Raw genomic sequence first — 72,089 nt, forward strand, 5'->3', positions numbered from 1 at the left:
GGAAGGAGGAGCAGCAGCCAGAGGATTCAGAGTTGCAGCAGTGGACGGCGTAGAAGTCTGGGTGGTCAATAGATTTCTGGATGCACTTTCTGCCATCCACGACAGGACCTGCTCACACTGCTCATTTTCTAATAAAGGTCTACCGCGTGGACTCATTAATTGTGAGATGAATCTGGGGACCCCTGAAATTTGCCTCTCTCCTAATCCCGCAGCAGTCGGCTCCGATACACCTGGATCAGGAGCTCGGCCTGTGCCCACACCCTGACTTGGGCCTCCGCGTCCTCGCCCGCGTCCACGTCCTCTAGGCCTACCCCTACCCCTCAGCATGGTGTATTACGAGTAGAGCAGAAACAGAACGCTGTAATTAAATGTGCCGCTTATTGGCCTGTGGTTGGAGGCTGACTTCGCTTACGGAACGCACAGCAGAACCAGGAAACAATTTTGCACATGCCTGTAGTGAGACGTAGGTGTGTATTACTCAGCTAGTGGAATTCACAGCGCAGAAGCAGTCAAGTCGCCAAAGGGCAGTGGTACGCCTTAAGTATTTGGCTTCACTTTTTTTAAATGGTGAGCTGAAACAGCAGACAGATACTGTAGGCAGTGTATAATATTATGTATACTGTTTCCCTCTGGCGCTATCACGGCGGTGATGTAACGGAGACAGCAGAGCCAGGAAACAATTTTGCGCACGCCTGTAGTGAGACGTAGGTGCGTAGGACTGAGCTAGTGGAATTCACAGCGCAGAAGCAGTCAAGTCGCCAAAGGGCAGTGGTACGCCTTAAAGGGGTTGTCTCGCGGCAGCAAGTAGGGTTATACACTTCTGTATGGCCATATTAATGCACTTTGTAATGTACATCGTGCATTAAATATGAGCCATACAGAAGTTATTCACTTACCTGCTCCGTTGCTGGCGTCCCCTCTCCATGGCTCCGTCTAATTCCGATGTCTTCTGGCATTTTTAGACGCGCTTGCGCAGTCCGTGTTTCTGCCTGGTGAATGCGGCCGCTCGTGCCGGAGAGCTGGTCACCGCGTCGTCATCGTAGCTCCGTCCCGTCACATGTGCTGATTCCAGTCAATCAGGAGGCTGGAATCGGCAATGGAACGCAAGGAAGCAGAAGAAAATCCACGGTGCACCATGGGAGAAGACCCGCGGTGCACAGTGGGAGAAGACCAGCGGCGCCATCTTTAAAAGAAGAAAAGAAGAAGCTGCAGACGCTGATGCAGGTAAGCGCAATACTATTTTTAAAAACTAACCTATGCTTTCTTTTTAACAGGGCAGAATGCGGGGGTAAGTAAAAAAAAATGTTTTTCGATTTCGCCGCGGGACAACCCCTTTAAGTATTTGGCTTCCCTTTTTTAAAATGGTGAGCTGAAACAGCAGACAGATACTGTATGCAGCGTATATTATGTTTACTGTTTCCCTCTGGCGCTCCTTGATGTAACGGAGACAGCAGAGCCAGGAAACAATTTTGCGCACACCTGTAGTGAGACGTAGCTGCGTAGGACTGAGCTAGTGGAATTCACAGCGCAGAAGCAGTCAAGTCGCCAAAGGGTAGTGGTATGCCTTAAGTATTTGGCTTCCCTTTTTTTAAATGGTGAGCTGATACAGCAGACAGATACTGTATGCAGCGTATATTATGTTTACTGTTTCCCTCTGGCGCTATCACGGCGGTGATGTAATGGGCACAGCAGAGCCAGGAAACAATTTTGCGCAAGCCTGCTGTAACATTAGCTGCGTATTAATTAGGACTACAATCCCCAGCAGACACGCAGTACACTGAAGACGGTCACAGGCAGCCCAAATATAGTATTTTTCCCCAATTTTTTTGAAAAAGCCCACTGCCTATATAGACAGTATATCTCTTTCACCTTTTCCACTGTCCCTGCCTCACCAGTACTGTCCCTATACTCTGTACAATGACTGCAGACTGAGGACGCAATGGTCTGCACGCCCGATATACAAAAAAAAAGAAAATGTGCAACACTGCTAAAAGCAGCCTCAACAGTACTGCACACGGTCAGATGTGGCCCTAAGATGGACCGTTGGGGTTCTTGAAGCCTAATATAACTCCTAACACTCTCCCTATAGCAGCTACAGCAAGACGGCACTGTCCCTGATCTCTGTCAGAACGCATCTGAGGCGAGCTGCGGGAGGGGCCGATTTATATACTCGGGTGACACCTGATCTCCCCAGCCACTCACTGCAGGGGGGTGGTATAGGGCTTGAACGTCGCAGGGGGAAGTTGTAATGCCTTCCCTGTCTTTCTATTGGCCAGAAAAGCGCGCTAACGTCTCAGAGATGAAAGTGAAAGTAACTCGAACATCGCGTGGTGCTCGCCTCAAGTAACGAGCATCTCGAACACGCTAATACTCGAACGAGTATCAAGCTCATCTCTATTCATGAGGTCTCAGAAACTGAATGGAAATGACTAACTTTCACGGCTGAATAAAGTACAATATTATTATTGATGCCCATTGAAATGCTTCACCGATGACTGAGACTGGAGACCTTTCTCCTTGAGTTTACATAAGGAGACTTCTTGGGCATCCAGGTGTTCAGAACTACAGCCTAAAGCCCTGGTTTTGTGAACAATACAGAGAACCTGAGTGCTTGCCAGCTCCCACAGAACAGGAGAAGTATTGTGCGTTCCTTTGTGCCCGTGTCCAACTGGGTCATGCAGGGCAAACCAGAAAATCCTGTTACAAGGGAATGCCAGAGGTAGGAAAAATGCTGTAAATATGTTGTAGTGCACACATTAAGGGGGTTCTCCTACAACTACCTGTTCTTAATAAGAGTGCTCTATAACAGATATCAGTAGACAGGTAGATGTGTGTGTCCATATCAATTAATATATGTAGGGATTGACGTAGTTGGCTACCATTTGTATAATTTTTTTTTTAAAGAAGCAGTGCTATGAAATGTTTGTAGACATGCAGGCATTTTCCCCCATGGGAATAGAAGTGTCACACATAGGAGCCACATTAATAGACCAGAAGAATATAATTACTTAAAGGCGCAGCCATTTATTAATGGTTGTATAAAGCCCAGCAGCTAGGGCTGGTGTGAACAGGTTCAGGATCGGTGGGTGGTTAAGTCTAATGGGACTGCTGGCGGCTCGAGGACAGGGTCCTACTTTGTACGTCCATCTTGTCCTTTGATTGCCAATCGGAAAGTGACCAGGACAGTCCCACTGGCAGCACTGGTGTGATGTGAAGGGACCGGTGAGCAAGTCCTCAGTGTGACACTTCAAACAAATTCCAGCTCTCTAGAAGTCATGCAACACGTGGAACATTGTTGAACAAATGCACAGTTTCTGGTTCTCCCAATGTTTTCGGCATAGAGGCTCTAGTACCCTGTTGTACCGCCTCTAGCTTGGATACAAGATGAGATACGGACAGGCATGGAGGCTCTAGTGCCCTGATGGGCTGCCTCTAGCTTGGATACAAGATGTGATACGGGCAGCCATGGAGGCTCTAGTACCCTGTTGTACCGCCTCTAGCTTGGATACAAGATGAGATACGGACAGGCATGGAGGCTCTAGTGCCCTGATGGGCTGCCTCTAGCTTGGATACAAGATGTGATACAGGTGGGCATGGTGGTTCTAGTACCCTGTTGGGCTGTCACTAGTTTGCATACAAGATGAGATACAGCAGTGCATGGAGGTTCTAATACCCTGTTGTACCACCACTAGCTTGGATACAAGATGTGATACGGGTGGCCATGGAAGTTCTAGTACCCTGTTGGGCTGCCTCTAGCTTGGATACAAGATGTGATATGGGCGGGCATGAAGGCTCTAGTACCCTGTTGTACCGCCTCTAGCTTAGATATAAGATGTGTTATGGGCAGGCATGGAGGCACTAGTACCCTGTTGTACCGCATCTAGCTTGTATACAAGATGTGATATGGGCGGGCATGGAGGCTCTAGTACCCTGTTGTAATACCTCTAGCTTGGATACAAGATGAGATACAGCCAGGCATGGAGGCTCTAGTACCCTGTTGTACCGCCGATAGCTTGGATACAAGATGGGATGCAGACTGGCATGGAGGCTCTAGTACCCTGATGGGCTGCCTCTAGCTTGAATACAAGATGTGATATGGGCAGGCATGGAGGCTCAACTACTTTGTTGTACCGCCTCTAGCTTGTATGCAAGATATGATAAGGACAGGCATGAAGGGTCTATTACCCCGTTGTACCACCTCTAGCTTGGATACAAGATGTGATACGGGCAGGCATGGAGGGTCTAGTACCCTGTTGTACCACCTCTAGCTTGGATACAAGATGTGATACGGGCAGGCATGGAGGGTCTAGTACCCTGTTGTACCACCTCTAGCTTGGATACAAGATGTGATACGGGCAGGCATGGAGGGTCTAGTAGTGAGAGCGGTTTTTAATGCAACAGAGCAGATGGCGCTCAAAATTCACGACGTCAGAAAGCACCGCGTACAAGCGCAGGTCTGCGAGGGCCCATTGAATTCAATGGTAGCATTCTACCACGATTAATGCAGCATTCAAAACACTGTAGTAATCGCAGTAAAAAGTGTATGTGTTAGGCCTCCTTCACATGATCATGTAGGTTTTTACATTTGCCTGTACGCAGCGTAAATACGCATGAATGACTTTTTGGCGTATTTAAAGCCGTTCACACGGGGCGCAGTTGCGTGAATGTTAAAAAATATGCAGAAGCAATGGCAAGCAACGATCGACAGAAATCCTCGGAATGGCATTGCAATGCCTAATTAGGGTGAGCAGTCTGCTTTTTGCAACATTGGACGCAGCGTAACTTCCTTCCCCTCCCTTCTTTCCAGCTGTCATAGAAGTCATAGTAACATAGTATGTTAGGCTGAATGAAGACAATGTCCATCTAGTTCAGCCTGTTTCTGCCCACCCCCCTTGTTGATCCAGAGGAAGGCAAAAAAATTCCCCGGTCAGGCTAATGCCAATTTTGCTCACTTCGAGGAAAAAACTCCTCCCTGACTCCATAATGGCAGTCAAAATAATCCCAGGAACAACGTTTGAGTTCTACCAACTCCAAGACCCGGATCAACAACCCCGCTGGTCACCTAATGTCCACATCCTGTCATATCATAATGCTCTAGAAAGCATAAGTCCTTTTAAACTCCTTTACCATCTTTTGAGCGATCATCTTTGCAGTGTAAATGAACCCTAATTCTGAGCTGATCAAATTTTGTTTTACTGAAGTTTCGTTTTTTTTTTTATTGCTCCCTGATAGGGCTTCCTATTGAATGACAGCTGGAATTTAAATATATTGTGGCCACTATTTCCAAAGTGTCCCTCTACCTGCACCCACATTATTCTGTCCGGTTTGTTAGTTAATACCAAGTCCAGAGTGGCCCTCCTTCTAGTTGGCTCCTGCACCAGTTGGGAAAGGTAGACAGTGGCCAAATACGCTCAAGCTGGAAAGTCCAGAGAAGAAAAGAAGGTACTCGGGAGGGGAGAGAACACCTGGCTGGTGGATGGCTAGGTGAAACTCCACCCTAGACAATCCCAGATCTTCATATATAATCAAATTTCAACGTCCGCTGGAGTGCAATAGTCCAGTTTATTAGGACACAGTCAGTAAAAGCACAGTATGCACAGTGTGTGTGGTGCCCACGGGGGGCTCCGGTAGCGGGTCCATTGGGTAACAAGCTGCGGTCTAGAGCAAGGTTCCGGTTCGCGGCTTACTCTGACTCCTATCGGGCTATGTTACTAATAAAGTAAGATGTTGGCTCGTGACGCTGGTCTGCAGCAGGTCAGAGTGAGGGGCAGCTTTGTGGTTGTACTCCCACCCAGTCTCGCCACTGACAAAGATGATGGTGGTAGTAGTCCCTGCAGGACGGTGTAGTGTAGCTAGTGGTGAGGAGACGAGGGGAACAGGAAAACTCATGAAATATAGAGTTTCTTCGGTGAATGACCCCTCTCCGTCTCCGCCGCACGACTATTTGGTCACCTGCTAACTGTCTCCTCACTCAACAGCCAGCGACCATCACTTGCACTCTCAGAGCTGGCTGGAGGACTCGGTCCTTACATGAGCGTAGAGCTCAGGCTAGAATGGAACCCCGTTTGGTTTTGGCGGTTGGGACTTGTTGCTCCTCCTTGTACCAACTACATTCTAAGGATTATCTTAAAGGGACATCACTATATAAGAGACCATACAGACACTTGTGTAGGGACTAGAGATGAGCGAGCGTACTCACTAAGGGCAAATACTCGAGCGAGTAGTGCCTTTTGCGAGTACCTGCCCGCTCGTCTCTAAAGGTCTGGGTGCCGTCGAGGGGCGGGGAGCGGTGGGGGAGAGCGGGGAGGAACGGGGAGGAGATCTCTCGCTGCCCCCCCTCTCATTCCCGCAACTCACTGCTCATTCCCGCCGGCACCCGAATATTTTGAGACGAGCGGGCAGGTACTCGCAAAAGGCACTACTCGCTCGAGTATTTGCCCTTAGCGAGTACGCTCGCTCATCTCTAGTAGGGACAACACCGAGGACCGTCTAACAAGCAGGAACTCTCAAAAGAGGAAAATTTCGTTAAGGTCCGTTTCAGACGAGCGGACGCGTTACAGATGATATTACAACTGTATATGCTCAGTATTTGCCTCCATATTTGTTGGCATTGTTTATATTTTCTGCTGTGTAAATAGGGATCCGTATTCGCCCAATAGAAATTAACAGCAACTCGGAGGCAAAAACAGGAAAAACGTAGTTCACACTGCGATTTAACAACATGGCCATGTGAATAGATACATAGATTTACTTTAGCCGTGTATAAGGCTACCTGCGAGCGGCTGAGCGCGATATCTGGAAGCGAAACTCGGTCCGAGATCACGCTCGTAAATGCCTCCCATCACTTCGGTGAGGTTGCGGCGCGTTTTCCTGTTCCATTGAAAACACGAGGAATGCGCTAAGATGGAGCATGGCGCTCGTGTATACGACTCCATCCACAAGAACGGGGTTTATATTCGTGCGTCTCACAACGCACAAATCTCGCACAATTTTTTTCCAGCCATGTGAAAGCGGCTTCACACAAGTGTAAGTGTATTTGGGTTCGCCTGCAATTGACGATAATTGTTCTTGTCTAAAGGGCCTTCAGATGGGCCAGATCTGGGAAAGTGGGTGGTGCTTGTCAGGAAGGGGAGTGGCAACCTTGGACCTAGCGATTTATGTATAATAAATTATGCCAGAAATATGCGCCATGTCAGACCCGGCTTACATTTCTGTGTAGACTCACAAGGTCCTGAGATGTGCCTAATACAAGAGACGTGCGCCTCCTCATGTTCCGGGTGCGCAGGGAAAATTATACTAAGACCAGCTTTGGGGTCGGGGACTGTACAGCGCTGCAGAGTATGTTGGAGACACCGGCCCTTTCATGATTGGAGTTCCTCATATAGAACTGATCCCTGTGACCCTGGAGTGCAGCATAAAATCATGTGACAAGTTTTCTGTGGATCAGTTTCATGTGAATCCACATTAAATGGGAAAATCTAGTGATCTGAGCGACTTCCAACGAGGCCGGGTCATCGGTGCTAGACTATCCGGGGCCAGGATGTCATACACTGCTGATCTTGTAGGGTTTTTTTCTATAAGGGCATGGACAGTCTACAAAGAATAGTGTGGTTAAGAAAAAACGCCAAGCAAAAAGGGACCCTGTAGACATAAACAATTCATCAATAGAAGGGGTCAGAGGAGGATGTCAAGAATCATTCTGATGAATAGGTGCTACACAGTCAAGGAAATTGCAGCCGATTACAATGCTGATGTCCAACTAATTTGTCTGAATGCACAAGTCGCTGTTCCTTAGCACGGATGAGCTATATCAGCAGATGACCACTTCCAGCGCCATTGTGTCTAAGAGAAACAAAAAGACGAGACTCCAGTGTGCAAAAGAGCACAAAAATTGCATCAATGAGCAGTGGAAAAACGTCTCCTGGTCTTATGAATCCAGATTTCTGTTGGTCAGAATATTGGCACAAGCAGCCTGACTCGATGAACCCTTCCTGCCAGCTGGTCAGAACCTGTCATTTCCACCATCTAATTTGCAGCAACTACAAGAAGCTTCCTGTCCGCAGGGGCCGATATTCCTGCAGAACGGTTTCATCACCTAGTAGAATGTATACCATGATGAAATGCTGCGGGTCTGAAGGGCAGAGAAGGTCCAACGCTCTTCTAGATGGCCATGTAGTGTACATACTGTCTCTATGACAGACGTAGGAGCCCGGTCACAGCTGGCAGAGCAGTAACACAAGACCCATATAGTACATGAGCCGTCCTGCCTCTTGCTCTGGCTTCTCTCCACCTCTTCAGTTACAATCCTCTGATCCTCCTCACCTCCGGCGGCGAGGCGGAGCAGAGACTCCTACCTTACTGCAAGCATGCTGGGGCCTGGCACAGCTAGGTGAAGGCTCAACATGGAGAAATGTGCGATTGTTTCCATGTGTCCCACTAATTCTACCCCCAAACTTTTTTTATTGAGTGCGGCTCGAAGCATCACATCGGAAAAGGTATTGTTCCATCTTCCTTATTAGCATATATTTCCCAGAGGAGCGTGCATGGCCTTATAAGTCTCCTCACTCACCTCCTAGGTGTCTCCACACACCTTCTCATTGCTCTCCTTTGGGAAGAGATGATACTCCTCCCGGTCGGGAAAGGCCAGCATCTGGGATTCCGCTTTCCTCTCTAGGTAGTTGATGATTGCAGCACAATTATGAAATGATGACTGTAAAGGATATTTTGTTGCATGTTGACTCTTTCGTCCCTCAATCGGTTGGCTCTATTAATCACACGGTGACTTTCCTAGGACAGATCTGTAGCCGCAGGAGGCGCTTGCTGCTTCCATACAGTCCGGCATGTACAGCAACTCTGCCTTCAGGGTCAGTGTTCGCCCTCGGTCTGCAGTGACAGCCATAGTGACATGTGGAAATGGGATGTAGCAGAGTTGAGTGTCTCCAGTACAGCAGGATTGAGTTTAGCTCTGGTTTACTCTACTTTTAGTTTATATCATTATTAACCCTTTAAGGACACACATGATTTCGGTCCTGAGAATGCGACACTTTTGAGGGGGATTTTCATCTCCACTTTTCAAAAGCCATAACTTTTTTATTTTCCTGCCGAGGGTTTTGTGCTGAGCTGTAGTTGTTATCGGGGCCATTTTTGGGTACATATCATGTATTGCATTTTTAAAATTTATTTAGTGTTAATCATGCAACATAAATTACATTTTTTTCCCTGCAGGTTGCTACAATTACGATGATACCAAAATACTTTTTTTTTAGGTTTTTCCACTTTTGCACAATAAAAACCTTTTTTTTTTCTTTTTGCAAAGAATTTCTTGCATCGCTGCATTCAAATTCCCATAACCCTTTGTAGCTCTGTGAGGGCTTGTTTTTGTGCGCTGAGCTGTAGTTTTTATTGGTACTATTTTGAGGTGCGTACGGCTTTTTTTTAATCACTTTTATTGTATTTTTGGGGGGAGGCAAATGAACAAAATATGATTTGGGTTCCATTTTTTTAATCTACATTTTTTTTTTACCGTGTGGGATAAATAGCACGTTCAATTTACTGTACAGGTCTTTACAGATATGGTGATACCAAATATGTGCGATTTACTATTAGAACAACATTGGAACAAAACGCTTTGCAAGTGCAGAAAAAAAGTGCAGGTTTACGAGCACAATAGCTTTTAGTTTTTCTCTGACCAATATTCCACTTGAACGTATACAGTCTCTGTAAGCAGATCCAATGTAAGGTGCGGCAGAGGTGAGTTTGTCACTTGGTACAGCTTCTGTTAATACCATTGCAAGTAAACCAACTCAAAGTTACTACACTCTGTCAATGCCGCATTTCAAAAGGCTTAAGCAACTATTCTGCCTCTGCTACATCTGCATTTTGTGGCATTGTATGTAATAGCTTCACGGCAGCAAAGAAACGCGGTGATCAGCTACCACTTCATATATGTGACTTGTGGTTGTGCTGCTGCGGATCAGCTATGCTGCAGGAGGTTCTTCTATGCCATGGGGCAGGGGTAAGGATACACATGTAGTGGTTAAGTTGCCCATTAACTTCTCTAATCTAGTTTCAGACATGTGCGGTATTGGAATAGCTCGCCGTTTGCCATTGGATGTACTTGACAAAGTTTCATTTCCTCTTCATCCGTAGTATGTGCCGTCCACAGTGTGAGCATTGAAGAACTTATGCTGTCCTCCGTACGGTGCCCCCCAACCTGCCTGTGATGCCCATCAGAGGGGCGGAAGATGAAAAGGCTGAACTATACATGCTGCTGCAAGTACTTTCTGAGGTCAGTTCTTTACCGTTTATCTTGAGCATGAATTATATCCGTGTGGAAGATCTTGCCCCTCGGGGATGGACAATGCGGGGTTAATGTAATATCTGTAGCGCTGATTATTATAACTGTAATTGATCATCTTATGTTACCCACATTCCATAACCCAAGAATATACGGGGTGAGGCAAAAGTATGGACACATCCGTTTAACTGCTAAAATAATGAGAAAATTGACTCCCAATGTGCGAAAGTATTAACCCCTTGAGTAACGGGTTTCTTACCACCCTGTCAGACCCACCAGGGCAAGTTTTTTAAATGGGCCAATCATTTAATTTTAACTAATTTTGCAGTCTCGTTCTAAGAGCCATAACTTTTTCATTTTCCCACTGACACGGCCATATGAGGGCTTGTTTTTTGCGGGACAAGTTGTACTTTTTGATGGCATCATTTTTGGGTATATATAATGTATTGTATAACTTTTGTGAAAACATTTGTAGGGAGATTAGGGGAAAAAAAAGAAATCCTGCCATTTGTTTTTTCGATTTCATTTTTACGGCGTGCAGAATAAATAATGTGATAACATTATTCTCTTAGTCAGCATGATTCCGGTGATACTAAGTTTATACAGGTTTTTATGTTTTGCTATTTGTGTACATTTAAGGCTGCATTCCCACGAACGTATATCGGCTCGGTTTTCACGCCGAGCCGATATACGTCGTCCTCATCTGCAGGGGGGGGGGGAGGATGGAAGAGCCAGGAGCAGGAACTGAGCTCCCGCCCCCTCTCTGTCTCCTCTCCGCCCCTCTGCACTATTTGCAATGAAAGGAGGCGGGATGGGGACAGGGCTAAATTCTGAGAATTAGCCCTGCCCTGTTCCGCCTCTCCCCATTGCAAATAGTGCAGAGGGGCGGAGAGGAGGCAGAGAGGGGGTGGGAGCTCAGTTCCTGCTCCTGGCTCTTCCATCCCCCCCCCCCTGCAGATGAGGATATACGTTCATGTGAATCCAGCCTAAAACATTTTTTTTTCTTAAAGGTCTGCTTTTGTGTCGCCACATTCCAAGAGCCGTAATAATGTTATTTCTCATTGCCAGAGCCCCGGAAGGCCTTGTTTTTTGCGGGATGAACTCTAGTCTTCATTTATCTAATTTTTTTGAACATGTAAAATTTTGATCACTTTTTATTCCATTTTTTCTAGTGGTAAGATTAACAAAATTTGTAATTCTGGCATGTTTTTTATTTTTATTTTTCACTGCATTCTCTGAGCAGTATAAATAATATATTAAAGTAATTCTAGAGGCCAGTATGATTATGCCAATACCAAATTGTAATAGTTTTTTGCTTTTTCATGACTTTCACACTTAAAGAAAAAAAAGAAATACAAGTTTAAATCACCCTCCTTTTGCCATATCTATAATGAAAAAAAATTCAAATCATAAAACAAAAATACATATTTGGTATCACCGCATCCGTAAATGTCCGATCTATCAAAGTAGTGCATTATTTACCCCATACAGTGAATGTAGTCCGAAAAAAAATAAAGAGCGCCAGAAATGCACTTTTTCAGTCACCCTGTCTCCCAGAAAAAATGCAATAAAAAGCGATCAAAAAGTCATATGTATTCCAAAATGGTACCAACGTTAACTACAGGGCATCCTGCAAAAAATGAGCCCTTGCTCAAGTACGTTGATGAAAAAATAAAAAAGTTATTGCGCGCAGAAGATGCAGCAGAAAATAATTTTTAAAAATTTAATGTCTGAAAAAAAATACAAGTACTACAGCAAAAAAAGTATACACATTTGGTATCGTAGTAATCGCACTGACCCATAGAATAAAGTTATCAGGTCATTTTTGTTGCAGTTTGTGTGCCGTAGAAACAAAACGCACTGAAGGATGGTGGAATGTCATTTTTCTTTCATTTTACTCTACTTAGGTTTTTGTAAAACTTTTTCAGTACATTATATGGTACTTTAAATAGCACCACTGAAAAATACAACTCATTCCGCAAAAAACAAGCCCTCATACAGCGACGTCGATGGAAAAATAAAGGCGTTATGATTTTTTAAACGGGGGGAGGAAAAAAAGAAATGGGGAAAGAAGAAAAAAAGGGACCGTGTCATTAAGGGGTTAAATAATGTACTAACTTCCTTCTCTGGGTCATTATGACACAGGTATACCACATGTGTAATTTTATTTTTAATTTTTCACAAAGTAAAGGGAGACAAGTGTTTTCTAATTTTATTTATTTTATTTTTTAAAATAATTTTTTACTTTTTCTCTTTTTGTCCCTTTAGGGGACTTCCACAGAGACCCATCAGGACTCCCTGATCACATTCTGGGGGGGGGGGGGGGGGGTCCCATGGTGACAGACCTTTACATGCTGCAGTCACATAGACTGCAGCATGTAAAGGGTTAACACAGCAGCGATCAGAAGTTTTCTCTGATCTCTGCTGTAAGAGCTGGTGTCTAGCTGTCCTCTGACAGCCAAGCACCAGCTTTCCCTGCAACAGAGACCATCTGCTTGCTTCTGACAAGCCTATGGTCTCTATAGCAACCAGTATACAAAGCAGGACATTAGAAGCAGGAGATTGCCGGCAGATCGGCAATATCTTCTGCTTCTCAATGTCCTGCTTTGTGCTCTGTGGGTCTGTGCAGGCAGAGTACACTACCACAGCTTGTGGCATTGTGCTCTGCAGCTCCCATAGTGATACATAGCCCGAAAATCTTCCGGGCTATATCGCCATGAGCAGTGGATCTCGTCCCGGAAAATTTCCGGGCGTGCCACTCAAGCGGTTAATAGGGAGGGAGGCTACTTTTTTTTGGTGGAGAAGACGTTTTTGGTGACCATTTTGGCCATGCTGAATTCAGCTCCGGTTTTTCAGATGGGAAGGGGGTCATGTGATATATCAATCTTGGCTAGAAATGACTCAGAAACACTCTGCAAGAGTCAGTTGTGTCCTATCTTTACTTGGTTAGGAGTTGAGTGAAGGCAATGTTTCACAAAGCGCTTTATGTGATGTGTTCAATGTCCCCACCATTCTGCCGCATGCACATAGTTGAACATTTAATCCCGTCTTCATGAACACGCTGCAGGTGATAGGTCTTCTTAGCACTGTAGGTGAACCATATTGCGTATTTTTTCAACATACACAAGGCACTTTAAGGCTGGATTCACACAAGGCGGATTTGCCGCGGAAATTCCATGCAGAATTTTGCTGCGGCAAACTGCCTGCGGCTGCTAATCCCCATGTTAGCAAGCCATGTGGATGAGATTTGTCAAAAATCTCGTCCACATGGGACAGCCAATCCATCACGGCAAAGCCGCCAGAAGATGGTGCTGCGACGCAGATTCCCCAGCCACAGCATGTCTATTTTTGGGGGGTTTTCTTCTATTGCAGTCACCCTGCTCTGCATGGGAGTGCCGGCTGCAATGGAAAAGCATGCGGCCAATGGCTGAGTGTGAGAGTTTTGAAGCAGTGCTTTACCGGCGGAAATCTTGCAGTTCTTCGCTGCGGCAAAACTGCACGATTCCGCCCTCTGAGAACCCAGCCTAAATGGCCTCAGAGATAAAAGTCCAAAGGTGTTAGGTCCAGCGAACTTGGCGGCCATTCTGCCAGACCTCTATGCCCAATCCTGTGCCCAGGAAAATGTACATCTAGCCATATGTGTACTGCCACAGCAAAGTGGCACCATCTTGTTGAAAATTAATGTGGGAACCCGCTGCTCCCATTGAGCACAGATGGGAATAAGGCATCATGTAACATCTTGGAGGTAGTTCTCACCGTTAAGTGATCTATCAATGAAAAAGGCCCTAGATGTCTGACACCAACTTGCCTAGCTCCTAAAGAAGTAAACATAGCGCAGAACTGACAGTCCTGTGTGTTTCTGAGTAAAGTCTAGCCAAGATTGATATGTCACATGACCCTCTTCACATTTGAATTACCTGAGCTGAATTCAATATGGCAGATTAGAAAATAGCTGCTGAGAACATCTCCTCCACTAAAAAATGCCGCTCCCTCCCAATTAGTTACTTTTACACATTGAAAGTCAATTTTCTCATTATTACACCACTTAAACAGGCGTGTCCAGACTTTTGCCCCACCCTGTACTAGTGCTTTTATATGCTAAAAGGGGCATTAAACCTCAAAACCAGTGAGATAGAAAAAAACAGTTGTGCAAGTTCTTCTTGCTTTTCACCCATTTTGCATCCGATTTTTACGTGCATGAAAAAGAAGCATGATGGGTTCTGCACACTTCTACTTTTTTAATTCTTTATTTCAAGTTGCCCCGCGTATCCGCACTATCTATTGTGCCTTGTTACCTGATCACCCTGAAGGTCCTAAGGCCTCCCTATTTTAGGTCTTCTTGGCAGGCAATCACAGTGAGAGATCTCTTCCCTCCTCCATCATTGTCCAGAGCCACGCCTTACCACCTGCACCCCGACACGTGTTTCGCCCCAAGCGACAGGCTGCTATTTTTCTTGCTTTATTTCTATTTGATTTTAGGTTCAAAAAATTTTTATTCAAACACTTTTCACACAATAAAGCATGTATACTTTTAGGCTCTTTTCGGTTACAAATCAGCTGTTCTTGTAGAGACATAACGAGGACACAAGACAAAATCACAAAATGGGTTAAACGCAATTGACAACCAGCATTGGGGAATGTGGGGGGAGGGAAGGGTTGGGACAACAGAATGGGCCCCTCAGGAGGATAGAGCCCAAGCCTCACGGAGTCCTCGTGTACCCCTCTCAGAGTTGTCTGGTATCCACCCAGTTCCTAAATCTCTCTGAGGATCGGAAAGAGACTTAGGCCTGCCACGTTCTGTAGAACTCCGCTTGGGCACCATTCTCCCCGGCTCTCAGCTCATCAAAGCGCATGAGCTCATTCATCTCCTCCGCCCACATTACTCTCGATGGAGGTATTGGGGACTTCCAGAGTCTGGGAATAATTCTTCTAGTATCAGAATGAAGAATCCTTTTGATAGGACCTGGAAGGATTGAGAGGAGAGCCATTTCCATAGTTAAATGCAGCCGAGTCACACAGATAGGGTTATAAGTCTCCATCACTACCTTCTAGAGGGAGGCCACGCCAGCACAGCTCCACCAGATGTGGCCTATTGTCCCACTGTCACTGTTACATCTCCAGCAAGTGGGGGAAATCTGTGGGAAAATCCTATGCAGCTGGTCTGGAGTCCTATACCATCGCGACATAACTTTAAAATTTAAAGGGGTTGTCCCGCGCCGAAACGGTTTTGTTTTTTTTTCAATAGCCCCCCCGTTCGGCCCGAGACAAACCCGATGCATGTGTTGAAAAAAAAAAACGGATAGTGCTTACCCGAATCCCCGCGCCCCGGTGACTTCTTACTTACCTTGCGAAGATGGCCGCCGGGATCTTCACCCATGGTGGACCGCAGGTCTTCTGTGCGTTCCATTGCCGATTCCAGCCTCCTGATTGGCTGGAATCGGCACACGTGACGGGGCGGAGCTACGAGGAGCAGCTCTCCAGCACGAGCGGCCCCATTCACCAGGGAAAAGACCGGATTGCGCAAGCGCGTCTAATCGGGAGATTAGACGCTGAAATTAGACGGCACCATGGAGACGGGGACGCTAGCAACGGAGCAGGTAAGTGAATAACTTCTGTTTGGCTCATATTTAATGCACGATGTATATTACAAAGTGCATTAATATGGCCATACAGAAGTGCTGAACCCCACTTGCTTTCGCGGGACAACCCCTTTAAGTTCTGAAGTTTGCAGGCAGGAGAAATTTTGTGACACAGAATCTAGGCTCTCTCCCAATCCTCCTGCGGAAGGCTACGGCCTAGCGCTCTCTCCCAGGCCTCCACGTATGGGGGTCTTTGGGCCTCCACCTCCCGATTCAGCAATAACTTGTAGAGATGGGATATCATGTGCCTCTGAGAGGACGTGGACATAAAAATTTGCTTGAATGGTGTAAGGACCAGTTAGATTCACACGAGGGTCCAGGGACCCCACGAAACCCCTTAATTGAAAGTGTTGCAGCCACGACCCAGGGCAGGACCCCCTCTCCCCTTGATCTCCGCCAGGGGCTTCAGTCTGGAGACAGTCATCACACATTGTATCTGCGGTAGCCTCAATTTGTGAGTTGGAGACCAGCGGAGTAAGGGAACCAGGCACTGAAACTAAGCCACCGGCCGCAGCGAACTCTAGCTAGGCTCGAAGGAGCTGGCGCATAAAAGGCGAGATGTTGGGTATTAGGCTTATGAGCTTAAAAGGGATCCAAGCTGTACCTAGCAGTGACCCTGGGACCAAGGTGTATTTGGCCTCCACCCACAATTTAGCGCCCTCCCTTTTAAGTAGATCCAAAATGCAGTTGACCAGGCTTGCTTTGTAGTATAGGGTAAAGTCGGGTAGACTTAGGCCTCCCCCCTTTCTACTCCTCATGAGCAGGGAGAAGTGCATTCATGGTTTCCTCCCTCTCCACACGAACGCTATGATCAAGTCCCGCAAACGTTTTAAGTATGAGCTAGGAAGTTTCAGAGGGACCGTTTGACATAAGTAGAGGAACTTGGGTAAGAGTCCATTTTAATTACGTTAGCCCTCCCGCTCCAAGAAAGCAACAGCGTTTCCCATTTGCTGAGGTCTTTTTCTAGATCCGCGGCAAATGGTACGAAATTAAGTTTGAACGCTTGCGAGACATCCGCTGGTTGGTTGTATTCCTAGGTATTTTATTGCTGAGTGCCTCCATCGAAACGGAAACTGGCTCTCCGCTTGTGACACCTCGGTCTGCGGCAACGAAGCACTTTTTGAGTGTTAACTTTGTAGTTACTGATACTGCCGAAACGTTGGAATTCCTGTAAAATCACTGGAAGTCCAATACGTGGGATGGATAGATAAAGTAATGCCATCTGCAAACAACGCCATTTTATGCTCCGTCCCCCTTATATAAAAATCCCACTATTGACCCATTCTGACACATTTGCCAGAGCCTCCATAGTCAGGATATATAGGAACGGGGAGAGAGGGCATCCCTGCCTGGTCCCTTTCCATACTGGCAAGGTGTCTTAGAGGGCCCCATTGACCCTGATTCTGGCCGAGGGATTAGGATATAGGGCTAGGATGCGCTCATCCTTCATCCTCTGACCTACACCTATTTTGTCCAGGGTGGCTGCGGGGAAGTTCCGACTGACCCTGTCGAACGCTTTTTCTGCATCTACCACAAGGAGACACAGGGGGCTATTCGAGAGTTTGGCTCTAGCGATCAACGACAGGGATTTGATGGTATTATCCCTTGCCTCTCTACCCAGGACAAAGCCCACCTGTCACTTGTGAATCAGATGTGGGATTGCACTTTGCAGCCATGAGGCTATCAATTTTGCAAACAGTTTGACATCTATATTACGCAAAGAAATTGTGCAACAGGTGCCACAAACCGAGGCGTCCTTACCAGGTTTGGGGATGACCGTGATGTGCGCTGTCAGGGTCTGAGCCGGGAAGGGCCCCCCAGGATCTACTGCGTTAAAGGACCTAAGCACTAAGGGCGAAATCCTATAGAACCTTGCTGTGAAACCACCTGATCCCGTTTCCATTTGATTTTAGTCTGATTTTTTTACAGACAGAAAATCGGATGGAAAAATTGATTGTGTGAATGTGCCCTTAGTTTGTAAACGGCAATAGATCATTCACTGACAGCAAGCATAGAGCTGGAAATAGCGAGGAATTAAAGAACAAAGTATATTAGAAAGTTGCAGACCTTTTCATTCCACTATGCTTATTGATAGAGTATATTAGTGCAGGTCAGGAAATATTTGTTTCCGCTCTCCGGTACAAGATACGGGGGGAAGGGATATATTACTGCTTCCATGCCAGAATTCTGGTGTTTAAAAAGTCACAAATTTTGTCACTAAGCCCATTTCTGACAAAATTTGAGACTTCTCTTAATTTTGTGCTGCTTTTCCTGCCACTTTCTTGAAAGGGGGTGTGGCCTGTTAGAAGGGGGCGTGGCTTACCAGAACAACACCTTTATGTATAATTGATGCCAGAAACTGGTGTAAATTATGCCAGGTTGGCCCTTGTTTACACTTCTGCATAGGCGCACACAGCTGCTGGAATGGACCTAATAGATGAAGAGGCATGCGTCTCCTCATGCACTAGGTGCATTGTGTAAAATTTATACTTAGACCGGTGTTGGAAATGCGGGGCTTCGTATATTTGCCACAAAGTTCTAGTAAATGGCATAGGTTACTGTAATTACTTGCAAACTGAGATCATTTGATAAAGGGAAATATGTGAGGATTGTGGTTGCAGCGGGCACAGGGCGGATGAAACACACTTCACCTTCAGGACTAAAATCTTGCATTCCTCACATCGATACCCTGAATGCAGTGAAACGGAAAAAAGATTTTCTGTATGTAATCTGTGACAAACCGGTTTAACTCCTATGAAGAGAATACAGTCAAGGGAGGAGTCACGTAAAGAAATGTGAGCGGCCCCTTTAAATTCTTATTTCCAATTGAAATACTGCAAGGCATAAACATAGACTATTGCTTCACATGGTAAATCCAACCTCTCGTCTCCAGACGGCTGCTTAAGAAAACAGGGAAAATTGTAATGGGGATCTATACAGCGCAGGGGTATATGTTGGCGCTATGTAAGTAACTGCAAGCACAATAAGCATATAAATAATAATAATAATAATAATAAACTTTATTTGTATAGCGCCAACATATTCCTCAGCGCTTACATAGACAGGGGATACAGAAAGACAAAATACAAACATTACAGAACCACGGTTACCTAGTAATCAATTGATGGAAACAATAGGGGTGAGGGTCCTGCTCCAACGAGCTTACATACTACGAATAGTGGGGTGATACAAAAGGTAAAGGGGCTGGAGATGTGCACAGTATGGCGAGGTGGAGAGTGAGCGATGTTATACACATAGACACTGGTCAGACATTTGGCCGTGTGACGGCAGAATCGGTATGACTTCAGCAGCGGTTTATGATGGCTAGCAGGGATTGCAGTCAGTAGGTCAGGGAGCATGTTATCAGGTGGAGTAAAGAGAGGTTTGTTTAGGGAATGCTGTATGCCACCCTGAAGAGGTGCGTTTTTAGAGCACGCCTGAAGTTCTGTGAGTCCTGGATTGCTCGGGTAGCCTTTGGTAGTGCGATATACTCTTTCCATATCTCGGCTGAATCTATCTCCGGTTTCTTTTTTTACATGCTGAGTCATTATGACAGTGACCTTAATCAGAGCAGCCTGGCAGCCGATTTCAAATGAAATGTGTAATACTTCATATCGCCTGTGGGGGAGCTGTAGGGGAATTGAACATTTGTAGCAAAAAAAGCTAATTAGTGAAATGTCCAGCAGTTAAAAAAATTGAATATTCACTGTGTGCAACTTAGTGGAAGATGATCTGCCTAATAAAAAGGTATCCTCCAAAATGGTTGATTCCTTTAAGGGACCGTTCACATCTCGTTTTTGATTACGTTTAGGGTTTATGTCTGAATCATTTAATAAATACTTCGGGGTAAACCGTTTTTGAGGGATGCCTCTGTATTGAAAACTCTTCCCAGCACTGTTAAGAAAAAAAAAAGGTACACCAACCTATACTGCCTATACCGATGCCATAAGGATGTCAGCATTAGTTGTGTCCACTGAAGTCTATGGATGCGGTTGGCTGTATTTAATTTAGAGTCCATTCAGAAATGTAATTTTCCCATCCTAGTTCAGTTTGTGTATTTCACAGATAACACTTCAACCTATTATAGCCAATAAGGCTATACATACGATCTATGGTCTATGTGAAAAGAATCGCAGCATGCCCTTTTTTGGTTTTGTCCAATTTACAGACCAGAATTGGACATGCAATGTGGGTATCGAATAGCGTACAGCAGTTTTACCTCAAACCAGGGAGTATCCCCTGTTCCTCACTCCACAGCATGGCTGCACAGACTCAGGGAGTATCCCCTGCTCCTCACTCCACAGCATGGCTGCGCAGACTCAGGGAGTATCTGTTACCATGCAGGGCAGCGCAGGGTCCCGTGGTCAGCGCGCGCCACCCCGGCGTTGGCTCCGGTGTCCTGGAGCCCTGACGTTGGGGCTCTACCGGCGCCGTGGAACGGCTGGTGTGCGGCGGCGTGGGCGTGTCCGCCCGTACTCCTCCACCTCTCTTGTGCAGTAGTGGGGGAGCTGGCTCCTCCCACTCTCCACCCCGGGGCGGAGTCTCTCGTTTATAAGGCTGGCAGTGACCTGAGATCACTGCCAGTTATTGGTTCTGTTAGCCACTAGTCAGTTCTGCCTCTGTCAGTCAGTACTAGTTGCTAGTCAGTCTCTTTCTAGTGCGCCTTTTACTCAGTCTGTTCTGGTTCTGTCTGCTACTAGCTAGTCTGTCTGCAGCTACTCTCAGCTAGCCCTAGTTTGCAGTCAGTTTCCTTCAGCCTGCCTGTAGCTTTGTTTGTTCTGTTGGCCTTTTCCATCTGCCTCTCTGTCGGCACTCTGTCCCCCCATCAGTTAGTTTCTCTTGTCAGTCACCAGGTCCCTAGCCAGCGCAGGGACCGCCATCCAGTTGTCCGCCTGGGGTTAGCCAGGGCCGCGGCAAGTAGGCAGGGACAGTGGGGTGCGGGAAGATCAGGGCACCCCATCTGGCGCTCGGGGGTCAGAGTGCCGTAACAGTATCCCTAATTCTCACTTCCCAGCATGGCTGCTCAGAATCAGGGAGTATCCCCTGCTCCTCACTCCACAGAATGGCGCACAAACTCAAGGGGGAATCCCCAGCTCCCCACACTGCAGCATAGCAGCACAGACTACCTACTACCTGTCTGTTGCTGCTCTGAGGCTGCACCTCATTCCCTCATCTCTTTAAAATCACAGTAGCTTACAAATCACTAACACAGCAGAACATTAAATGAGCAATAAAACAGTCAGCAACAACCATACCCCCATTACATCTGTGCCAAGGAGGAGGTCATTGATTTTAGAAACTTCTTAGTGAAAATGAAACCTGCATTTAAAGATGTCTGGAGCAATATCTGCCCTGTACTTATTGATCGCTCTCTTCTTCTTTAGCAAGGCCCAGCAACTCTTCATGGCAACACTTGGAGGACCTCTCCTGTCCCACATTACAAAGACATCCCAGTTGATATTAATGGGCACTGTGTAATGCTTTATTTCCCCCTGTGGTGGCACTGCAGGGAAATTGAACTCTTGCTACCAAGTTTACCCACCGATCACAGCTGATTGCTGGGTCCTAGCACTTTACAATGAGTTTACTATCAAACAACAAGTAGAGATTGTCCTAAGCTGATAACCCTGTTTATGGCTTGTTCCAAGTATTGCCAGGAAGGTGCCCAATTGAGCATCACAAACTGGCCACAACATCATGCACCTATCAGACCATTGCACGTTTGGAAGAAACCGTTTCTATTGGCTTTATGGTGCCTTATTTGCAGAGAGGCATCTCCACATCTTTGTAGAGTGGGTGCGCAGCCATAGAGCACTATATTTTGCATAGAGAATGCATCCAGAGCCATTTCCTATAGAACATCTAGCCTGGGAGTTTCCCTTTAACCCCTTAATGACCTGAGTGTTTCGATTTTTAAAAGATTTTATGTACATGGTGGTTTCCCCCGTTTTTTTTTTTGTTTGTTTGTTTTTGTAACCGGTAAATCCGCCAGCTGACCGAGACTCGCTGATTTTCTTCCACTGAGTGCGCAAACACAAAAAGCTGCTGTTTGAACACCAAACAAGGATTAAGTTCCAGCACCTCAGGAATGCATAAATAACTTTATTCCATATGCATAATTTAAGCATTATTTAAAGAGAACCTGTGGTCTGTTCAGCTATAATACAATGAAGTACACTTTTTTAGTTATTTTGTTAAAATCCTTAGCAAATCATACCTGTGAAAATGAGGTTTATTTGCTACATGTTAAATACTGGGGAGCAGTCCCGTAGGTGGCCTGGACCATCTCTGCCGGCCAAAGTGTGTTCCCTAATGCCTCCCCTCTCTGCCAGAGTGCTGTGGATAATGTAAGAAATCTCTTGCATGCATCAGGAGATCCCAAACTGGTGCATGCGCAGTTCATCCAGCCCTTTTGTGCGCAGGTACAGTACACTTAACTGCGCATGCCCCGGCGGTGTCATATGACGCAGTGGGCGGGGTGCGTATTCACGCTATACTCCCGTGTGCTACAGCAGAAGTATAGCGGGACAGGCAGCTTCCATTGACTACAATGAAAGCCGTCCGCAGGTAATTTCACGCTGCAGAATTCCGCAGCATGTACATTGAGCTATTAGGTTCAATAGAACCTAGTAGCTGTGGTGAAACACCGCGGATTGCCTTAGGATGTTGGGCCTTAACGAGCCTGGAGCCCGCTACTTGCCCTCACTTCATCTGTATAAATACATTCTATCTACAATAACATTTGATTAGCTACTTGGGGTTAACCTTTCACATCACCCTGACATTTGTCTGTGTGCCGAGATCCACCATCACCTTACCAAGAGGAGGATCGGTGTAGTGTTGCAGAGTCGCCGGTGGCATGTATGTGTTGTTTCTCCCTGGTCACTTCTCCCCGATTCAGCAGTACGAAGGTGGTGGGCAGATATAATGCATTCTCCAACTCCTCCCTCATCTGTTCGCCCATTCTTTATACTCTATCATGCAAAAGCAACGCACCCGCATCATGTGTCATTCTCTTTAATTTACCCAAAATGGGGCTTATGACCAATGAAGGATCCCCAAATATTTTGTAGTGTGGCAGCATTAATTGTCGTATTACCTGTCCTAATGAGAGTATTTTTATATGTATGGTTCCAGTTTTATGTAATGTACTATATTTTATGTTTGTCTTTAGGATTCTGTTTGTCATCATCTTCCTGATAACCTCTCTGTACATCTGCAAAGTGGGACTGGACGCCAAGCCGTGTGACCGCCGAGCCGTGGACCCCAACCACATAAAGGTTGGACATTGCTTTTATCAAGTTAGTGATCATTGTGGGAAAGGGGAATGTGTGCAAATTCATACAAGTAAGGCCAGGGCTACATGGCAACTTTGAAGCGTGATGGTGCAAGACCAGAAAAGTTGTGCGATCAAGACTTGTGTAGCTTCCTGTCCTGCATCTCTTTTAGGTATGGGATTTGGCTGTGGCGGGGGAGATGCAGTTGCACATGTTTTGCATTGCAGTCTATAATGGCACATTCTTGTGCAACTTGTGAAATGAGACCAAAAAGCAAAGAGTTTGGGATTTTTTGCAAATTTCGTAGTCCTGTTAGGTCGCAACACGACCCCTCGGACAATTCCTAATCTAGTTGCCATGGGATATGATGTTGTTTTCATTGCTTTTCTGCTTACTACTATTGTTTTATCTATATACTAGTATACCCGTCGCACGTTGCTGTGATATCTGAAGAAAGGAAATTCAAGGAAACTCGTTCTGATAACGATGAATTTACATTGTGTCATTTTTATTGAAACTTATTCATTTACATCTGGAAAACATTTCAAAGTGTCGTTTTAATTCTATTTATTTATTTGGGTGCTTTTGGATACACGCACTTGAAGTAGCAACCAATCACAGCGCAGTTTTCATGTTACCCCAGGAGTATAATATATAACAACCAATCACAGCACAGCTTTCATGTTACCTCAGCAGTATAAGAAATAGCAACCAATCACAGCACAGGTTTCATCATACCTCAGCAGTATAATATATAACAACCAATCACAGCACAGCTTTCATGTAACCTTAGTTGTATAGTATATAACAACCAATCACAGCGCACCTTTGAAGCTACCTCAGCAGTTTAGAAAGTAAGAACCAATCACAGTGCAGCTTTCATGTTACCTCAGCAGTATAAGAAATAGCAACCAATCAAAGCACAGCTTTCATGTAACCTTATTAGTATAAGAATTAGCAACCAATCACAGCACAGCTTTCATGTTACCTCAGCAGTATAATATATAACAACCAATCACAGCGCAGCTTTCATGTTACCTCAGCAGTATAATATATAACAAACAATCAGAACGAGTTTGCTTGAATTTCCTTTCTTCAGATATCACAGCAACGTCTGACGGGTATGCTATATATTATAAAGCTGAGGCAACATGAAAGCTGCGCTGCGATTGGTTGTTATATATTATACCACTGAGGTAACATGAAAGCTGCGCTACGATTGGTTGTTATATATTATACTGCTGAGGTAACATGAAAGCTGCGCTGTGATTGGTTGTTATATATTATACTGCTGAGGTAACATGTAAGCTGCGCTGTGATTGGTTGTTATATATTATACTGCTGAGGTAACATGAAAGCTGTGCTACGATTGGTTGTTATATATTATACCACTGAGGTAACATGAAAGCTGCGCTGTGATTGGTCGTTATATATTATACCGCTGAGGTAACATGAAAGCTGTGATGTGATCGGTAGTTATATATTATACCGCTGAGCTAACATGTAAGCTGGTCTGCAATTGGTAGGTATATATTATACTGCTGAGGTAACATGAAAGCTGTGCTGTGATTGGTTGTTATATATTATACTGCTGAGGTAAAATGAAAGCTGCGCTGTGATTGGTTGTTATATATTATACTGCTGAGGTAACATGAAAGCTGTGATGTGATTGGTGGTTATATATTATACTGCTGGGATAACATGAAAACTGTGCTGTGATTGGCTGCTACTTATACTGCTGTGGTAACATGAAAACTGTGCTGTGATTGGTTGCTATATATTATACTGCCGAGGCAAAATGAATGCTGCGCTGTGATTGGTTGCTATTTCTTATATTGCTGAGGCAGAATAAAAGCTGCGCTGAAATGGGTTGTTATTAGAGATGACCGAGCATACTCGGTAAGGACAGATACTCGAGCGAGTATCGTCGTTACCGAGTACTTGCCTACGGGAGAGAGCAAGACATTCAGTTTTAATTGCCCATTTCATTGGGTGTGCTAGCATTCGGTATAGCCTCTGGCAGCTGTGATAACAAGGTACAATGCTGTCTTCGGCCATCTTTGCCTTTGCTATATTTGGCATGGGCTGTATAATCAGTCAACACCCCTTTTTTCCAGCTTATATACCTATAAGGCCGGTCTCACGCGGTCGAGATTCTCACGCACGTTTTGTGCGTTACGAGACTCGCAAAACCCACATCAATATGAACTCCGTTCTTTTGAATGGAGTCCTACACCTGGGCAGTGTTTTCCATCACTGCGATATGGTGAGGGGAAAAAATGCTGCATGTTCTATATTTTTGCGTTCCTCGTGACTCTTATGGGACTTAAATACATTGTGCGATGCAAGGTCTCCCATTGAATTTAATGGGAAGCAGTTCTGATCAGTTATCACACGTGAAACTTGTATCAGAGGATCAGAATTTCGCAGAAGGGTGCGAGGCGATTTTTGTCTGAAAATCGCTGCGCATCCGTGGGTAAACGCAGGTTGACGAACTCGATACTCGGCCCGATATCGCGCTCGCCCGTGTGCAGGTAGCCCAAGAATGGTTACTGGGTTCACTTGCATGTTATAGGGGGCTGTATGCCCAATATCATAAAGAATCTATACATTAAATCTCACCAGTGTCACGGGAGGCGGTACGCGGCACAGGTTTCAGGATGCGATAGCGCTAACAGAGTTACCAAAAATATACAAAGTTTACTTAAGATTACAAAAATGTCCGGTTAGGTACTGGTATCTGCCCTGACTCTGTTCTACGAATATTACTCTCTACAGGTAACGAGATAACAATGATACTTAGAAACAGTATTAATGATATTTGAAGGAGTTAGTCCTATCACAATAGAATACAGTTCACATGGTTCAATACACAGTCCTGAGCAAGGCTATAACCTCACTGATATCAATAAAATATAACTCGCGGTGGTCTATGGTGTTGAGTCTCTGTCTGTAACTTTCCGTTGCTGCAGAGTTCCCTATACAACAGGCCTGTGTGCACACTTATCACTTGTATTGGAGTCGACCTCACTTACAGTTTGGCGCTTGCGATGGAAAGAATTGCTGTCCAGATGCTCCCTTAGCCAGTCTCCAACAGTTCAATCCAGTGACACGGGGGCTTTTTGGATCTGCACTTGCAACTACTGTCCTTCCTGTACATCGTTGCTCTGTCACTTACAGTGTTTCACTAGATTCAAGGCGATCCTGTTGCCTCACTTCTCAGAAGTTGAGCTCTTCTCACACTCAGAGATGTGTTCCACAATGTCCTTCAATACTAGCAACTGCTACTCTGCAGCGGCCTGCGCTCCCAGTCTGTCCGACCAGCAGCACTTCTGACAACTGCAGTCTCTGCTCTGCTGCTGTGTCGCAGCAAACAACTTTCATAGTCTAATCTGTCCATGCTTCCTAGTGAAATCAAGTGGGGGTATACACTTCTGTATGGCCATATTAATGCACTTTGTAATATACATCGTGCATTAAATATGAGCCATACAGAAGTTATACACTTACCCCCTCCGGTGCTGGCGTCCCCGTCTCCATGGCTACGACTAATTTCTGCATCTTCTGGCTTCTTTAGACGCGCTTGCGCTGTCCGGTCTTCTGCTCTGTTGAATGGGGCCGCTCCGGCGTGCTCGCGCCGGAGAGCTGGTCTGCGCATCGTCATCGTAGCTCCGCCTCCGTCACGTGGTGCCGATCAGCCAATTAGGTGGCTGTAATCGGCAGTGGAACGCAACACAGGAGTAGATAATCCATGGTGCACCATGGGAGAAGACCCGCGGTGCACCATGGGAGAAGACCGCGGTGCATCCTTGGGAAAGGACTGGCGGCCATCTTTAAAAGAAGAAAAGAAGAAACTGCCCGAACGGGGATGCAGGTAAGCAATTTTTTTTTTTTTAAATAACAAAGGGATTGTTTTTAACAGGGCACAATGTGGGGGTATGTAGAAAAAAAAAATTTTGATTTCGCCGCGGGACAACCCCTTTAATTCAAATTATCGCAAAAATTCTTGTACGAGACAATTGTCACACATCTCACAGATCATTGCAGTGGCAAACAGTTAACCCTTTTTGGGCAGCCGATTACACCAGCTTAAAGGGGTTGTCCCGCGGCAGCAAGTGGGTCTATACACTTCTGTATGGCCATATTAATGCACTTTGTAATGTACATTGTGCATTAATTGTGAGCCATACAGAAGTTATAAAAAGTTTTATACTTACCTGCTCCGTTGCTAGCGTCCTCGTTCCCATGGAGCCGACTAATTTTCGCCCTCCGATGGCCAAATTAGCCGCGCTTGCGCAGTCCGGGTCTTCTGCTCTCTTCAATGGAGCCGCTCGTGCAGAATGCCAGCTCCGTGTAGCTCCGCCCCGTCACGTGCCGATTCCAGACAATCAGTAGGCTGGAATCGGCAATGGACCGCACAGAAGAGCTGCGGTCCACGGAGGAAGAGGATCCCGGCGGCCATCTTCACCGGTAAGTATAGAAGTCACCGGAGCGCGGGGATTCAGGTAAGCGCTCTGGTAAGCTTTCTTTAGGTCCCTGCATCGGGGTTGTCTCGCGCCGACCGGGGGGGGGGTTGAAAAAAAAAAAAACACGTTTCGGCGCGGGACAACCCCTTTAACTAGGCAGCTGAGGAGTCCTTGCCAGCAGCTCTCAGCCAGTTGGAGTAGAGTGGCCGAGAGCCGCTGATTGATACGGGTCTCTGACATTGAGCCAGTGATGCTGATTGGATTTAGACATTGCACTGGTAGTGGAGGTTGACTTGGAGCCAGCAATATCACAGCTTTTTACATTGGAACACTCTGCTATCTAATGTAGCTGCTAAGCTAACCTAATGTGCTGTCCAGACCTGTCATATTGCCCAATATATGGGCTTCTTCCAGGTGTTTCTATTTCAAGCTGGTAACTAGACTAACATAAACTATAAATATTCAAGTAAAGGTAATGATCTCACCTATGTAGCAGGTTATGTCAGCTCCCGTCTTATATTTCTTGCTGTGTCCTCTTTTCAGCATGAAGAAAGCAGTCTCTCATCCATACCGCTCGATCCTGGGAGGTTTCTTGACACATGGCATTTAAATGATAGGAGCTTGTATGCATAGAGATAAAAGCTTTCTTCTATTTATTCAGTACTAGCTTACCCGTCGCGCATTGCTGCGAAGACAGACATACATACATACATTCGTTTTTATATATCTAGATAACAACCAATCACAGCGCAACATTAATTTTATCTCAGCGGTATAATATATAGCAACCAATCACAGCGCAGCTTTCATGTTGCCTCAGCAGTATAATATATAGCAACCAATCACAGCACAGCGTTCATGTTACCTCAGTGGTATAATATATAGCAACCAATCACAGCACAGCGTTCATGTTACCTCAGTGGTATAATATATAGCAACCAATCACAGCACAGCTTTCATTTTACCTCAGCAGTATAAGAAATAGCAACCAATCACAGCGCAGCTTTCATGTTACCTCAGCATTCTCAATATCCAGCAATTGTCTTGCGAAACGTTCGGCGGATGCATCATTTTGTAGTTGAACACTCATCCCGTTACTCGTAATGCCTTTTGCTTTCGTGCTTGAGATGGAAATCAAACGATCTTTGTCTGGGGGGCATAACTGTCGGCGATGCTCGCACGCGCGCCACCTATCGTAGGATAGTTGTACTATGCCAGTAATCTTCCCAGGAGTGTACTCAACAACTTCCCAAAGTTTCATGGTGATTGGATGAATGGTGTAGTCAAAATTTTACGTGCGGAATCTAATTCTCTCACTTCCTGATATATATAAATGAATGTATGTATGTCAGTCTGTCTGTCTGTCCTTTATGCATTACTACACCAATCATCCAATTGCCATGAGACTTTGGGAAGTTGCTGAGTACACTCCTGGGAAGATTACTCGCATAGTACATCTATCCCACGATAGGTGGCGCGCGTGCAAGCATCGCCGACAGTTATGCCCCCCAGACAAAGATCATTTGATTTCCATCTCAAGCACGAAAGCAAAAGGCATTACGAGCAACGGGATGAGTGTTCAACTACAAAATGATGCATCCGCCGAACGTTTCGCAAGACAATTGCTGGATATTGAGAATGCTAAAGTAAAATGAAAGCTGTGCTGTGATTGGTTGTTATGTATTATACCGATGAGGTAAAATGAAAGCTGAGCTGTGATTGGTTGTTATATATTATACTGCTGAGGTAAAATGAAAGCTGTGCTGTGATTGGTTGTTATGTATTATACCGATGAGGTAAAATGAAAGCTGAGCTGTGATTGGTTGTTATATATTATACTGCTGAGGTAAAATGAAAGCTGAGCTGTGATTGGTTGTTATGTATTATACCGATGAGGTAAAATGAAAGCTGAGCTGTGATTGGTTGTTATATATTATACTGCTGAGGTAAAATGAAAGCTGTGCTGTGATTGGTTGTTATGTATTATACCGATGAGGTAAAATGAAAGCTGAGCTGTGATTGGTTGTTATATATTATACTGCTGAGGTAAAATGAAAGCTGTGCTGTGATTGGTTGTTATGTATTATACCGATGAGGTAAAATGAAAGCTGAGCTGTGATTGGTTGTTATATATTATACTGCTGAGGTAAAATGAAAGCTGAGCTGTGATTGGTTGTTATGTATTATACCGATGAGGTAAAATGAAAGCTGAGCTGTGATTGGTTGTTATATATTATACTGCTGAGGTAAAATGAAAGCTGTGCTGTGATTGGTTGTTATGTATTATACCGATGAGGTAAAATGAAAGCTGAGCTGTGATTGGTTGTTATATATTATACTGCTGAGGTAAAATGAAAGCTGTGCTGTGATTGGTTGTTATGTATTATACCGATGAGGTAAAATGAAAGCTGAGCTGTGATTGGTTGTTATATATTATACTGCTGAGGTAAAATGAAAGCTGTGCTGTGATTGGTTGTTATGTATTATACCGATGAGGTAAAATGAAAGCTGAGCTGTGATTGGTTGTTATATATTATACTGCTGAGGTAAAATGAAAGCTGAGCTGTGATTGGTTGTTATATATTATACCGATGAGGTAAAATGAAAGCTGAGCTGTGATTGGTTGTTATATATTATACCGATGAGGTAAAATGAAAGCTGAGCTGTGATTGGTTGCTATTTCTTATACTGCTGAGGTAACATGAAAGCTGTGCTGTGATTGGTTGCTATATATTATACTGCTGAGGCAACATGAAAGCTGTGCTATGATTGGTTGCTACTTATACTGCTGAGGTTACATGAAAGCTGTGCTGTGATTGGTTGCTATTTCTTACACTGCTGAGGTAAAATGAAAGCTGTGCTGTGATTGGTTGCTGTATATTATACCGCTGAGGTAAAATGAATGCTGCGCTGTGATTGGTTGCTATTTTTTGTATTGCTGAGGCAAAATAAAAGTTGCGCTGTGATTGGCTGTTATTTCTCTTACTGCTGAGGTAACATGAAAGCTGCGCTGTGATTGGTTGTTATATTTTATACTGCTAAGGTAACATGAAAGCTGCGCTGTGATTGGTTGTTATATATTATACCACTGAGGTAACATGAAAGCTGCGCTGTGATTGGTTGTTATCTAGATATATAAAAACGAATGTATGTATGTCTGTCTGTCTTCGCAGCAACGCGCGACGGGTAAGCTAGTACTGAATAAATAGAAGAAAGCTTTTATCTCTATGCATCCAAGCTCCTATCATTTAAATGCCATGTAACATAAACTATCCTGTATTACAGCCGATAGACTAATTGTCAAATATAGAAATTATTATATTTAGAGATGAGCGAACGTACTCGGTAAGGCCGATTTCGCAATCGAGCACCGCGATTTTCGAGTACTTCACTACTCAGGTGAAAAGATTCGGGGTGCGCCGTGGGTGAGCGGAGGGTTGCAGAGGGGAGTGGGGGGGAGAGGGAGAGAGAGAGCTCCCCCTGTTCCACGCTGCTACCCCCCGCTCCACCATGCCACGCCCCGCCCCGCTCCCCGGCGCCCCCCCGAATCTTTTCACCCGAGTAGTGAAGTACTCGAAAATCGCGGTGCTTGATCGAGTAATTTCTCGAAACGAGTACGTTCGCTCATCTCTAATTATATTTCATCGGGCCATTTGACCCATTAAGCAGGCAATAGGGTCACCTATGACCCCTCTTACCAATTTCATAGTGCTTAGCTACTATGGTTGAATAGTTTCCAATACTAGGGCGAGTTATTTTCCAGGTTTCCTAAGATCCAGAGTAGATCCCTTTCTGGCTTATTTGCTTACATCCTCATTTGCATTGTCCTGGGTTGACCTGGATGGGAATAATGTCAGCGGTCTAGTTCCTCCACAATATGTAGATGTTTTTCTGTATGTCCACATTTGCCTACAAGTGCGACCTGCTGAGGACAATACATACACTATGCAATGGGATCTGTGCTTTCTCCTCTTCATGTGGCATAGGATATTATTAACTTTGCCTTAGGCCGCCTGCAGATGACCGGGTCGGATCCCGCTGCGAGAATTCTCACAGCGGGACCCGACCCGAGCGCCTGCAGAGACCAGTGTGGCACTCACCTCTTCCGCGGCTCCGGCTCTGTGATGTGCATGCGCAGAGTGGAGCCGGCGGCCCGGGAGTGACATTTCTGTGCGGGCCTCCTTGAGACCGGCACAGAAATAGAGCATGCCGCGATTTATTTTCCGTGTGCATTTTTACGTGGACAAATCGCGTCCGTCTGCATAGGATTGCGCATTGTAATGCAATCCCGCCGCAGAATTTTTTCGCCCGTGTGCAGGGGGCCTTACAGTTTGAGGGAGGGGTTGTCCATCTCTCAGCAGTAAACTATGGTTCAGCGGTCATATGTTGTAATTAAATCCGCCCTACATTTCTGCATCATCAGAATCGGCACAAGAAAGACTGCAGGGCATGTATTATAGGGACATGTAGGAGAGGCCTTTACCTAAATGGGTATTTAAACCTTCATAAGTGCATGCACAGAAATAAATGAGATGGCTGATGCATCCTTGGAGGCTTTAGGCTGCCAGCAGCCCCAGTGGCGACTGGGGAGACGTCTGCACAATTCTCTAAGGAGAATTGTAAAAGCTTTTGTTAATATATTGTGTAATATGCATGCTAGAAGTTTTAGGAAGGACTGCTTCATATAACAAAGAGCGTCTCTCTCTTTGGAGGACCCGGCCTCCAATATGCGAGCGGTGTAATGCTTCCTTTCCCCAGTGATGGCGCTGGCAGGAAATTGAACAGTTGCTGCAAGGTTCCTCCACAAATTAGGAGTTCCCAAAAGCACTACACCATTATTTTTAGAAAACCCTAAGGGATTGTAAAATGGGGACAACCCCTTTAAACGGAACCTGTCAGGTCCATAATGGCACCCTGGCACAACAATACAGTGACAGACAAGCTGATTTCAACCGTCTGTCATTTATCACTTCGGGAGTTTTGGAAAACTTATATTTTAAAGTTTGCAGCGTGGGGCAGAGATGAGCCCACTGTGATGAATTAATATTCATATATTCACTGCTCACCCTGCTTCCTCCTGACGCTGATTGACAGGTTTCTCCTTATTAAACCAGGTTTGATTGGCTGTAATGTCGCCAATGAATCAGCCATGGAATGATGGTTCATACAAATGATTGTTGTCCATTGGGAATTATCGTTTGTGTTATTTTTGGACAAAATTGACCATCTCGGGTTCTGGTGTGTGTTCAGCTCTACTGTACATAAAGAGAGATTGAGTGAGCAGTGAATATATGAATATTAATTAGCTGCACTTGACTCATCACTGTAAGATTTTGAAATGTAAGTTTTCCAAAACTCCAGAAGTGATTAGTAAAGGTGACAGACCGCTGAAATCAGAGTATCTGTCACTATACTGCAGTGCCCACAGTCCGGACTAGGAAAGCAAACACACCTCCCTGCAAAGTTGAAAAATAATTATTAGAGATGAGCGAGCGTACTCGGAAAAGCACTACTCGCTCGAGTAATTTACTTTATCCGAGTATCACTGTGCTCGTCCCTGAAGATTCGGGTGCCGCTGCGGCTGACAGGTGAGTCGCAGCGGGGAGCAGGGGAGAGCGGGCGGGAGAGAGGGAGAGAAAGATCTTACCTCCGTTCCTCCCCGCTCTCCCCTGCAGCTCCCCGCTCCGTGCCGGCACCCGAATCTTCAGGGACGAGCACAGCGATACTCGGATAAAGCAAATTACTCGAGCGAGTAGTGCTTTTCCGAGTACGCTCGCTCATCTCTAAATTAATTATCTATCTTCACTAGATAAACTGAAACTAAGTGACTAGTGAACAAATTCTCGCTTGTAACCCCGTTGGTGGCCGTCTTTACACGGAACAACTGTCGCTTTAATTCGCTCTATAGAGCGACTACTCGGATGATAGATGTCCCATGTGAAGCCACCTTATCATAATGTTGTCCGTGCTGGCTTACTACTTTATGAAGAGCACAGTGTAGGTATTTGCATTGTAATTAAGTGTTGTCTTTCTTCCCAGAATGCCCACACATTCGCCAAAAGCATTATGGAGGCCCAGTGCAGGCCAGGATTTGCAAGACGGGAAATGAAGCGCTTATTTGGAAACAAATACAGCATGGACCTGGAAGGCTTTCTTAAGAAGAACAAGTCCTTGAACAAATCCTTGTATCAGTATGCGCCTCCCTTTGGGTTCGGCCGGTACCTCAAGGAAGTTTATGACATTTTAGAAATGATTACTGATGAGGATCTTCCTATGGGGCTAAGTGCAAAAGACTGCAAGCGCTGCATCGTCATTGGGAGTGGTGGAATCCTCCATGGTCTGCAGCTGGGGAGTGCAATCAACAATTATGACATTGTCATCAGGTAGGAAGGTGTCTCTTGTAGTGATGAGTGAACTTTTGAGGTTCACATTGCGCAGCGTCCTGTAGGGTGGCTCTGGACACATGGCATACGCTGAAGAGCTGCGAGGGCAAGATGCTGGCTTGTCACGGCGGCTCTTACCATGCTTCCTCCTGGAGAGACGCACACAGCCAAGACTAGGTTAGCACCAGGTCTCTTCCGGACATCCTTAGCTTGGGGGTGCCCAATAGATGTAGAATAGGGAAAGAGTTTGTCCGGGTGATGCCAGCATTCCGGTACAGACCAGAATGAGCTGCAGACAGATATGAAGTATCTCAGGTCCCTGGGAACGGTCAGGCCTGGAATAACTTTACTTGGCAAACTTCAACAATACAAGGCACAAGTTAGAGCAATGACAGTGGAGGGAATTACTAGACTTGAACAATAGTACCTCCACTCAGTGATCCAGACTTTAGGACGTCCGGGTGTTTAAGACAAATGGGTATACGTCTATGTGGTGATCCACTAGCTCCGGACGGCCGCGTAGAAAAATAAGACAGTGCCTCTGCACTGGGCCTTGACAAGCATTCATTCACGGTTACTCTCGTTCTGCTTAGGTGGGGCTCACTCTTTCCTCCTTACATGCACATCCAAGCTGGGAAAGCCTCTCCTCCTCTTCCATGCTGCATTACATGAGAGTTAAAGGTACCCCCATGTAGCTGGACCTCTTCATTAGGACTCCAGAAGACCTGGACTCCCTTTTCCACTTTCAAGCACTCACATTTATAATCTCACTCATACCACGTGACAGGACATGAATTGATACATTCACATGCACTCTGCAGACTTTTGCAAACACTTAACCTCTCACTTGCTGCAGCTGTGCAATACACATAACAGAATGACTGGACAATTTTGCACAAAGCATCTACATAAGACATACGTGTATGACAATATGGAGGGGGCCAGGAAAGCATGTACTGGGCCACTACACCTTGTCTGGTTCACTGAAAGCTTGGTTTGATCTGAATTAGTTTGAACTGAACTGAAAGTTCACCAAAACCCTTAAAACTGGTGTATAACACTGAGAGCCATAAAAGCCTGTGTATAACACTCTGAGAGTATTACACATGGCTTTTATGGGTCTTAGACAGTGTTGTGAGAGACATGATAATTAGTCAGTGTAAAATGTCTATTGATTTGTACTAAACTAGAGGTATTACGCAGCTGTAGTGACTTTAACTCTTAGAGGCTAATGACTGCATAATTTCATTACAGTAATTGCTGGGCAATGGCATGGTGAAAGATGTGTGTGTAATATAATGTTGACTTTGCACAAAGGTTCCACAAGCAGGCTCTTAAAGAGTTAAGTCACATTCCAATACTGAAGAAGCCCCCTCACCCACTCTCCAGCTTCTGAGCACATGCAATAGAACAAAGGACTGGCTTATACACAGTGGACTTTGGAGAGGGGTGGGGGATTCTATATCATCCGACAAATGAGAATCCTATATGTTACTGATGTAATCTGTTGCACGCCCATTAAAGGGCAGTTATCATGTATTACAATAAAAAGCCTGAGGCTCTACTAAAAAGAGAGACTCCCAGCTTAGACCGGCACTTGTGTCTGATCTGGTCGATGATGTGTGCACACTATACAATTTGGAAGCTACAGAATACCCCAAAACCTGCTGGAGAAAAATATGATCCAGTTCAGTGTTATACACCAGTGTTCAGGACTCTGCTAAAAGTTTGGTTTATCATGAATCAGAACCAAGCTTTTAGCAGAATTTGACCCCAAACAGGGTTCTATGGGTTTGGTCTACTAAACACTGGTCTCTAGTATGATGATGATCATGGATGCATTAAATGGGACCGGTCAGTGGGGTATGTCTTTGGATAGAGAGATAATTCTAAAAAATATATATTTAATAGTTCACTTCTAGGATCAGATATGACTGCTTTTGTTTAGACTCTTGGCACTTTGTTTGCCCCAGGATTTCAGTACTTTCAACTGGCCTGGTGGTTTAAGGTAAGGAAAAAAGGGAAAAAAACGTAAAAGTCAGAGTGATTGGAAAACCTAAAAAAGCTATATTCACCTCATCCAATGCTCCACCAGTGCCTAGTACCCCACTGCTCTCTACTTTTGGCTGCTGCATCGATGACATCTTGACAATGGGACAAGTGACAGAGGCAGTTTAATCACAGTCTACAGCAAGCTGGTGATTGGCTGCAGAGGGTCACTTGCCCCTGTAGTGAGTAAAATCACACTGGCTCACAGGTAGTGAAAACTAACAGCAGGACATCCATAACAGATGGACAGGGGTCTGCTGCTTGTGATCCCTGGTGATCAACTGTTCTCCTGGGCCTGTCAATTTGTATAGAGAGCTGTCTTTGTGCAGGAAGCAGACAGCTCCGTACATTGTGTAATGGTCCCACCTGGTATTGCCGGCTCAGTCCCATTGAAGTTAATGAGACTGAGATTAGGTCATCAATAGTAAGAAGTGGGGCAACCGCTTTAAGTTTTGATTAAATAGCATTCTAAAATTTGGAAAACCTAAATTTGATAATGGGCTAAAGTTTTTTTTTATTTTTTAAGCTAAAATCTATAATTCTCAAATACATTTTCATGTCTTGGGTTGGACTTGGAGTCTGAAACCACACAATGAGATGATTTCTTTGTGTTACCTGCAGATTAAACAGTGCTCCAGTTCATGGCTATGAGCAGGATGTTGGGCATAATACCACCATTAGATTGACGTATCCAGAGGGGGCACCGGTCTCAGAGCAGGAGTATTTCAATACCAGTCTTTTTGTCAATGTCATCTTCAAACATGCAGACCTCTTATGGCTACAGGCCATGCTGAAGAACGAGAAGCTGGTGAGTAGATGCTGTCCAATGCATGGAAAATATAGGAAGATTTTCTGATTATTCATGGGGTGCATGCTATATCACATTGGCGTACACATATTGTACTACTACTATTATTTACCAATGTGGAGAGTGTCTCTGTGTGCAGCTCCTGCTTTGTATATAGTGCAGTCTGCAGTACCTTAGGTTGACTTGCAACCATTTAATCTCCTAGGGCTCTGCTGTACAGCAGAATGCTGCCTCATGCTTCATAGACTTGTTTTAGGTCCTTTCTACTCAGACTTCAGCAAGTGTAAGAAGAGTGTGCAGTTTGGGGTTAAAAATAAGTTGAAAGTGCCAAAACGTTTGGTGTATATTACATCAGGCCACCCACTTTCCTAGTAGTCACAGCAGGTCCCACCTCCTTAGTGATCTAAGCATGAAAACCCTCCAAAGTAAGTAGTAATAAGCTTCCTCCTTACAGTAGTCACAGCTTTGTTTCCCAAATTGCCCACCCTCATAATAGAAAACCCCTCTCCCCACACAATAGCCACCCAGCCCCACACCCATGTATTCATCTTTCATGATGCACCATTTCCAGCCCCTCACCCATGTACTCACCTACTATGATGCACCATTTGCAGCCCCTCACCCATGTATTCACTTTCCATGATGCACCCTCTCCAGCCCCTCACCCATGTATTCACCGTCCATGATGCACCCTCACCCATGTATTCACCTTCCATGATGCACCCTCACCCATGTATTCACCTTCCATGATGCACCCTCACCCATGTATTCACTTTCCATGATGCACCCACGAAATTTGCGAACCTCACCTGTTTGTTCTCATTTGATAGTTTATTTGCAGTGTAACTAGCGCAGCTTAACAAATATATCACTGAGGCAGAGGGATAAAGAAGAGTATTGCAAATAATTCACTGTGTGGATCCCTTAAAATATAACTTTTATTAAATAATTTCTAAAATTATAATGCCTCACAGACACAACAAGAAACAAAAGGACAAAAAAAGAGGACAAGATTAAATGAAAATAAAAAACTAAAGCCCACTAAGTGGCAGCCCCTAGCCCGACTGGACAAGCGAAACAAGGGGTATTGAGTTACAGAATTCTCCTGACCACCAAAATCTTTAATGTCACCGTAACGAATGTATGTTACACTTTTGGAGACCAATTGGGGGGAGAGATTGTAATATATATACCCCTAGTTATGCGATTCGGGATTTGTGTCCCAATGATGGTCACCTAAAGGGGCTAATTCACAACAATGGTTGTGTGCTGCAAGAGCTTTTTCTACATTCCACCAATAATTTTCTAGAGAGTTCAAGTCCGACAACTGTGATGGCCACTAAAAAAGTTTCCAGGACGTCTTCTGAAACCAAGTCTTGGTGGACTTTGAAGTATGCTTGGGATCATTGTCTTGTTAGGAGGTCTAGTGGTGTCAAAGCTTCAGCTTCCTCACAGAAGACATGATGTTTTCTCCAAGGATTTTGTGATACAGCATCCAGTTTGCCCTCTACACATTGCAGGTTTCCAGTGCCAGAGGAAGCATAGCAACCCCAGAGCATCACCCAGACACCGCCATGCTTCACTGCAGGCAGGAGGTTCTTTTCATTCTTCCTCCTCCAAACATTTAGCTGATCCATAGACCTGAAAGGTTCCAGTTTTGTTTCATCACTTCACAAAACAGAATTTGGAGCTGACGTTTCTTGTGCTTTTGGGTCAGTAGAGGGTTTATATTTTGGGAGTTCGGACACAGAAGAAGAAACAATCCAGCAGCACTCAAATTAACCACCTCAGGGGGAGGTGGAAAAAATGCAAGTAACAAACGAGTCAGAGTCTGCCTTCTCGTTTTATAGAATGAACATGGAACAATAAAGATCTTTTAGTATTTTACGTAATCCCTCTATGCTGCCACTCTTTTCATTACTGGGGAGTTCGGACACGAAAACCTTTAGAGTTTACTATGTACCTTACTGTGCAAATGGAAACTTCAGTGCCTGCTGCCACCAAATCTTGCTGTAGGCTTTTTTCAGTCATTTGAGGGGTTTTGACCACCTGCCTCCTTAGAAATCTGGTGTCAGCCGGTGATAACTTTCTCTTTCTGTCACATCCAGCTAGAGTATCTAGTGTTCCTTTAACTTTGAGCTTGTGAAGTATGCTTCTAACTGAGTCTCTAGTAACATGGAGTGTCTTTGCTATCTGTATACTTTTCCTTGTCTGTAGAAGGCAAGGACCTCTTAACTTTTAGGACCACTCTCTTGACGTAGCCATAGTTCTAACCGGCATTTAAATGTCAACAAAGTCCTAACCAGTGTAGGGTTTTATTGTATCTTGACGCCACCGGAAGCTAGGGGTTTCACAGGGCTTTCATGGAGGAACGTCCCTGTCACACCCCTAGCTCCTGATTGGCTGAATAGCTGCAGGTCCTGTAAGCCCATGATTTCCCCTCCTGGCTCGTTTCAATAACTCTCCTTGGAGGATTGCCTTGGCCTTGGTCCCCTGGCTGCAGTGAGTAGTGTACTACTACTCCCCCACCCCACCTGCCTGTGCTGTTCTCCCTGCAGACGGTACCGCTCCTGCTGTTTGCCGGCGCCTCAGCCAGCTGTACTGCTCTCATTGTTTGCTCGGTCCTGCTGCAGTGTCCCAATGGCACTTGGGGCATTGTAGAAGGCGGCGTTGTCAGGCTCGCTGCTCTCCTCCGGCGGCTGTGCCTGTGGCGGTGCTGCTCCTGTGGTGTGGCCTCCCTGCTGCCGACCCCACTCTGCGCGTTAGCATAGAAGGGGGGGGAGGGTGCCGCCTTCTAGTGCGCCGGCAGGGAAGCCCCTTGCACCTGTAGCTGCAGCAGGGTCCGCTGTCTACTATTAAAATACAATAAGCTGGAGGCTCACCTTACTGGGCTGCCAGGACCAGCAGCCCAGCCAGCTCTCCAGCCAATCGCGTACAGGGCACGTCACCCCCCTGTCAATCTTGACTCCACCAGTACTTCCTAGTGGCATCAAGATACAATAATACCCCTCTGCAGATATTTAATGCATTTAATTTCAGACATACCTGATGCAACTAATGAAGCCTTTGATTAGTTGCATCAGATGCACTTGAGACAACACCTGATTTGCAATGTATACTCTTATTAGGAATTCTATTCAGGGGCTTGAATAATTTTGAGACTGCAGTTTAAATTTCTTGATTTTTATTTTTTTTTTGCAAAGAGTTAAACGTTTGTAAATTTACTAAATAAACCTGGTTTGCAATGGGGCTTGAATACTTTTAATTGCAAATGTACATCTAAAACAGCTTATTGCTTCCTGCATTGGTCTGTGCTAACAGAGACTGATGTAGAAGGGGCTCACGGGGCTGTTAATATATGATTGCTATGTGCTCTCTCTTCCTGGAAGGAATGGCCTCTGATCACTTCTACATGGAGATGTGGAGCTTTATGCATTCAGCTAATGGTGGAAACAACGGGTTTGCTAGGGCTAATTGGCTAATTATCGCAGCGGCTTGCCGGCTTTCTTTTGTCCAGTCCCTGTAGTAAGTTATGTGCTGAGTGCCTTGGAAAGGAGTCTTGGGGCAACCTTGAAATTGCTGTGAACTTAGACCTACCCTGGTGTAGTTGGTGCAAACACATTAAATCTCATCCTCACCCAAACTGAAAAAGGTGTAGCGTAAGGAAACACAATTGTTTGTCTGTCCCTGTCTTTACAGCGGCCATAGACAATAGATACTTTCTCCGTATAATTCATCACACTTTGCTTCACTTCGCAGTCCACCTGGAACAAGTTATATTTCTGGAAGGATGTTGTAGAAAAGCTACCGGTTAAATCTCAACAAATCCGGATCCTGAATCCACTCATAGTCAAAGAGACGGCTCTGGACATCCTGCAGTTTTCCCCACCTAAGTGGAGGTCATGGGGCTGCGCCAAGGTAGGTTGAGTCAAGGATGTGTAGGGAGTAATAAACTATAATAATGGGTTTCCTCTGAGGCTTGCCACCAATTGTCAATGAAAGGGAGGACGCCCACTCTTCAGGCCGTTATGATACATCACCACCTTCCTTCTACTAATTATAAGCTCTGTCTACAGCTGCTTAGTGCCATGTTAGCTCAGGCGTGGGTGTCTTTACAAGTAACGTCAGCTATATTACCACCACTAACTAGAAGCCTTCAATTCATATGACACATTGTTAAAGAAATAAAAAGCTCCTGTCCTTTCTGTTTCTGGAAAAGCTGGTAACAACCAACATGGCTGCCAATAGAGCTTATAAAGTGGTTGTCAGCCAGCTTAACTTGCCCCCTTGGAAGGCATATTTGACTAGTAATATAGCAATATGGGAACAGGTTGTATCACTACAATACGAGGCAGATTTGCCTTTCAGGAGTCTTTATAGACTGACTGACAACAACTGTTGGAGTAGAAATGGTTGTCCAAACTCGATGACAAACAAGAAGTCCTACTGTCTATACCATTGACTCATTAAGCTTGTGGTTTGCTACTTCAATCCCCAAAGCAGCTATAAACGGAGAATAGTCATCTGCTGAGTACAACTCCTATTGTTTGGCAACAGATCAGCTGGCACTTGGAAATGTGATGGTGGACATACTGGTTGTCACCCAGTTTTCCCAAGTTGGAACGCGAAAAGCACTGGTGGCCTATATCTACATCTAGGACTCGAGTTGCAGTTAGACATTCCTTCACCTGGGGCAAAGGATTTAGTTTGCAGCCCTGGTCTTGTTTTCAAATATCAAGGTCAAAACGGCGGTTCTTTTGTGCCGTTCAGGCGTCAAGCACATGAGATGCATGCCCTATTATTTGTTTTCCCAGCTACACCCTCGGCACGATTCTACAGGCTGACGACCGACTACGCCGGTCCCAACAGCAGAAGTAGACCAATCATAGTCACTCGCTAAGTGGCATACCTGTGGCTAGACAACTAACCAACCTGTTAGGGAGTATAAAGGATGCATAAATGAAGAGATCATACTTGTGAACTCTCCTGGGAACATCTAGGAGGCTCCCAAAAAAATGGGAAACCTCATGCAAAAGTTGGTAAGTCTCCAGGGCGATGGAAAAGCATATCGTAAAGTAGCGCTCTGTGAACATTTACCAAGCATGGGATGGGAGTGGGATAACGAGGCGTGTAGCTTATGAAAAATGAGCATGGTTTAAGAAAAGAGGGCCTGTATATACCCCAAAAACCTCTCTCTGACCACAATATCACAAAGTTGGCAAGTATGGACTCTCTTGAATTACCCTTCAAGATCAAGTCTGTGCAAATCTATCCCATGTGGACATGACCTTACAGTGCTGAAATCCCAGGAAAGTTTGTTACTACAACAAACTTTTTGTTCAGGGCTACAGGGAGCTGTCACTCAGATGACATCATCAGGGCTTGAACGAATCAGGTCCTGAAGATGGCACTCGAAATACAGGTTGCTAATAAGTCCTATTTGGATGTTTTACCTACTCAGGAGAACACGATTGCCCGCTGAGTGTGGAACATAAATTTTACGTCGCTGCTGCACAAAGCCTACAGTGGGCAGTTGCAAAGCTGTTAAACAATACAGACAACAATATGAAGTTCTCCCCTCATTATAACATCTGTCTTGTTTTTCTTCTAGGACATCCCCACCACTGGAGCTGTAGCCGTAGTTCTGGCCACCCATTTATGTGATGAAGTGAGTATAGCCGGCTTCGGATATGACCTCAGTCAGCCGAATACACCCTTGTATTACTTTGATAACCTGTGCATGGACCTGATGAACCACCAATCAATGCATGACATCGACAAGGAGAAGAAGCTGCTGCAGACATTGGTGCGAGAAGGCGTGGTGAAGGACTTAAGTGGAGGACTCCATTGTGAATTCTGTCCCTCCAATCAGACTCACAGGGTTTCCACCACTGCATAGATATTTGGTTTTTTTTAGACTTGGATTTGGATTATCGTATCATACGATGAGAGACCGCTCCTTCAAGTGATATAAATACTGGGTTTGCCTCCTGTGGAGTATCCATTGTATTCCTGCATTGATGTTGATCTCCAGGACACTTTGGAAAATCAGGGTTGTCCGCTCTCCATCCATGGCGGGAGTGTGGAGACATTCCGGAAATTGACAGATAACTAGTCATAGCAGGAAATGCTGCAAAACCATCATACAATATCTGAAGTACCTGTTGGTTTCCTCATCCGCCATCTTTAAAATAGCAGGCTATGTTCACAAGGATATGGCGGCCCACACATTTTCAGCTTCTAACATCATCGTCATCCAACGAACAAAACTGGCGTCAATCTAAGACACTCAAGACGACATTTCCCAGTTTGTATTGGCATTCTTTAGCGGTTAGAGCATGCTGGGAGTTGTAGTATCACTGGACAGAAAAAAGGCAGCAGACAATCATTTTTAATTCTGCAATGTTGATTTAATCACCATTGTGTCTAGTTACCCCATTCTTAGAATGGGGAAAGTGTTTGCCCCCCCAGGACATCATTGCTTGTGTGGTGATGCCAGCTGGGCATGCTATTGTTATTTGAAGTGGACAATCTGCATCATGCTGTATTCTATTTTGCTCACATGGCAGCTTTGAAAATCCATTTATGGAGACTTAAATAGCAGAACTGTCATTTATCCTCTCATATGGAGGTTTCCCTCTTCCAGTCTTGGGTAGTGACTTGAAGCGCTGCCTTATATATCGCACTTGCTTCTTCATGCCATCTGCAACTTTTCATTTCATAGATGCTTAAAATATTGCAAAACCACTTGTGGAGGATGACTGGGCTCCATATAGTCACACCATGTACCTCTTTGCAGGTCCTCGTACATGTGCAATCACATGGGTTGTACAGGATTGGAAAAACATGGCTGCTTTCTTCCAAAACTGTGCTGCAACTGCCTTCAGGTTGTATGTGGTATTACAGCTCAGCCCTATTCACTTTAAGTGACTCTCCGGATTCGGGACAAAATTCTGCTCTAAGGAGGGGGGGGGGGGGTATATTACCAGCAGTTTTTCTTCTTGGACACCCTTTCAATTCGCCAATTTCGAGACTCAAAATGGCTGTAGCAATTTTCTGACTACCTGTGCCCTGCTCTCTAATTGGCCAGTGTTGGTCATATGAACAGCTCTGACCAATCAGAGAGCAGGTGTAGGGCAGTGGTAGTCTAATGCTACCAATGCACTGTGAGGATTTGAGAGTCTGAAGATTGTGTCGGACATTTTGAACAGCTTAAAATGGGACCTAGAATCAGTTGATCGGCGGGGGAGCAGAGAAGAAATATTGCAGGTAATAAACTCCCTATCCCTGTGGTCCCAGGTCAGAATTTTGTTGCAAAGCCAGAGCTGAGCTGCAATATCAGACACAACCCAAGGACAGTTGTAGCACCAAATATTTCTAATCTTGAACAATCCCTTTTAAGGCTGTAACTCGTGACATCCCCCACAATCCGTCGCACTTGATTTGTGGACAATTCTAGTTACAGTGAAGGAAATAAGTATTTGATCCCTTGCTGCTTTTGTAAATGTGTCATCTGTCAAAGACATGAACAGTCTATAATTTTTAGGGTAGGTTAATTTTAACAGTGAGAGATAGAATATCCAAAAAAAATCCAGAAAATCACATTGTCTAAATTATATATATTTATTTGCACTTTGCACAGAGAAATAAGTATTTGATCCCTTTGCAAACAAGACTTAATACTTGGTGGCAAAACCCTTGTTGCCAAGCACAGCAGTCAGATGGTTGTTGTAGTTGATGATGAGGTTTGCGCACATGTCAGAAAGAATTTTGGTCCACTTCTCTTTGCAGATCATCTCCAAATCATTAAGATTTCGAGGCTGTCGCTTGGCAACTCTGATCTTCAGCTCCCTCCATAAGTTTTCTATGGGATTAAGGTCTGGAGACTGGCTAGGCCACTCCATGACCTTAATGTGCTTCTTTTTGATCCACTCCTTTGTTGCCTTGGCTGTATGTTTTGGGTCATTGTCATGCTGGAAGACCAAGCCACGACCCATTTTTAATATCCTGGTGGTGATGTGGTGAAGTAGTCCCATGCCGTTAGCAGACAAACACCCCCAAAACATGTTTCCACCTTCATGCTTGACAGTGGGGACGGCGTTCTTTGGGTCATAGGCAGCATTTCTCTTCCTCCAAACACGGTGAGTTGAGTTAATGCCAAAAAGCTCAATTTTTGTCTCATCTTACCCCAGCACCTTCTCCCAATCACTCTTAGAATCATCCAAACTTCACACAAGTTTTTAACACTAGTTTTAATAGAAATGCTTCATAGTTTTTTACTTGGTGTTTCTATGTAGAAGTTTTTAATTTTAAAAGGACAATTTTCTTAAGACGATTCTGTATATTTCAGTTCAAGCGTTTACTCCATTGCAGGCAATGGGATTCTGTGTGTTATTTTGTACCAGTATTAGGCTCTGGCCTTTGCAGAGTAATGGAAAACTATGCAAGCAGAATAATATGTGCATGTACAATGTAGGAGAAAGTTCCAAAGATAAACCCAGGACAAGCAAAACTTAAAGGCGTGCTCCAGCCTATGGAGATGAGAAGACTTTGCTCACAAGTTAGCATTATAGCAAGTGGAAGTCCATTTTTCTGATACAGAGCATGAAAATTCTAGGAAGGCACACAGATTCACTATGGGTCAGCATTATTTATGCCGCTATATGGTGCTTCATAAAAAAATTGTAGGTACATCATGGGTCTATAGCAATCTATGGGCATCGTGTTATGGTTTGTGCAATAGAGATGCATAATACAGCCATTGACCCTCCTAAATTTATGATCATTGGTGGACATCCTCCATCCAGGTACCTGAGACAGACTACTCCAGAAAACCAGAGACATTCATTCAAGCCTTCATGCACTTGCTGTGTTGGCACTTCCAGTGGGAAAGGCCATGTATGAATCTGTATGACTGAGCCAGTCGTTCATACATTGCTATGTTGGGTCTTCCAATGTACATACATGAATGAACTCTCATGACTAAATGGCATTTTCATGTATGTACTTTAGAAAGCCAACATGGCACATATATGAATGATTGGCTCTGCCTTTCTGAAGTACTTTGCCTTTATGAGGCTGATTTGATATATCTATATATTCATCCACTCAGAGTATGACTTTAGAGCTGTATTGATACGACGGATTTTAAAACCTGTGTAAATTCCGCCTCCCACGCGCTGTGTATATATAGATCTATTATGTCACATTGAATGGAACCAATTCACATAGGTTGCCAGAGGAGGTGGTGAGTTCTTCTTCAATGGAAGTGTTAGAAGTGTTAGAAGTGTGCCAGCACTTAGAGAGTACAACAATCTACTTCAAATAAGACCCAAAGTCTTGGGTGAACAGCATTTGCTGTCCTAATGCATATCCATAATATATCGTTCCCTTTTAAGAAATAAATTGGTTAAATTTGCACGCAATTTTTTTTAACTAGACAAAAGACACGAAAATTAAAGTTTTCTTCCTTTTATATCGCATATTGCTGTTATCTAGGTCGTATATGTGCCTGGTTTGCCTAAACACTCAGGAATATTACATATGAAGAGATTTTCTTGAACAATTTTTTTTATTAAAAAGTATTTAAAGTGACCATCCAGTTTCGGGACAGTTGTTCTTCTCTGCCACCTCTTCAATTCACCAGTTTTGAGCCCTGTTTTTGGCCATCCATGATGGCTGCAGTAATTTTCTAACTACCTAATGCACACTGTGCTCTGCTTTTTATTTGACCAGTGCTGATCACATGAGCAGCTCAAGCCAATCAAAGTGCAATTATAGTGCATTAGTGGTTTAACACAAGCAATGCACTGTGAGGATTAGGTACTCTGAAGATTGTGTCGTTAGCGTTAATGGGTGCTTAGGCATCCAGTTTGCTCAGAGACGGAGCATAAAAGAGACCTGAGAAAACGGACCCATCCCTGCACTGGGAAAAAGGCTCCCGACGAGGAGCTTCCAACGAGACACCCTTTGTCTGAAAAATATTTGCTGTAACACAGTCTGAACATATGATGTCTCTGGCATGGTAACCCTACACTGCCGCAAAGTGGCGCCAGTGAGAGGAACCCACCTCGGAAACCCAAGGATCCACTTGCGTTGTCAAGAGCACAAGCAGAGAGCCAGGGCGACTGAAGAATGCCACTAGAGAGGGGTAAACTTGCGAATTACGACCGAGCCCACTTGTGACTGTCTCGTCCTATGGGACTAGACTTCATCAACTTGGGCCAAGATACCACAAGCAGTGGGGTAACATGCAACGGGACTATAACGACCTGCTTTTGATTACAAAGAAACTTCCGCCTCTCGCTTAGAAGAGAGACGAGTAGACTGGGCGAGCTGTACGTGACGGCACCATCAGAAAGAGGGGATGAAACTTAAAGTGACCAAGTTGAACGTCAGGGTCCGCTGGAGTCCAGACTGTAAACACCCGGCTAGGCAGGTTGTCGTAATGACAGCACCGCTGTTGAAGGGTTAGTAGGAAGCACCCCAAGTAATGCATGGGAGCTACCGCTACCAGAGGGAATGGAGAGATGGAGACACATGGCTCTAAAATACCATTAGTATCAGCCTTCTGAGATTGTGACATTGGCCACAGCCTCCACCTTCTGCACGGGCCCTGAAGAAGTCTAGGCCTAGGAAAAAAAGGTGTCTGAGTTGTTAAGCCACGGTGACTCCCTACCAAGATGTCACTGCCACCGCATGACTCCAACCAGGCATCATAAACCGTAACATAACCGCCAAATTACCCCTGGACGTGAGTTTTGCTGGTCCCCTTGTGGAACCCTGGTTTTATTGAATGCTGAGAATGAAAAGATAGGAGTTCTGCATGAGCCGATAGTAATTGTGATTTCCATGAGCGGATTTAAAATTACAGCATATTCTATTTTTGTGCAGAATCCGTGCAGATAGTCAATGGAAGCCATCAACTGGCAGCCCTTCCACAATTGACATTGCGGATAGGCCGCGGGAACCCACATCATTGTCTAGCAACAGCGCAGGACAAACAAATATTTAAACAAATCTGTACTGCGCATGGCCGATGGCGAGCGTCTGCAGTCATCAGCATTACAGAAATGACAGCCACGCAGGATCACTGGCCAGGGTCAGCCGGATTCAGCCGCAGGCTGCCTTCTGTCCCCCCTCCAACCACTCCATATGCTTTATTGTCTTCCTCATATGCCACCGCCATCCCTGGATACTGTGAAAGGAAGCTCTTCTATGCTGCAAACACCTTCTTACCTTCACAGTGTGCGATCACCGCTGGACCAGATACACCGACAGGGCTCAGTGTATTGGGTTGTAACATATAACAATGAATACCCAATGCTTTGAGAGCTCCTGTCAAAGTAGAGTGGAAAGCTTTTCTTCATTAATGGTGGAAAAGAAGGATATGGAGGAGCACTGAGCAGTGGAGTAGAGAGTAGAGGTGCTGTTGGGACTGCAGGTTGAAGATTTCTCTAAGAGCTTGTTGATCTTGTGTTTGAAGTATGTGGAAAAATTCTCAGCTGAGATGAGACGTGTGCAGGGGGCACCAAGGGGTGGAGAATAGATGTCTGAGGTTGGGAGACCGAGAAGATATGACAGTAGCAAAGTAATTCAGTTTGGCAAAATGAGTGCAGACGTGACGTGGAAGACTGCTTGTTAGTATGTAGGTAGGCCGTCCTTGGAGTGCATATTCTTCCAAGGCTGCCCAGCAACCCTGGCCACTTGCCACAGCTTTTTGAAGATTTGATTTATTACTCCGTCACGTTCTGTTTTGTGTATGAGGTGAGTTGGGAGCTGAAGTGATTGTGGTGTTACAATAGACAGTGTCTACATTATGAAGTGACGGTCTGATAGAGAGCGTGTGAATATCAAAACCTTAGGGTTCCCATGATTGCATTTGTTTTGGCCTGGGGGACAGTCAAAGGGAAAGTAAAGAAATTGTGGTCAGATAGGAGCGGAGGGAAGTTTGGATTTTAAATCAGGTTGTCTTCTTTAAACTATCCTTTTAAGGTAAATACAGATCTCCGCTTGCAGTCATCGAATGAAAACACCGGAGGACATTTTGAAAAGGCTTTACACCAGTTTTCTGGAGTAGAAAAGTCACAAAATTTTGCACAAGGACTACTTGTACGAAAAATGTTGGTGACCTTTCCGCCTTCTTGACACTTTTTTTTGAAATGTAGGAGGCGGCATGGTCACCCCGAACCCACAGATTTATGTATAATTTGCGCCATGCACAGGTGTAAAGTCTGTCAGAAAGGTATGACTGGTCAGGACTAGGCGTACATTTTTGTGACGTCACACGAAGCTGCGCTTAATGCATGGAGATGCGCGCGTCTTTTCATTTTCTGGGGAAATCTTACTAAGCCCGGTGCAGGAAATGCCCGGCTTTAGTAAATTTCTCCCATTGTTCCACAAGGCTAGCCCCGGCCGTAACATCCACAAGATGAAGACCAGGCATTAAAGATTGCTTCCACCCTTAGAAAAATAATTTTCTTTGAGTTCTGCCAGGTTATTCAGCCGTATGCAGTTCTTAGAGAGCCGACTATAAAATCTAAATCTAAAACAAATTTACAGAATTGACGACTCATCTCCAAATTTTCCGTTGCCGTTTTCAGACTTTGCACCCAATAAGTAGGTGGCCAGTTAGCTTATGTCAGGGCATCAGTAACGACTGCAGCTTTGTATTAACTATGACTCAGTCTTGTGTTCGTTATATCCCATGTTTATATAAATAGTATATTGCACAAACCTACGTCGCCCAAAGCAATAATTGTGATGTCATCGGCAACAAGAAGCCAAATACTGGCGTCCCGACTTGCCGTGGCCTATGATCATTATTGTGAGCGATAAGGCATTGCAGAATAGAAGTACTGCAATGCATTATCATAGCGATCAGAGCTGTTATGGTTCAAGGATCATAAAAACTAAATTAAAATAGTGTAAAAAAATGTTTAAAAATTACAAAAAGAACATTTTCGCGTATTTTCCCCTATTTGAATGAAAAAAAATTTAAAACGTAAAAAAATCCCACATATTTGGTATTGCCGTATCTGTAGCAACCTATAGAATAAATCGAACACACTATTCATCCTGCACAGCAAAAACTGTAAAAGAAAAAAAAACTAAAAAACGCAGGCAAAATGCTTATTTTGTTTGTTTTGCCTCCCAAAAAACGTTATAAAAGTGATAAAAAAAATCAGTATGCAGCCTAAAATGCTTCAAATAAAAGCTACAAATCGTCGCGCAGAAAATAAGTTCTCACAGAGCTCCAACAATAGAAAAATAAAAAAGTTATGGGGTTGGAATGCAGAGATGTAAAAATAATAATCTATATATTTAAATCTGTCTGTCTGTCTGTGTGTCTGTCTGTCTGTGTGTGTGTCTGTTTGTCCTTTATGCGCTACTACACCATTCATCCGATCGCCATGAAACTTTGGGAAGTTGCTGAGTACACTCCTGGGAAGATTACTGGCATAGTACATCTATTCTATGATAGGTGGTGTGTGTGTCGCACCAAAAATTCCGGAATAGGCAAAGTTCTTCAGACATGTGAACTTATCACATGGGACAAATGCACAATGGCTCTCACATGGACAACTGTATGTGGCCAGCTCACACCTCGGAAAAGCTTCAGGTTTATTCGCGTACGCACCAGACGGAAAAACAAAAAATATCGTGTATCCTCAAGAATAAATAAATAGAATCAAAACGACACTTTGAAATGTTTTCCATATGAAAAAAGAATATGTTTCAATAAAAATGACACAATGCAAATTCAATGTTATCAGAACGAGTTTCCTTGAATTTCCTTTCTTCAGATATCGCAGCAACGTCTGACGGGTAAGCTCCATATTATATAGCTGAGGTAACATGAAGGCTGCGCTGCGATTGGTTGTTATTAGAGATGAGCGAGCACCAAAATGCTCGGGTGCTCGTTACTCGGGACGAACTTTTTGCGATGCTCGAGGATTCGTTTCGAGTAACGAACCCCATTGAAGTCAATGGGCGACCCGAGCATTTTTGTATATCGCCGATGCTCACTAAGGTTTCCATTTGTGAAAATCAGGGCAATTCAAGAAAGTTATGGGAACGACACAGCAACAGATAGGGCAGGCGAGGGGCTACATGTTGGGCTGCATCTCAAGTTCCCAGGTCCCACTATTAAGCCACAATAGCGGCAAGAGTGGGCCCCCCCCTCCCAACAATTTTTACTTCTGAAAAGCCCTCATTAGCAGTGCATACCTTAGCTAAGCACCACACTACCTCCAACAAAGCACAATCACTGCCTGGATGACACTCCGCTGCCACTTCTCCTGGGTTACATGCTGCCAACCCCCACCCACCCCCCCGCACGACCCAGTGTCCACAGCGCACACCAAACTGTCCCTGCACAGCCTTCAGCTGCCCTCATGCCACGCCACCCTCATGTCTATTTATAAGTGCGTCTGCCATGAGGAGGAACCGCAGGCACACACTGCAGAGGGTTGGCACGGCTAGGCAGCGACCCTCTTTAAAAGGGGCGGGGCGATAGCCCACAATGCTGTACAGAAGCAATGAGAAATCCAATCCTGTGCCACCTCCATCTGGAGCTGCACACGTGGGCATAGCAATGGGGAACCTATGTGCCACACACTATTCATTCTGTCAAGGTGTCTGCATGCCCCAGTCAGACCGCGGTTTTTTATAAATAGTCACAGGCAGGTACAACTCCGCAATGGGAATTCCGTGTGCACCCACAGCATGGGAGGCTCCCTGGAACCCACCGGCGGTACATAAATATATCCCATTGCATTGCCCATCACAGCTGAGGTAATGTCGTGCTTAATGCAGGTGGGCTTCGGCCCACACTGCATGCCCCAGTCAGACTGGGGTTCTTTAGAAGTGGACACATGTAGTTACAACTCCGTGTGGACCCACAGCATGGGTGGGTGCCAGGAAGCCACCGGCGGGACATAAATATATCCCATTGCAGTGCCCAACACAGCTGATGTAACGTCAGCTGTAATGCAGGTGGGCTAAAAATTAATTTGATTACACTGTAGGCGAGGGCCCCCAAAAATTGGTGTACCAACAGTACTAATGTACCTCAGAAAAATTGCCCATGCCCAACCAAGAGGGCAGGTGAAACCCATTAATCGCTTTGGTTAATGTATATTAATTGGTAACTAGGCCTGGAGGCAGCCCAGTTAAAATTAAAATTGGTTGAGGTGAAAGTTTCAACACTTTAATGAGCATTGAAACGTATAAAAATTGTTTACAAAAATTATATGACTGAGCCTTGTGGGCCTAAGAAAAATTGCCCGTTCGGCGTGATTACGTCAGGTTTCAGGAGGAGGAGCAGGAGGAGGAGGATGAATATTATACACAGATTGATGAAGCTAAAAGGTCCACGTTTTTGATGGTGATAGAGAACAATGCTTCCATCCGCGGGTGCAGCCTACGTATTGTTTAGGTATCGCTGCTGTCCGCTGGTGGAGAAGAGAAGTCTGGGGAAATCCAGGCTTTGTTCATCTTGATGAGTGTAAGCCTGTCGGCACTGTCGGTTGACAGGCGGGTACGCTTATCTGTGATGATTCCCCCAGCCGCACTAAACACCCTCTCTGACAAGACGCTAGCCGCAGGACAAGCAAGCACCTCCAGGGCATACAGCGCGAGTTCAGGCCACGTGTCCAGCTTCGACACCCAGTAGTTGTAGGGGGCAGAGACGTCACGGAGGACGGTCGTGCGATCGGCTACGTACTCCCTCACCATCCTTTTACAGTGCTCCCGTCGACTTAGCCTTGACTGGGGAGCGGTGACACAGTCTTGCTGGGGAGCCAGAAAGCTGTCAAAGGCCTTAGAGAGTGTTCCCCTGCCTGTGCTGTACATGCTGCCTGATCTCTGCGCCTCCCCTGCTACCTGGCCCTCGGAACTGCGCCTTCGGCCACTAGCGCTGTCGGATGGGAATTTTACCATCAGTTTGTCTGTCAGGGTCCTGTGGTATAGCATCACTCTCGAACCCCTTTCCTCTTCGGGTATGAGAGTGGAAAGGTTCTCCATATACCGTGGGTCGAGCAGTGTGTACACCCAGTAATCCGTAGTGGCCAGAATGCGTGTAACGCGAGGGTCACGAGAAAAGCATCCTAACATGAAGTCAGCCATGTGTGCCAGGGTACCTGTACGCAACACATGGCTGTCCTCACTAGGAAGATCACTTTCAGGATCCTCCTCCTCCTCCTCCTCCTCAGGCCATACACGCTGAAAGGATGACAGGCAAGCAGCATGTGTACCCTCAGCGGTGGGCCAAGCTGTCTCTTCCCCCTCCTCCTCCTCCTCCTCATCCTCCTCATGCTCCTCCTCCTCAACGCGTTGAGATATAGACAGGAGGGTGCTCTGACTATCCAGCGACATACTGTCTTCCCCCGCCTCTGTTTCCGAGCGCAAAGCGTCTGCCTTTATGCTTTGCACGGAAATTCTCAAGAGGCATAGCAGAGGAATGGTGACTTCAATGATTGCAGCATCGCCGCTCACCATCTGGGTAGACTCCTCAAAGTTTCCAAGGACCTGGCAGATGTCTGCCAACCAGGCCCACTCTTCTGTAAAGAATTGAGGAGGCTGACTCCCACTGCGCCGCCCATGTTGGAGTTGGTATTCCACTATAGCTCTACGCTACTCATAGAGCCTGGCCAACATGTGGAGCGTAGAGTTCCACCGTGTGGGCACGTCGCACAGCAGTCGGTGCACTGGCAGATGAAACCGATGTTGCAGGGTGCGCAGGGTGGCAGCGTCCGTGTGGGACTTGCGGAAATGTGCGCAGAGCCGGCGCACTTTTCCGAGCAGGTCTGACAAGCGTGGGTAGCTTTTCAGAAAGCGCTGAACCACCAAATTAAAGACGTGGGCCAGGCATGGCACGTGCGTGAGGCTGCCGAGCTGCCACCAGGTTACGGCCGTTGTCACACACGACCATGCCCGGTTGGATGCTCAGCGGCGCAAGCCAGCAGTCGGTCTGCTCTGTCAGACCCTGCAGCAGTTCGTGGGCTGTGTGCCTCTTATCTCCTAAGCTGAGTAGTTTCAGCACGGCCTGCTGACGCTTGCCCACCGCTGTGCTGGCATGCCGCGCGACACCGACTGCTGGCGACGTGCTGCTGCTGACACATCTTGATTGCGAGACAGAGGTTGCAGAGGAGGAGGAGGGTGGTTTAGTGGAGGAAGCATACACCGCCGCAGATACCACCACTGAGCTGGGGCCCGCAATTCTGGGGGTGGGTAGGACGTGAGCGGTCCCAGGCTCTGACTCTGTCCCAGCCTCCACTAAATTCACCCAATGTGCCATCAGGGAGATATAGTGGCCCTGCCCGCCTGTGCTTGTCCACGTGTCCGTTGTTAAGTGGACCTTGCCAGTAACCGCGTTGGTGAGGGCGCGTACAATGTTGCGGGAGACGTGGTCGTGCAGGGCTGGTACAGCACATCGGGAAAACTAGTGGCGACTGGGAACTGAGTAGCGCGGGGCCACCGCCGCCATCATACTTTTGAAAGACTCCGTTTCCACAACCCTATACGGCAGCATCTCCAGGCTGATAAATTTGGCTATGTGCACGTTTAACGCTTGAGCGTGTGGGTGCATGGCGACGTACTTGCGCTTGCGCTCCAACACTTGCGCTAGCGACGGCTGGACGGTGCGTTGAGAGACATTGGTGGATGGGGCCGAGGACAGCGGAGGTGAGGGTGTGGGTGCAGGCCAGGAGACAGTAGTGCCTGTGTCCTGAGAGGGGGGTTGGATCTCACTGGCAGATTGGGGCACAGGGGGAGAGGCAGCGGTGCAAACCGGAGGCGGTGAACGGCCTTCGTCCCACCTTGTGGGGTGCTTGGCCATCATATGTCTGCGCATGCTGGTGGTGGTGAGGCTGGTGGTGGTGGCTCCCCGGCTGATGTTGGCGCGACAAAGGTTGCACACCACTGTTCCTCGGTCGTCTGCACTCTCAGTGAAAAACTGCCAGACCTTTGAGCACCTCGGCCTCTGCAGGGTGGCATGGCGCGAGGGGGCGCTTTGGGAAACAGTTGGTGGATTATTCGGTCTAGCCCTGCCTCTAGCCCTGGACACCGCACTGCCTCTTGCAACCTGCCCTGCTGCTGCCCTTGCCTCCCCCTCTGAAGATCTGTCCTCAGTAGGCGTAGCAAACCAGGTGGGGTCAGTCACCTCATTGTCCTGCTGCTCTTCCTCCGCTCTGTGAGCTCCTCCCTCGGACATACTGCCCTTACTACTACCTCACTGATAGACAACTGTGTCTCATCGTCATCGGCCTCCTCACCCACTGAAATGTCTTGAGACAGTTGCCGGAAGTCCCCAGCCTCATCCCCCGGACCCCGTGAACTTTCCAAAGGTTGGGCATCAGTCACGATAAACTCCTCTGGTGGGAGAGGAACCATTGCTGCCCAATCTGAGCAGGGGCCCGAAAACAGTTCCTGGGAGTCTGCCCGCTCCTCAGAATGTGTCATTGTAATGGAGTGAGGAGGCTGGGAGGAAGGAGGAGCAGCAGCCAGAGGATTCATAGTTGCAGCAGTGGACAGCGCAGAACTCTGGGTGGACGATAGATTGCTGGATGCACTTTCTGCCATCCACGACAGGACCTGCTCACACTGCTCATTTTCTAATAAAGGTCTACCGCGTGGACCCATTAATTGTGCGATGAATGTGGGGACACCAGAAACGTGCCTCTCTCCTAATCCCGCAGCAGTCGGCTGCAATACACCTTGATCAGGAGCTCGGCCTGTGCCCACACCCTGACTTGGGCCTCCACGTCCTCGCCCGCGTCCACGTCCTCTAGGCCTACCCCTACCCCTCAGCATGCTGTATTACCAGTAATGCAGAAACAGAACGCTGTAATTAAATGTGCCGCTTATTGGCCTGTGGTGGGAGGCTGACTTCGCTTACGGAACGCCAGGAAATAATTTTGCGCAAGCCTGCTGTAACACTTAGCTGGCTGCGTATGAATTAGGAGGACAACTACACCCAGCACAGACTCAGAACACTGAGGACAGTCACAGGCAGCCCAAATAGATTTTTTTCCCCAAATGTTTTTGCAAAGGCCCACTGCCTATATTCAATAAATATGTGTTCTGTCCCTGCCTCACAATATATGTATTCTGTCCCTGCCTCACCACCACTTCTGGCCCTGGAGTATTACTGCAGGGCACAATGCTCTGCACGGCCGATATACCAAAAAAAAAAAAGTGCAACACTGCAAAAAGCAGCCTCCACAGTACTGCACACGGGAAGATGTGGCCCTAAGAAGGACAGTTGGGGTTCTTGAAGCCTAAAATAACTCCTAACACTCTCCCTATAGCAACTCCACCAAGACAGCACTTTCCCTGATCTCTGTCAGAATGCATCTGTGGCGAGCCGTGGGAGGGGCCGATTTTTATACTCGGGTGACACCTGATCTCGCCAGCCACTCACTGCAGGGGGGTGGTATAGGGCTTGAACGTCGCAGGGGGAAGTTGTAATGCCTTCCCTGTCTTTCTATTGGCCAGAAAAGCACGCTAACATCTCAGAGATGAAAGTGAAAGTAACTCGAACATCGTGTGGTGCTTGCCTCTAGTAACGAGCATCTCGAACACCCTAATACTCCAACGAGTATCAAGCTCGGACGAGTACGTTCGCTCATCTCTAGTTGTTATATATTATACTGCTGAGGTAACATGAAAACTGCGCTGTGATTGGTTGTTATATATTATACCGCTGAGGTAACATGAAAGCTGCGCTGTGATTGGTTGTTATATATTATACCGCTGAGGTAACATGTAAGCTGCGCTGTGATTGGTGGTTATTAGAGATGAGCAAACGTTCTCGTTTCGAGTAATTACTCGATTGAGTACCGCCATTTTTGAGTACTTCAGTACTCGAGTGAAAAGTACTCGGGGTCGCCGGGGGGCGGGGGGTGCCATGGATAAGTGGGGGGTAGCAGCGGGGAACAGGGGGGAGCCCTCTCTCTCTCCCTCTCCCACCCACTCCCCGCTGCAAACCCCACTCACCCACGGCGCCCCCCGAATTTTTTCGCCCGAGTACGGAAGTACTCGAAAATCGCGGTATTCGGGCGAAAAGGGGGCGTGGCTGAGCACGTTCGCACGTTCGCTCACTGTGATTGGTAGTTATATATTATACTGCTGAGTTAACATGAAAGCTGTGCTGTGATTGGTTGTTAAATATTATACTGAGGTAACATGAAAGCTGTGCTGTGATTGGTAGTTATACATTATACCGCTGAGGTAACATGAAAGCTGCGCTGTGATTGGTTGTTATACATTATACTGCTGAGGTAACATGAAAGCTGCGCTGTGATTTTTGGTTATATATTATACCGCTGAGGTAACATGAAAGCTGCGCTGTGATTGGTTGCTATTTCTTATACCGCTGAGGTAACATGAAACCTGCGCTGTGATTTTTTGCTATTTCTTATACTGCTGCGGTAATATGAAAGCTGCACTGTGATTGGTTGCTATTTCCTATACCGCTGAGGTAACATGAAAGCTGCACTGTGATTGGTTGCTATTTTTTTATACTGCTGAGGTAACATGTAAGCTGCGCTGTGATTGGTTGCTATTTCTTATACTGCTGAGGGAACATGAAAGCTGCACTGTGATTGGTTGCTATTCCTTATACTGCTGAGGGAACATAAACGCTGTGCTGTGATTGGTTGCTCTTTCTTATACTACTGAGGTAAAATGAAAGCTGTGCTGTGATTTTTTGCAATTTCTTATACTGCTGAGGTAACATGAAAGCTGCGCTGTGATTGGTGGCAATTTCTTATACTGCTGAGGTAACATGAAAGCTGCGCTGTGATTGGTGGCTGTTTCTTATACTGCTGAGGTAACATGAAAGCTGCGCTGTGATTGGTGGCTATTTCTTATACTGCTGAGGGAACATGAAAGCTGCGCTGTGATTGGTGGCTATTTCTTATACTGCTCAGATCACATGAAAGCTGCGCTGTGATTGGTTACTATTTCTTATACTGCTGAGGTAACATGAAAGCTGTGCTGTGATTGGTGACTATTTCTTATACTGCTGAGGTAACATGAAAGCTTCGCTGTGATTGGTTGCTATTCCTTATACTGCTGAGGTTACATGAAAGCTGTGCTGTGATTGGTGACTATTTCTTATACTGCTGAGGTAACATGAAAGCTGCGCTGTGATAGGTTGCTACTTCTTATACTACTGAGGTTACATGAAAGCTGTGCTGTGATTGGTTGCTATATATTATACCGCTGAGGTAAAATGAATTCTGCACTGTGATTGATTGCTATTTCTTATACTGCTGAGGTAACATGAAAGCTGCGCTGTGATTGGCTGTTATTAGAGATGAGCGAGCACCAAAATGTTCAGGTGCTCGGTATTCGAGTTGAACTTTTTGTAATGCTCGAGAGCTCGTTTCAAGTAACGAACCCCATTGAAGTCAATGGGGGACTCAAGCATTTTTGCATCGGACCGATGCTCTGCATAGGGGGTGATTTGTGAAACACCTGAAAATATCAGAAAGTCATGGAAACACCACAGATATGGATAGGAAAGGGCAGGGGGAGCATGCATGGCTGTATCTGAGGCTCTCAGGTCCCACTATTAAGCCAAAATGAGGGGAAAGAGCCTGGCGGTCACGCCCCTAACAATTTACTTGGGACAGGCCGTAAGCAGCAAGGCACACGTGCTGGCACATCTTAGCTAAGCACCACACTACCTGCAACCAAGGACAATCACTGCCTGCGGGTGACACCGCTGCCTCTTCTCCTGGGTTACATGCTGGCATTGCTGTCCAACCCCCCCGCACGAGCCTGCGTCCACAGCGCACACAAAATTTTTCTTGTGCAGCGTTCAGCTGCCCTCATGCCACACACTCGCTTCATAGCCACACCACCCTCATGTTTATTTATAGGTGCGTCTGCGATGAGGAGGAACCGAAGACACACACTGCAGAGGGTTGGCAGGGCCAAGCAGCAACCCTCTTTGAAAGTGTGGGCGATACCCCACAATGCTGATGAGAATTGATGATAAATTGACGTACGATCATCATTCCAATCCTGTGCCACCTCCGTCACAAAATTGTAAGGAGCCGCAAATGTGGGCATAAAGGCGACTCAAGTGCCAGTACTTCTACACATCTCCACAATGTAGCAGCACATACTAACACCAAAGATTGGTTTGAAGCCAGAGGTGTCGCAAAAGTAGGCACCACAGGTGTACAGTGACCCTGTGAAAGTCTCATGAAATCCATTTCGCTTTCTGTGAACGCTTCAATCCAGTATCTCGGATAACTGTGGTAATTTGTAGCACGAGAGATAATACATGTCGCCCAGCACTGATCCACAGACCCCAAGCAGGAGGAGGTGGCGGCATAATAAGCCCGAGAAACCATGACTGAGGTCGGACCCGCAATACTCTGTGTGGGAAGTACGTGAGCGGGTCCTTAGTCAGACTCGGTCCCAGCCTCCACCTTGTGTGACCCAAGGTGCCATGAGTTACATAGCTATGGGAAATCCATGGGTCCCCACACACTTCATTCTGTGTATGTGTCAGATAGCAGAACACTGCAATGGGGAAGCCTTCTGCGCCCAACCCAAGTCATTCAGTGTATTTGTGCCAGATAGCTAAAACAACGCAATGGGAAATCTTTGTGCACCCACAGCATAGGTGAGCCCCTGCAACCCAGGGACAGTATTAAACAGGAAGAAAAGAGAGTGCCCAAACATGGCAGAGTTTCACCCCACCCAGGACCTCGGTCCACACTTCTGCCCTAGTCATTCAGTGTATTTGTGCCAGATACGTAAAACACCACAATGGGAAGTCTTTGTGCACCCACAGCATAGGCGAGCCCATGAAACTTAAAGACAGTATTACACATAAAGAAATCAGAGTGCCCAACCATGCGCACCTTGCCGAGCAGGTCAGACAAGTTTGGCAGATTGAAGATGTGGGCCAGGCATGGCACGTGTGTGAGGCTGCCAGGCTGCAGAGCCACCACCAGGTTACGGCCGTTGTCACACATGACCATGCGCGGTTAGAGGCTCAGCGGCAAAAGCCAGAGGTCGGTCTGCTCTGTCAGACCCTGTAACATCTCGGGGGCCGTGTGCCTCTTGTCACCTAAGCTGATTAGTTTAGGCACAGCTTGCTGATGCTTGCCCACCGCTGTGCTGCCACACTGCGCGCTACCGACTGCTGCCGACGTGCTCACACTTCGTAATTGAGAGGTGGAGCTGGCGGAGGAGAAGGAGGGGGGGTTTTGAAGGAGGTGGCATAATATGCCGCAGATACCAGCACCGAGGTAGGACCCCCTATTCTTGGTGTGGGTAGGACGGGAGCTGACCCAGGCTCTGACTCGGTCCAAGCCTCCACTAACTTCTCCCAATGTGCCGTCAGGGAGATGTAGTGTTCCTGCCCGCCAGCACTTGTCCATGTGTCCGTCGTTAAGTGGACCTTCCCAGTAGCCGTGTTGGTGAAGGCACGGTTAATGTTGCGGGAGACGTGCTGGTGTATGACGGGGACGGCACACTGGGAAAAATAGTGGTGACTGGGGACCGAGTAGCACGGGACCGCCGCCGCCATCATGTTTTTGAAAGCCTTCGTTTCCACAAGCCTGTATGGCAGCATCTCCAGGCTGAATAATTTGGCAATGTGCACATTTAAAGCTTGTGCATGTGGGTGGGTGGCGGCGTATTTCCGCTTTTGTTCCAACGCTTGTGTTAGCGACAGCTGGACGCTGCGCTGAGAGACATTGCTGGATGGAGTGGAGGACCGTGGAGGTGAGGGTGTGGGTGTAGGCCGAGAGGCGCTCGTGCCTGCGTCCTGGGAGGGGGATTGGATCTCAGTGGCAGGTTGTGGCACAGGGGAAGAGGCAGTGGTGTGACCCAGAGGCGGTGAATATCCTTCGTCCCACCTTGTGGGGTGCTTGGCCATCATATGCCTGCACATGCTGGTGGTGGTGAGGCTGGTAGTGGTGGCTTCCCGGCTGATCTTGGTGCGACACAGGTTGCACATCACTGTTTGTCGGTCGTCCACGCTCTCACTAAAAAGCATCCACACCTTTGAACAACTAGCCCTCTGCATGGAGGCTTGCCGTGACGGGGTGCTTTGGGAAACAGTTAGGGGATTCTTCACTCTGGCCCTGCCTCTACCCCTGGCCACTCCACTGCCTCTTCCAACCTGTCCTGCTGCTGCACTTGCCTCCCCCTCTGAATCCCTGTCCTCAGTAGGCTTAGCAAGACAGGTGGGGTCAGTCACCTCATCGTCCTCGGAATCCGTGCGCTCCTCCCTCGGACTTACTGCCCTTACTACTACCTCACTGACAGACAACTGTGTCTCATCCTCCTCATCCACAAAAAGCTCTTGAGACAGTTGCCGGAAGCCCCCAGCCTCATCACCCAGACTCCAGGAACTTTCCAAACGTTGGGCATCGGTCACGACAAACTCCTCAGGTGAGAGAGGCACCGTTTTTTCCCACTCATGGCAGGGACCCGAGAACAGTTTCTGGGAGTCTGCCTGCTCAGAATATGTCATTTTCATGGAGTGAGGAGGCTGGGAGGAAGGAGGAGCAGCAGCCAGAGGATTCAGAGTTGCAGTCCATAGTCCGGGAGTAGTGGACTCCGTAGAAGTATGGGTGGGCGATACATTGCTGGACGCATTTTCTGCCATCCACGACAGGACCTTCTCGCACTGCTCTGTTTGTAATAAAGGTCTACCACGCAGACCCGTAAATCGTGATCTGAAGCTGGGGAGCCCAGAAGCATACCTCTCTCCTAATCCCGCAGTAGCCGGCTGTGATTCACCATGACCTGGAACTCGGCCTGTGCCAACACCCTCACTTGGACGCCCGCGTCCGCGTCGTCGACCCTTACCTCTATTCCACATCATGGCGGATTAAGAATAGAGAAGGGCCCAAATAAATTACCCCACTGTACAGCACTGACAACTGTCGCTTAATTCACCGCACACAGAGACTTGTAGATAGCAGAGGCTCTATGCTGTGACTTGAAAAAAATTAACCCGCGGACTCGCGCTGATACCTAGGGGTAATTTACTGCTCGCAGAGACTTGTAGATAAGAGAGGCTGTATGGAGTGGGAGAAGACTCTAAAGCCAGTGGATAGTGCTGGTAACTGCTGCGATCTCAACCCCACCAAGGAATGGGTATTGTGAGACGCTCTGCACAGTGGCAGAACTGAAATAGTTTGCAGTGGCCCAGTTATAGCGCTCTCAGCACTGCAGGCTGAGAACGCTATAACTGCAAGGCTGGGAACAGGCCTAGATGTGTAATACAAAAGTTGGTGCACTACTGCTCCCAGCCAGCCACAACTATAATGCACACGGTGAGATGTAGCCCTAAGAAGGACCGTTGTGGTTCTTGCACAGAGGAACAGGAGTCCTGTAAAACATTCCCTATAGAAGTGTCCCTACACTCTGTGTTATGCACTGCAGACACAGAACGGTATAACTGAACTACTTTGCAGTAGGCTAGGAAATGTTAGAGAGCAGTTTCATGGTGAGAGCTGGTTGTACGGCACTGCAGGCTGAGAACGCTATAATGGAAAGGCTGGGAACAGGCCTAGATGCGTAATACAAAAGTTGGTGCACTACTGCTCCCAGCTAGCCACAACTATAATGCGCACAGTGAGATGTAGCCCTAAGAAGGACTGTTGGGGTTCTTGCACAGAGAATCAGGAGTCCTGTAAAACTTTCCCTATATAGGCAGCTCTGTCCCTAAACTCTGCGTAATACACTGCAGACTGAGAACGCTATACCTGAAATGGCCTGCACAGCCCGAGATGGAAAAAAAAAACTGGTGCACTATTGCTCCCAGCCAGCCACAACAGTAATGCGCACGATGAGGAATAGCCCTAAGAAGGACCGTTGGGGTTCTTGAAGACAGGATCCTACGCTAACACTATCCCTGTATAAGCAGCTGCACTTTCCCTAACCTCTGAAAGCATGCGTCTGAGGTGAGCCGCGGGCGGGACTAGTTTAAGTACCCGGCGGTCACCTGATAGGCCCAGCCACCCACTGCAGGGGGGTGGGATAGGGCTGGCACGTCACAGGAGGAAGTGGTACTGCCTTCCTTGCATGTCTATTGGCCAGAAAATGGCGCTAAACATGTGGGGAAGGAAATGCAATTGACTTGAGTAACGCGTGGTGCTCGTCTCGAGTAACGAGCATCTCGAGTACCCTAATACTCGAATGAGTATCAAGCTCAGACGAGTACGTTCGCTCATCTCTAATAAAAACCCATAAATAAGGTTTGGTCCAAACAGTTAACTTCAGAATTCACATAATCATTTGCTGTGTGCAATCCAGTGTCTCATGACCTGTCACATGATGTTAACATTAATATATCTGTTCTAAAATGTTCCTGAGTCTGCGACATGAAGACCAATGAGGTTCTCAGATCGGCCAGAGACAAAGTTGTGGAGAAATAAAAAAATCAGAGTTGAGTTATCAAAAAAATACCCCAAATTTTGAGCTTGTTTCGGAGCACTATTAAAACCAATATAAAACAAAATAAAGAATAAAAAGGAACAAAAACAAACCTGACAGGAGAAGGCCACCACCGAGACGCGCAGACTGGACAAGGAGAGCATTAACCCCTTAGTGACGGCGCTATCGTAAAACTACGTCCTGCTGTTGCAGGACGTGTATGGAGGGAGGTAGCGCCGCTATCTCCCTCCATACAGCGCGGCCGTCAGCTGTTTATTACAGCTGACACCCGCGGGCAATAGTCGCTCTCGGCTGTTCGGCCGATCGCATGCCCCGAACGCTGTTTGGGGGTCCCGCACGGCCCCCCCTCCCGCGGTGAGATCGGGGGAGTCGTGCAGGTGTCATGGCAGCCAGGGGCCTAATGAATGGCCCCAGGGCTGCCTTAGCAGACTGCCTATCAAGCCATCCACACAGGGTGGCTTTGTAGACTGCCTTTAAAAAAGCAGTATGACGTAATGCTATAGCATTACGTCATACTGCTGGAGCGATCAAAGCATGTTAAAGTCCCCCAGGGGGACTTCAAAGTAAAGTAAGAAAAAAGATTAATAAAGTTTTTTAAATGGTAAAAAAAAAAAAAAAAGTTATAAGAGTTTAAATCACTCCCCTTTTGCCATATCAATTATTAAAAAATCTAAATCATAAAATAAAAATATGTATTTAATATCGCCGCGTCCGTAAAAGTCCGATCTATCAAAGTAGTGCATTATTTTTACTGCACGGTGAAAAAATAAAGAATGCCAGAAATACACTTTTTTAGTTACCCTGTCTTCCAGAAAAAATGCAATAAAAAGCGATTAAAAAGTTGTATGTATTCCAAATTTATACTAGCGGAAACTACAGGACATCCCGCAAAAATTGAGCCCTTGCTCAACTACGTCGAAATAAAAAAGTTATTGAGCGCACAAAATGACCGCAGAAAATAATTGAAAAAAAATTAAATATCTTAAAAAAAAAATACAAGTACTACAGGAAAAAAAAAACTATATAAGTTTGGTATCATAGTAATCATACTGACCCATAGAATAAAAATATCAGGTCGTTTTGTTGCAGTTTGTGCGCCGTAGAATCAGGACGCACCGAAAGATGGTGGAATGTCATTTTTTTTTCCATTTCTCTCCGCTAAGAATTTTTTAAAAGTTTTTCAGTACATAATATGGTACAATAAATAGTGCCATTGAAAAATACAACTCGTCCCGCAAAAAACAAGCCCTCATACAGCGACGTCGATGGATAAATAAAGGGGCTACGATTTTTTAAAAGGGAGTAGGAAAAAACAAAAATGGAAAAAAGCCAAAAAACTCCGTCACTAAAGGGTTGATCGGAGACTCAAGAGAAGACACCAACGATGACTCTGAAGGAGCACCAAAGATCCACAGTGGAGATAGAAGTATCTTTCCATAGGACCACCATAAGCCGTACAGTCCACAGAGTGGGGATTTCTGGAAGAGTGGCCAGAAAAAGAAATTGCTTAAAGAGAAACATAAGAAAACCCACTTAAAGTTTACCAATCGACTCCCCGACACATGGAAGAAGGTTCTTTGGTCAGATGAGACTAAAACTGAGCATCATAGGTAAAACGTTATGTGTTTTGCAAATCCAACACTTCCCATCACCCCAAGAATGCCCTTCCCACAGGGAAGCATGGTGTGACAGCATCATGGGCGATAGAAAACTGGTCAGGACTGAAGGAAAGATGGATGGCAGTAAATACAGAGCAATTCTTGAGGAAAACCTGTGTCAGTCTACCAGACATGTGGGACCGGGACGGAGAATCACCTTCCAGGAGAACAATAACCCTAAACATAGTGCTAAAGTTACACTGGAGAGGTCTAGGCGGAAACATGTGGGAGTCTTGGAATAGTCTAATCCAAGCCCAGACCTCAATCTAAATGAGAATCTGTGAGATGACTTTGAAGACCGCTGTGCACCAACACAACCATCCAACTTAAAGGAGTTGGAGCAGTTTTACCTGGAAGAATAGGCAAAAGCATTGACTTTCAGGGGGTGAATCCTTATGCACATTAAAGTTCTCATGGTTTTGTCTTTAATGTTTGTGTCATAGTATAAAAATATTTTGCACCTTAAGGGCGAGCACCCACTGGCGTTTTTTTACCTGCGTTTTGCGTTTTTCCTGCACAGGCATAGAGATAACATGTGTTCCTGTCCACTGGCGTTTTTTTTGCGTTGCGTTTGCGTTTTTAACATAGGAACTGTCAGTTGCATATGTGTCCTTATTTTTCTCCATGGAAATTAATGGCAAAGCCGCGAAAACGCCGCGGAAAACGCGCGGAAAAACCGCGGGAAACGCAAACGCCAGTGGGTGCTCGCCCTAATACTGGTGGCATGTAAGAATCACATTTTACAACCTCCACCCTGCTCCCCCCCCCCCCCCCTTCAAAAAACCCAACAAACACATAAATTATAGATTGCAATGTAACAAAACTGGAAAAACACCATGACTACTTTCACAGGGCAATGTACCAGCCCCACTTGCTATGACTTGCTCTCCTCTGGAGAAACAATACATCCCTATGTTATCTAAGGTGGCATACATAACACCTCGTTACACTCCTCCAATTAAATGGAATTCTGGCTGGCAGGCAAATCACGACAGTAGAAAGCTGCCTCCAATGCTTTATAAGGAATGGAAGATCAGATAAACTGTGTCCTACCCAATTAACTAAATCCTCACCCGGAAGGAGGCATCTGCAGAAAATGGACGACTGTTTTTGTGTAAGATGTTTACAAAACTTGCTTAAATTATAGCAAAAAAGCTGATATTTGATTGCTTCCTACATTTCCAGGTACACTGTCCCTATAGGTGTGGCAAGATGTGTTTTTAACTAGTATGGTGTATATGTTAACACAAAAACAATTGATTAACCAGGGCTGGGCTGAGGTTATATTGCATCAGGTGAGGATTTTTTTTTCTGCTGCTCCTTTCCTCCTGGTCATAAGAAATAAAATGATATAGTATTGCACTTATGAGCAGTCTGCCTGTATTCTGGTTGTGCAGAAAGCAGCAGGATAGTTGCATACCCACACCAGAACAGCTCAGTGAGTAACTATGGTGCTGGATCAAAGCCAATAACATAAGTACAGCACCAGAACCAAGCTCATAATACAAATACAGCCCCAGAACCAAGGTTATAATATAGATCTGGTAACAGAACCAAGCTCGTAACATACTATCAATGCAGGAGCAGAAGGGAGCGTGTTGCAGAGGTGCCAATGAGCATAAGATTCTTTCTATCAATAGTGAAGTCTATTATGCTATTCCATGCAATAAAAAGATTTTTTTTCAAGATATATCTCATTTTTGGCCCTATGTGAATGGAGCCCTAAGGGCACACTTAGCATGTAGGCCAGCGTACAAACAACGTCTACACCATTAATATGATGCGAAAAGGACTTAAACAAGCAATAAATAGCAAAGGCACACTGAATTCCGTGCCTATTTGCAATTTATTCCTCTGACTTGTCACTCAGTGATCTTTTTGTGCCACCTTGCCCTTTTAAAACCCTTCTTTACCCCATAGTTATAGTGCTTCCATAAACTAGTCATTATGCCCCCCCTAATTATAGAGAGCACTCAGAAAGAGGCAAGTGAAAAATCTGGCACAGTATATACATGGGTGTAACTGCTACCTGTGCACCTATTGTGGCAATGTAGTTATATGTCAGTTGTGCTCAGAATGTTATATAATACGCTGCAACATTGTTATCAGTGGTATACCTATAGGGGTCACAAGGATCACAAATGCGACCTGGCCCCTAAGTTAGGGGGATCCAGGGGCCCCCCTCACTATGTTGTCTGGGAGCGGGTAACATATTGTGTTACAAGGGATGGAAAGGCGTCCACCATAGCAGTATTCTAAGTGGCAAAGGGGCTGATGAGGCAACCTGTGTGATAAAGTGGATGGGGAGAACTTCAATAGACATCTGTGTAATTTGGGGGAGTGGGATGAGAGAAGTGTAAAGGTGTGCTCACACTGCAGATTCCGCAGTGGAATTTTCCACACAGAATCTACCTGTAAAACCAGGACATGTCACTTCTTCATGAGTTTCCACATAAAAAGCACGTTGGAAATTCTGCATGTAGATTTAGCCCTGTCAGATTCTGTCTTGAAAATTCTGCGGTGGAATCCACAATGTGAGCATACTGTATCATAAGCATACGTTCACACATAGCGGAATTAGGGCGGATTTTCTGCAGCAGACTTACGGTGAATCCGCACTAAAGGAATAATGGGGAGCTATCTGTGAGCGGGCGGCATGGGCAGTGGGAGCAGTCTGTGAGAAATTACTTATTTAAAGGGGAAGCAGGATGGAAGGTGGGGGGTGTCCATACTGTTGGGATGTGCTAGAAAAACATGGAGCCAAAAATGTCCATTTCGGATTATGCAGAGAGAAGTGATGACTTTAAGAAATTGTCATGGTGGTGTGGGCCAGATAGAAATGAAAAACAAAAAGTGACCAACAGAGAGTGCATCACCTGTCATAACCGAAGGTACTTGCACTGTAATCCGTATCTTGGGAAAACCTGGCTTCTGACCATGTTATGCTGATATCACTATCAGACAAGTTTCACACGGGCGAGTGCGATATCGCTGTGAGAAAATCACAGCAGTATCGCATATTTGCTCATGCGATGTCTGAGCATCAGCGATGCCTTTTCCTGGAAAAATATCGCATCGCTGCTGCCCACAATTTTCTCGCCTGATAGACGACAATAGGAGTTTCTAATGTTAAAAATGCTTTGCATCACATGAATATCGCACGTTCGTGCATTACGGTGCGATAAATCGGAGGCTCCATAGGGAAACATGGGCGAGAAAAAATAGCTTATCGCAGCAAGATAGCATATGGCATAATTTGTTTTTCACGCCACATCGCAAAAGGGAAAACATCGAACATGTGAAGGAAGACATTGAAAACCATGGGCTTTATATTCCAGTGATTTTTCACGCGCTCTTGTATCACCAGAAAATCGTGGCAAAATCACATTTTTGTTCACGCGATTTTTGAGCAACAACGATGCTTTTTCCTGAGAATAATCTCACATCGCTTCGCTGCCGCCGTAATTTTCTCACACGAAAGACGACAGGAGTTTCTAATGTTTAAAGTTTGTGCGTTCCGATGCGATAACTCGGAGGCTCCATAGGAAAACATGGGCAAGGAAAAAAAAAAAGAAAAATCGCAAAACGCAGAAGAATAGGACATGCTGCGATTCACAAACCTCACAACATCGCAGGACAGAAAACATCAAACATCGCAAATGAGAATGAAGCCATTGGAAAGCATGGGTTTCATAATTCTGCCTTTTCTTGCACAATAGCACTAGCTTAGCTATTTATGAATGAATAGCTAAGCACTATCTATAATTGGCTGAGTGCTCAGCCAATAGCTAAGCACTAGCTGCTATTGGCTGAGCACTCAGCCAATCAGCACAGCCCTTTCAGGAGGCTGAAAGTGCTGGACAGCAGTGTCGGGGAGCCAGCCGAAGGACGAGTGTGAGCGGAGGATAGGTGAGTACTTTTTTTTTTTTTTTTACTTTTTTTTACCACTTATTGATGATGTTCAGGGAAGGGCTTATATTTCAAACCCTTCCCCAAAAGCATACTGCAGGGTTTGCCAAAAAGCACTGCTTTCAATGGGACCGGCAGCAGCACCAGTCCCATTGAAAGCAATGGGATAGCATGCTGCACTTTTTCCACAACTGTCACAGCTGTGACAGCTGTGGCAGAAGTCCGTGGTATTCTCCATATCTTTTCAATGGAGCTAGCGCTGCTGCCGCTGGCCCCATTGAAAAGACTGGCGATATCCCGGCGTCATTCCGTTTTTTTTCTCGCACTGCGAGGCGTGAGTTTTTACTTACTCTCGCAGCGCAGTGGAGAAAAAAACGCAAGTGGGTGTCCACCCTTATTTGCAAAAAAAAATCATGTCTCTTGTGTATATTATGCCATCCCTAAAGGGAGGCCGGAACCGTGGCCCGCAGGGCCGTTAGGTGAAGGCGAACATGACGGGGTTAACGGGGAGGAAAGGGTTAATATTTTAAATAAAAATAAGGTGAGGTGGAGGTTAAAAGGGAGGGGGTAATGAGGGGGAGCAAAGGTTTATGGGATAGAAAGAGCGGGAAGAAAGGGGGGAGGAGTCATTCCGGGAGCAGCAGAGGAAGAAGAAGGACCTGGAGCCTGGACGGGGAGAAGAGTGAAGACCGAAGAAAAAAGACAGCAGGATAAGAATTTAAGTGTGGCAGCTGAAGAAGATCGGGAGGACCTGAAGCAGAGGACGATCGGATGAAGACAGAAGAAATTAGGAGACCTACCTGAAGACCGGAGCAGGAAGACCGCTGGTGAGAAGATCGGAGCAAGAAGACCGCTGGTGAGAAGACCGGAGCACAAAACACCGCTTGGGGAGAAGACCGGAGCAGGAAGATCGCTGTTAAGAAGACCGGAGCACAAAACACCGCTTGGTGAGAAGACCGGAGCAAGAAGATCGCTGGGGAGAAGACCGGAGGAAGAGGATAGCTTGTGAGAAGACCAGAGGAAAGAAGATCGCCCCCTGTGGAGATCGGAGGTACTGCAGTTCAAGAAGAGCCTGAAGAGATGGAAGCGCTGATGGAGAGGATCCGGGCAGCGGCAGCTGAGCGAGGAATCGGGTGGCTCGAAAGACTGGCAAGTGAGGGAGAGGGGGGAGCGGCGGCAGTTCCGGAGAGGGAGAGGAGGCCGCGTCGGGCGCGTGCGCCGGAGAGGCTTAGCCCCGAGCACGCGCCCGTGCGCCGGCGCCGCACAGGGAGCCCATCAGTGGAACCTCCAGCCGGGCCAGCCCCCGCAGCGGCAGGCGGGGGGGCCAGGGCTGGGAGGAATCCTAATCGGCGGCGTGGGGGCCGGGACCTGCGACTGCACAGTCGGCTCCAGGAGCAGTTAGAGGGGGGGGGGGGGGCGCTCCAGCGGTGAGGGTAGCAGAGAGGAGCGCCCTTGTCCCAGTTCGGCGAGAGGATCCGTGTCAGGACAGAGCAGAGGGTCCAGAGCTGCTGGAGGTGAGCAGTGTGGACTCAGCGGGAGGGTTAGCCGGAGGACCAGGGGAGGGGAGCTGGAGCAGGTGTTCGGAGGAAGAAGGGGACAGCAGCAGGCTGGTCCGGAGGATTTTATTAATGCCGGTTTTTTGAGTTCCAGCGGAGCGGCTGCGCGCGCAGCGGAGAGGCGGCAGTCGGCGGAGGAATCAGACGGATCGGGCGGGACATGGACGGATCCCAGGATGAGACGCCAGGAAGACGGAGCGGCGGCTGGTGGGCCCACAGCACCTGCGCAGCCCGGTGAGTCTACCACACAAAACACTGTAAATGTTATTGCTAGATCTGTGCCTGTAGGGGGGGGTATAGGTAGTGGTGCGGTCAGTTTTGCTGGTGCGCATGGGGGGATAATGATTTGAGGGCACTTATGGGTTGTATGTGGGAGTTCCTGCGGAGGCAGGAAATGGGGTCGGTCGGTTTGCCTGGAGCGGCGTGTAACACGCCGGGTAGTGTGTCGTCTGGCGGGGAGGGCTTCCCCGCTGGGGCGACTGGGGGAGTGCAGGCAGAGGGAACGGGAGGGCCGGACGCGGGGCCATCGCCGGTGGCTGCATGGAGTACTTCAATGGCAACCCCTTCCAGTAGGGTAAGTACTCTAGCGGTCAGCTCGGGGGGGGCAGACGAAACGGCGTCGGGGGTGACGGTTGCCGTACAAACGGAAAGAGATGGGGAAGCAGTGCGGTTGGACGATAGGGCAAAAGGGGAGGTATACGTGTGTTTCGAGGGCCCATTAGGAGCACATCTTAAGAAGGAAACGAGGGAGAAGATATGGCGGGACGAATTTGTAGAGATATTCTCCCTCTTGCCTTTGGAGAAATTTAATTTGGACAAAGGCAAAAGGACCGAATATAAGAAGGAGGAGGAAGAAAAACGCAGATGGCGTTTAATTCCTCAAACATTTAATAATTGGTTGCAGGCGTTCGCTATATTGGCCAGCGTAATAGGGGAGAAGGCGCCGGAGAACTGTTCCGGCCTCTTCTGTTATCTAGATTCTATAGGTGAGGCGTACCGGGTTTACGGGGGTCAAACTTGGTTAAGGTACGACGAACAATTTAGGCAACGTAAGGCGGTGAGGCCGTCAATCCGTTGGGACCAAAAAGACATTGGTCTGTGGCTTCGGGTTATGGCACCTAGTCGATTTGGACAGCCTTTTCACGGGGGAGCCGGGCCATCAGGCCTGGCTTCAACCTCACAGGGGGGAAACCAGGGGGGTCAGTCAGGGGGTAATAGAGTCGGTTTGTGTTGGCAATTTAATGAGGGCCAATGCAAATTCGGATCAGGCTGCAGATTTAAGCATGTCTGCTCACACTGCAATGGCGGGTCACATGGAGCATCAAAATGCTTTAAGAAAGGAAAAGGACAGGCCGCAGGAGGGGGTGGAAAAAGGGAGGACGCCGGTGAGGCTGGAAGAGATGGTCAGGTTTCTAAATAGGTATCCTGACAGGGAAAAGGCGAAATTGTTAGTAGAGGGTTTTCGGGGGGGGGTTTCACATCCCTCCCCCGAAACACGAAATTCCGTTATCAACAAAAAACCTACTCTCGGCCATGAGGAATCCGGAAGTGGTGTCGGAGAAACTGGCAAAAGAAATTAGCTTAGGGCGGATGGCAGGCCCCTTTCAG

General features: G+C 46.3%; 1 protein-coding gene across 2 annotated transcripts; it reads left to right on the plus strand.

Moving 5' to 3' along the window:
- Positions 1 to 8,328: 8,328 nt before the first annotated feature.
- LOC136572441 (lactosylceramide alpha-2,3-sialyltransferase-like) lies at positions 8,329 to 43,517 on the plus strand. Of its 2 annotated transcripts, none has more exons than XM_066572997.1 (7): positions 8,329 to 8,495; positions 10,150 to 10,288; positions 23,111 to 23,216; positions 33,719 to 34,062; positions 36,733 to 36,919; positions 40,679 to 40,837; positions 42,531 to 43,517. In XM_066572997.1, the coding sequence occupies exons 2-7, from the start codon at positions 10,245 to 10,247 to the stop codon at positions 42,816 to 42,818; spliced, it is 1,128 nt and encodes a 375-aa protein (XP_066429094.1). In that variant the 5' UTR covers positions 8,329 to 8,495; positions 10,150 to 10,244; the 3' UTR covers positions 42,819 to 43,517. The 2 variants fall into 2 exon arrangements, with proteins under 2 accessions (XP_066429094.1, XP_066429095.1); XM_066572998.1 differs by lacking the exon at positions 8,329 to 8,495 and adding an exon at positions 9,129 to 9,148.
- The last annotated feature ends 28,572 nt before the right edge of the window (positions 43,518 to 72,089 follow it).

The sequence above is a fragment of the Eleutherodactylus coqui genome, chromosome 7 (assembly GCF_035609145.1).
Source record: "Eleutherodactylus coqui strain aEleCoq1 chromosome 7, aEleCoq1.hap1, whole genome shotgun sequence".
Lineage (NCBI taxonomy): Eukaryota > Metazoa > Chordata > Amphibia > Anura > Eleutherodactylidae > Eleutherodactylus > Eleutherodactylus coqui.

Excerpts from the sequence above, each read along its gene's own strand:
- LOC136572441 (XM_066572997.1), top strand. The coding sequence starts at position 10,245 with ATGAAAAGGCTGAACTATACATGCTGCTGCAAGTACTTTCTGAG. Across the intron at positions 34,063-36,732 it reads AATTATGACATTGTCATCAG|ATTAAACAGTGCTCCAGTTC; the intron begins GTAGGAAGGTGT and ends TGTTACCTGCAG. Across the intron at positions 40,838-42,530 it reads GGTCATGGGGCTGCGCCAAG|GACATCCCCACCACTGGAGC; the intron begins GTAGGTTGAGTC and ends TTTTTCTTCTAG.